Raw genomic sequence first — 72,089 nt, forward strand, 5'->3', positions numbered from 1 at the left:
TTCCAATTTCTTCCATCTTGGTAAGGCTTTTTATTTGGTCGATTATCTTCTGTGTATGTTTGAATACGTTCTGTAATATACATGCTCGATTAGATTAGTCGTCGCATAGATAACTCATATAGCCTCCCAGTGTCGTGCAAAGTTGTCTGAAGCCCTTTGGGACCCTGTTCGTGCTGTTTATTTAATCGACTGATTATTCCTTGTTATAATTAGTATAGTCGACTGATAAACGTCGTCGATTAGTTTCCTATGACTTAATGTTCAAATATTCTAATTCATACAACTTCACATGAGTGAACGAACCTGTTGTTGTTAATTGATTGCTTGACATTGTATGAAAGTAGTTTGTAACTGCATTATAAACAACTAAAAGATTCAGGCTAGGGCAGCTGGAAATTGAACTTTCAGAAGTTCAAATTTCCTGCTATAGAAGCAGGGCAAGACAGTGATAACCAGGGGTTAACAAGGGTAATTTGGGTGTAAAAAAGAACAGAAATGATTAGTTTAAATGAGCTGACAAATAGGGTACTGGATTAGGATTAAACTAATGTAATAGTGGGGAACCAAACTGGGTAGCATGGGGCTGATTGAATAAAAAAGGGCTGCCCATGCTTTTGGGCAGAAAATACAGGCTAGAGGCCTGTCGAATGGATGGGCATGGTGGATACTTTTGATTAGTTTTTAAAGAAGTTATGGACAGGAAAGAGGAGAAGGGTTCGAGGCAGCTTAGTGCTTGCCATTTCTGCTTATAAATAAGTTGTTTCAGAACATAAAAAGGGGGGACATTTTTTAGTCTTGAGAGAGGTTTTAAGTTGTAAAAACTGAAAGAAAGAAACATAAAAGAAAATTTCAGAATATTGTAACCAAACACTGACCGAAACTGCATAAGAGTTTAAGTTAGTCAAGCTGTCTTTGCCAATTGTTGTTCGTTGTTTGCCGAGCTATTTGTGATCATTGGATTGATGTTGCTATTGCATTGAACATTCTGGTTTTCTCGGTTGTTCTACTACTCTGTTTTTCTGGGATTGTTTGCTTGGTGCTCGACCACTTGTGAGCTTCATCTTTGTGGCTGGTTGTTGTTGTTGTTTGGTTGCCTGCTGCTGATACTTTTCTTCTTCTCCTTCTTATTGTTCAAACATCCAGATACACATTCTAAATTCATTGATGTAATGATGAGTTTGGAGCTGAATGAGAGCATAAGAAGTATTGCAGTCCAAACATTAGCATAGTTACCATTTTTCTGCTGCTTGTAGTTTAGAATACTTGTGTGTTCAACATGTAAAGTTTGGCTTTCAAACTATGTAACGAAACAGTTTTCAGTCCTATTGAGTTTGGTCTGGTAATCTATTGTTGTATGTAAATCAGAAAGAAGCTAGCTAGATAGTAGTGATACTCGGCCAACAATGGTTTCACATAGGGTCTGTTAAAATGAATGCAGTGATCACATTTGTGTCACCTTAACTCATCAGTAGATAATGTGTATTTCGAAGGCATACTAGGCAATCTGGGTTACAGCAAAAATATAAAAAATCGTGCAGCTAAACACGTGGTAATACCACTTAAGTTAGATAGGGTCAGTTTCAGTTGTTTCGTTTTTAAGCGTCAAGCATGTAAGGAATAATTAACTGAACCTCATACGTATGCCCGTCAATGAATAAGGTCGAATACGTCTAATTTCTTCGCCTAAAAATAATTTGCTTCGATATTATTGTGCGTCAATCTCATGTTTCAGTTTTCTTGAATAATAGAATATAGAATGAAAGCAAACCCTCTTTGTACAAACTCTGCTGCAATTTCTCGTTTGTGTTAGCCGTAAACCAATAACTAATAAGTTACGCCTTTTCAGCATGTAATTAATCGAGGTATTTTCTTTTGTTTTTTTTTAGAGACAAACTTAATAGAAAAATGTAGTTGTTGTAGGTTTATCTTTTAAAGTAAAAATGAGATGAGCCTCGCCAAAAATACAAAAATCGCGGGGCCCTCAGTAAATATTTGTTTTAAAATGGCTTAGACTTCGAGATGGACCATTTAGTAAAATTCCACGGCCTTCCCAAAAATAATGATACGCTAGACACTTTAGGCGCGTATTTAATAATGTTATCTCCTTAAACTCGGGTGCACATTTATGTGACCCAAATCCAAATCTTAACGAAATCGAAATGTGTCTCTAATCACGGGTACATTGATTGTGACGTGGTCTGAGATGCACTTCCATGACGTTGCAAATTCTCTTTTAAAATGATGAACGAGACGAGCCTCGACAAACAAAATGCACAAGCTGCGGGGCCCTCTAAATGTATATATTAAAACACTTAGAATTCGGGATAGGCCGTTTAGCAAATTTTACGGCTTTCCCCAAAATAACAATACGCTAGTTGCCTTAGGCACGCCTTTAATAATTTATCTTCCTAAACTCGGGTGCACATTTATGTGACTCAAATCCCAATCTCAACAGAGTTGAAACGTAGCTCTAACCACGGGTACATTGATCGTAACGTGGTTCGAGGTGCGTTTTCCACGATGTTGCAATTCTTAATAAAAATAACAGTACATGATAAAAGCGGTTAAAAGATAAAACTTCCACATAAGTTCATATTTGTATAAAATCAGATAATTAAGCCGAATATAACAGTTGAGCGACCGTGCTAGAACCATGGAACTCGGGAATGCCTAACACCTTCTCCCGGGTTAACAGAATTCCTTATCCGGATTTTTGGAACGCAAACTGTAATATGGAGTCATTCTTTTCTTCGATTCGGGATTAAAATTGGTGACTTGGGACACCCTAAATCTCCCAAGTGGCGACTCTGAAATAAATAAACCAATCCCGTTTCGATTGTCCTTTAATTGGAAAACTCCCTTGTACCCTCTTGGGTACGGAAAAAGGAGGTGTGACACTCGTCTAGCCAGACCAGATGTAATAGCCTCAAACGTCGTGATCACATGTATTATTTCTGTCTGCAGTAGGGATGCTTCGGTACTATTCGATCCAGAGTCTACATATTCATATGTTTCTTCTCTATTTGCTCATTATCTAGATGTCTCTCGTGAGTCCTTGGGTGCTCCTATATATGTGTCCATACAAATGGGTGATTCTGTTGGTGTGGATCGAGTTTACCGGTTCTACATTGCGACTTTTTGTAGTTATGAGACCACAGCAGATCTTCTGTTCCTCGACATGACTGACTTTGAGGTCATCTTGGACATGGACTGGTTGTCTCTGTACCATCCCTTTCTTGATTTCCATGCCAAGATTGTTAACTTAGCGATGTCGGAGTTGCCTAGATTGGAGTGGAGGGGTTCATCTATCAGCACATCTAGTCGGGTTATATCTTTCTTGAAGGCTCAACATATGGTCGAGAAGGGTTGTTTGGATTATCTGGCTTATGTTCGAGATACTGCTGCAGAGACTCCCACAATTGATTCAGTGTCGGTGGTGCGGTATTCTCTGATGTGTTTCCTTCTGATCTATCAGGCATGCCACCATATCGTGATATCGATTTCAGTATTGATTTGGCGCCAAGTACCTAGTCTATCTCTATTCCAACGTACCGCATGGCTCCGAAAGAGTTGAAGGAGTTGAAGGAACAGTTTGAGGAGTTGTTAGCGAAGGAGTTCGTTAGGCCGAGTATGTCTCCTTGAGGTGCACCGATATTGCTTATGAAAAAAGAAGGATGGGCGTATTCAGATGTGCACTGATTACCGCCATTTAAACAAAGTTACCATTAAGAACAAGTACTCATTGCCGCACATTGATGATTTTTTTGACCAGTTACAAGGTGCCAGTGTGTTCTCCAAATGCACATATATTGCTTACAGAATAATATTAAAAGTTCTTGTAACAGTTGCCTCAGCGGAAAGAAGTTTTCAAAATTAAAATTGATAAAATCATATTTAAGATCAACAATTTCTCAAGAGAGGTTGAATGGATTAGCTATATTATCAGTTGAAAATGAATTGTTAGAAGAAATTGATTATAAAACAGTTATCCATAATTTTGCATCTCAAAAGGCAAGAAAAATAGACTTCAAATAAAAATATATATGAAAGCTTCTTTTCTTTTTTTTTCTTTTTTTTTCTGGAAAAAAAAATTAAGGTCTCCAGTTGAAGTTTGACTTTAGGCCCCCAATAGTATTGAATCGCCGGGTTGTTAAAGTAATAAAAAGATTGACTTCCACAAAGTTTCAGCTTTTAAGCACACCAGCAAATTCAATCTTTTAACTGCTATAAGGCTCTAAAAAGGAAAAAACGTTACACCCTCTTGGTTTTTCTATCAAATCAATATTACCAAAAAAGAGTATATAACAAGTGTCTTTTATATAAGAGTATATATCACACGCTTAAATAATACAAACTATACCAGGGACAAAATTGCTAAAAGAAGTAGAAGGTAAAGAAAAAGAATTACAATTCAATTATTAATCAAAGAATTCATTAACAATTAACATTTGAGATTTTACTTCACATACATTTGCTAGTGTATACGTTTTTAATTTTTTTTCTTAAACAAAATAAACGATCTAAATCTGTTTGTACACGTCCCTAATCAGATAAGAAATTCCCAAATTATAAAACAAAATAAATAATAAGGAAATAGGGGGGGATAGTGAACAATTGGGGGGGGGGGGGGGGGAGGGAAAGAAGAAGGAAAAAAGAAAAGGCCACCCACTCCTGTGTTCTGTTCGATAGTCTGCATCCCACGTACCAAATCAGCAACTAATCTCTCTTTTCTTTATTCATTCAGGTGCTTCTTTCCTAAAATCACAAAAATATTGCAATTCCGATCTATACCAATTCAAGATTTGCATTCCACTATCAAAAAAAACCGCTGTAAGCTGTCTAGATCATTTGCCAAATCTCCTCATTTGGCAAAAATATTTTGAGGGTATATCTTTGTATATGCCTTTTGATACACAATAAACGGTCGTTTGTATGGTTTTTGATAGCATGGTTTATGTAGTATTGAAAAAATTTTAGTTTTTATTGATGGAGTGAATCAAGATAAAAGGGGTTCTACTGGTTTTTGGTAAAATGGTAGTTGGGCTAATTGTTTCTTGGATATTTGCTGATGCAGTATTTTAGGCTTTAAGGGATCAATGGTACTGAGTAAAATGTGTTTTGGAGGTGATTACATTGGTTTATGGAGTATTAAATGTGAAAGTTTGAGTTTTTATTGAAGAAGTGAATCAAGATTCAAAGGGATTCTACTTGTTTTGGTGAAATGGTAGTTGGGTAAATGGTTTCTTGGATTTGAAGGTATCAAAATGGGCTTTGAAGGTGATTACATTGGTTTATGTAGTAGTATCATATGTTAAAGTTTGTATTTTTTTTTATCAAGTGAATCAAGATTCAAAGGGGTTCTACTTGTTTTGGTAAAATGGTAGTTGGGCTAATCGTTTCTTGGATATTTGCTGTTCAATTATCTTGGCCTGTGAGGGATCAATGGTACTGACTAGAATGTGTTTTGAAGGTGATTACATTGGTTATTGGAAGTAGTGGAACCAATGTCTGGGACAATAAGTACTTTCGGTAGAAGTCTCTCTCATAAACAGAGGGCATTGACAGTTAGCAGCCCTAGATTGTTCGATAAGTCCGTTAGCAGCCCTAGATTTAGTAGGAAAAGCGAGGTTTCAAGACTTTTTTGTGTACTTATAGCATTAGGATCTGCTGTTTCCTTTTTCCTGGCAATTGGAGGAGGGTATTTATATGTTTTGCCCAATCTTACAAAAGCATCTCATGAGGAGGATGTCGGCCTTAGTTTTAATGGTTCGGATAGTTTTTGTGACATATTTGATGGAAAATGGGTAGTCGATAACAGCTATCCCTTGTACAATGCCTCAGAATGCCCCTTTGTGGAGAAAGGATTCAACTGTTTGGCTAATGGTAGAACCAATGATGATTATCTTAAGTGGAGGTGGAAGCCGAGGAATTGTGAAATCCCGAGGTTTGATGTGCATAATCTGTTGGAAATTCTCCGAAATAAGAGAATTGTTTTTGTTGGAGACTCAATGAGTAGGACTCAGTGGGAGTCCTTGATATGCTTGCTAATGACCGGGGTGCAAGATAAGGGAAGTGTATATGAAGTAAATGGGAATAAGATCACAAAAGTAATTCGCTTTTTGGGAGTGAGGTTTAGTTCCTTCAATTTCACTGTTGAATTTTATCGATCAGTATTCCTTGTCCAGCACAACTGGTCTTCCAAATATGGAATAAAGAGAGTTAGATCAACCCTTAAGTTGGACAAGCTTGATGATATCAGCAACGAATGGATTAATGCAGATGTCCTCATATTCAATTCTGGACAGTGGTGGGTACCCGGGAAGCTTTTTGGAGTGTAAGTGCACTTCGCTCTTTTACTGGCACATGTTCCTTTCCTTTTACTAGTATATATCATATAATTGCGAACTATCATTGAACTAAAATATCCTTAACATATGGATGGGCCTTTCATTTATGGATTCCCCCCTTTTGATTTTCTTTTTTCTTTTCCCCCTGTTCTTTCTCTTTCTTCTCACATGTCTCGATTTTGTTTTGTCACTCCTACATTTGTAAATATATGCTTTTTTTCTTCCTAAAAAGTAGAAAGTCTCTTCTTTGTATGTGCACACGGGGCCGCAGGCAGGGTTTTCTGCAAGTGGTGTTGATATGTAAAGAAGTAAACAAAGAACATATCATAATAACGGCATCATATTAGATGAACATTATGATGTTGAACTTGTTTTGATGGTTTGTGTCCTTCAAGAAAAAAATCCATTCATTTCATAAAAAATAGGAGGTAGAAGTGTAGAACCAATAAAGATTTCCTTTACAATTCATCCTTGACTTATTCAAATATTGTTTTTAATCCAATGTGCAACAAAATTCTATGGAAAGATAGTGGTTCAATTTGATATTGCTTAAAGAGTTGATATGGAAAAAAAAAAATCAAATTGCTACCCTAGAAAACAAAAATCCAGGAACTTTCATGAGCTGGATATTGTGATTGTGATTCCTTCTTAGTTTTCATCCAGAAGTAGCTGTTTTTTTTTGTGGGTCGGTTGTTCTCACGATGTTCCTAAATCGTTCTTTTACAGGGGATGCTATTTCCAACTAAATAATACACTCAAGCTTGGAATGTCAATTCCCACAGCATTCAGAACTGCCCTTGAGACTTGGGCATCCTGGATAGATACCAAAATTAACCCTAACAGGACACGTGTTTTTTTCAGAACGTTTGAACCATCTCACTGGAGGTACTTGTTGTTGATAGCTATGCATTCTATGCAGCTGGATGCTTTTAGCTCTGCATTAATAATATCAGCAAATGTCTTTTCTTTCACCGTCAAACAAACATCGTTTATTAGTCATAGAGCTTGCTGATTCTTCTGTTGTCCAGTTTCTCAGAGTGCATTAATATTGTTGATTTTAGATCGAACATAGTATGTCTTTGCAACTAATGAAATGCATATTGGTTTTGCATCAGCAATCTAACTCTGCGGTTGTGCAATGTGACAAATCAACCTCTTTCAGAGACTAAGGGTCAGGAGAGTAACACATTTTCAGACGCAGCACTAGAGGTGGCGCGCGGAATGAAAGTTCCAGTTACTGTGCTACGCATAACTCCCATGTCCGCGTTCAGGAAAGATTCACATGTCGGTATTTGGAGTGATAATCCATCTCTCTCTGATTGCAGCCACTGGTGTCTACCTGGAGTTCCTGATCTTTGGAACGAAATGGTCTTTTCATACCTTCATCGTAGCTATCGCCATATGCCTTTGCATCAACAAAGAGAGTAAGTTTTGTACACTTGCATATGAAAATTGGTCAATTCAATAATATTTCTCTTTTCCCACTGTGTGATGTGTTATGATAATCTAAATTCTTAGTGGACTCAAACAGCCAGTATGTACTGAGAAGTCAAGACGTCACCAAGATAGAGCAAAATAGACCCATGTTTGCTAAATCCATAAAAAGTAGTGTATAGCATCAGTTTTGCTCCAATATTTCTCATTCATTATCCACATTTTACATGACATTTTTCAAGATAGATGCTTGGGGTTCTATCTTCCTTGACACCTTGCTTATATTTTTGCAAATACACCTTTCTATAAGTTCATTCATAACTTTGTGGACGTAGTTGCCTTAGTGAAACCAAAAGTCGCCATAAGTTGACTAGTGTATTTGCAACCAAATGACCTCAGTTTCAACTCCGAATTATGTTTGCTTCTTCAACCCTGGCTGAGTTTGGCAAAGTTTTGTCGAGTTGAGACTTGAGAGCAAACTGTCTTTTCTAGATACCTGGATTGGCGCTTACGTTCTTCTTTAGCCACATTTCTTCAACATTCAACCTAGTCTTGTTTACAGGTCATTTGTTTGGTGCAGGTTCAACAGCATGGACTGATGTACGATAAACAGGAATTCATACCAGCTTATGTTTTTCTATGAAGGTCAATCAATTTTGCAATTCCAGCAAAAAAAAAAAAAACAATTTTGAACAGAAATGTATAGTTACATGGTGAGAAGAAACTCTTGTACCGGGAAATTTATTTCTTTTTCATCATTTTTTTTCGTTCACTAAATTCATTTTGTAAGAGGGAAGGAGAAAAAATGTATATCATTCCCAGAATGTTTGTCTTGTATTGTGTAATATTTGAAAATTAATATCTAGTGTTCAAAATTTATTACACTGATGAGAAGTGTTGCATATTAAGTTTGGCATCTCTTGAGTTTTATTTTGTTCATTCTATTCTTGTTGCAGCAGAAAAGAGGAAAATGTAACACTTCCCCTTCCAATCTTGTCCAGTTTGATGTGGTTCTAAGTTATTTTTGAATCGTAAGGTCTGAATTTTGTAAACTCTTAAAACGATAGTACTATTTTTTATTCTTTATTTCATTTTATTTTCCAAACTTAATCATTCAGAGATAAAAGTTACGCAAATTCAACATTTAGCTTGGGAATGCTTATCCATTTGTTTCGGAAAAGCTGTACGTAATATCAAATTTCCACTCTAATAGAATAGTCTCTAACTAAATTATGTTTATGGCGCAAAGACTACTGTCATTTTTCATTCTTTGGCCATTAATATATTTTAATAGATTTGTTACACCAAAAATTAGTCAGTATCCGTAATATTTGAAACGTTCTGAGATTATTCAACTTGCTAAGTATATAATCTTCTAGCTTATAGAAGACAAACTTGTCTAATTTAACTTAAAAAATAGGTCAAAGTGACTATATTTATATAACGGGTAGTAAACAATAGGCAAATGATTCGGCTGACAATATTACTGGTGTACATATATACATGAGAAGTTGTCCAAATTTTCCCCCAACACTTCCGAGCCCCTTAAAAAAAATGGAACAAAAAGAGCAAACTAGACTTTCAGAGAACTACCAAAATTAATCAATGGCCATTGGTGTGATCCTTTTTCTGGTAGGTTTATTAGGAATTTGTGGAGTTGATATTATTGGTTCTTGTTTCAGCTCTGTTTTCTCTTCTGCTTTTCCATTATCCATATCCATGGACTTATCACTGCTAATAGTTTCCGGAACATTTTCCGCCTGTTTCTGCTCAATATTTCTATCACCTCCAGCAATTTCTTTCTCTGCAAAAAATTTCCAACAGACACAAAATCGTTAGTCAGGATGAGGAAGATAACATGGATAAAACTTTAACTATTAGTTGGAGAAACATAGCAAACCTGGGCTACATAAAGTGGATCCTAATTCATCATTCTCAAATTCTAGCAGAGTGCAGTAACCATCTTGGGAGGACAAAGCCAGATATTTCCCAGTAGCCGACCTTGACAGAGTCAAAGAAATACATCATTGCATTGTTATTTAGGTCATAAGAAAGAACGAATTAAATAATTTCTACAATGCTGCATGGGAGAGAATGGGAGTGCTGACTGCATTTGGAAAAGAATACGGAGGCTAGGAATATACCATGCTATGTCTGTTACAGCTGCGTAATGAAGACCAGCTACGATTGCTATTGGTTGTACGCTTTCCGTGTCATAGATGTACAAAGAATTCAATGTAACCACAGCAAAAATAAGACGATAAGGGAGCTTGAAGAATGAGGCTGCAGTCATTAAAAAGGATCGTGGTGGTATCAGAGAATAACACAGCACAACAACAACATACCCAGTATTATCCCACACCGTGAGATCTGGGGAGGGTAGTGTGTACGCAGACCTTAACCCTACCTTGTGAGAATAACACAGCACAATCAACTAAAAAAGGAATCCAGCAGGAGAACTTACAATTGCTTGATCCTCTCAAGCTAAAAGTCATGGGGCAAAAGCGTACTGCAACAACAGGTTTGCTGGCACCTGGGAGCATTAAAGCTGGCCTGTGAACATCCAAGGAAGTTGAGACGACTGTATCAGACTGTTGTGATCTAGCTTCTAGAGCGAATATAACGGAGTCACCCTAATAGAAATAATATAGTACCAAAGAGAGAAGAATCCTTGCCTTGAGAGATCTTTTCTGGAAAACACATAAGCAGTGTTCGATGGTTCTGAAGCAGGTGTAAACTTGTAAGAACCTGAAATAGCAGAACACGTCTATATCCTTAAATTTTCAATGCAGTGTTTTTAAAAGCGCAAAAAGAGATGAGGCCCATGTGGCTTGAAACGAAAAGTGAGAAGTAGTGTTCTCGTCCACCCCCCAAAAATGATAATCATAACGATAAAAATTTACAAAAAGGGAATACAGGTAGAACGCCTTTGATCTACCACACTAGCACTATCACATGAAAAAACAGATCCGAAGAAGTCCAAGTTTCTATCTCTAGAAGCTCTATCTCAAGTATAGTTCTACCTTCCATAGGCAGTAAATTGCAAGAAATGCAAATGAAGAGTCAAAAGATATGTAGCTTAAATGGGAATTACAACAGCTGTAATGTGGAGATTAAACACTACAAAAATGTCAAGACAGTCATAGAGAGCTATGGGATGATTTTAGTCTGAATATTTGGGTGTACTGTATCATATTTTGACCACAAAAGGAGGTCCCAATGCTGCATTTATTGGCTCACTCTGAAAGCGTAGAAATTTTGAAAAATTCATTAGGTGAAAAAAGAAGGAACTGTTTGGAGATATATATCAGAATATGATATTGCACAACGGTGACTGAACAGACACCAATGTCATGTCATTCTAAGGACGAAGAAGCATGTTCAAGACAAAAAGAACAGAAGAAGGCTTGATAGATCTTTTTCTTTTTGTCTCTGAGGATGGTTTTCTTTTTCTTTTTCTTTTTCTTTCTCTTTATTTTTTTGGAGGGGCAGTGAGAGCAGGGGAGAAGATGTAGAAAGAGATGAGATAAATTTCAGGAAACAAGTCAAAAGAATGATCAAAATGCCAAGGTTGTACCTGCAGGTACAAGCAGAAAGGAACCATCAGGGGACCAAGATAATCTTCTGAAGAAAGATGGTAGTGTCTCATCAAGAAAGAGATGATTTTTAGTAGACTGCACACATTTGCATGAGCAAAAGTTATTATGTATGTAACATTAACTTATACTGAAGAAGGCAATAAGGAATTGATATGATATTTGACCTTGGACTCATCCGGCTGTTGTGGTTCAACCTTCATAATGACATGTTGACACACAAAATTCAACTTCTCAACTCCTTTTGTTTTAGATGGTCTGTTGATATAAATCCGGCAAGATCTATCTGAACTAAGTGAGGCAGCATACTTGGACAATGGATCCCATGCCACACCCTGCACATAGTGCAAATGAGCATCCAATATCTGATGAACTGAACCTGATGAGGAAATGGCAGACTGTCAGTATAAAGATTATTTATCTTGACTTACAAAATCTTTCAGTTAGATCCTCATTTATTTCTTACCTTTGTTGACATCCCATATGATGCATGAATTATCAACAGAACCAGATATTAGAAAAGAACCATCAGTAGACCACTCCAAGTCCAATACATCCTTACGGTGAAATCTGAGAAAGGTTGTGTCATGAGTACTAGTATCAAATTAGAAATAATTTCATTAAATCAATGGATTATGCTCCTTCTGTTATTGCAACTCGAAGGCATTAGGTGAAATATCTTATCCATGAGTATTGCAGTTGACAGTTTCAAAGCACTTCCTTGCAGAAAAACTAAGCTGAAAAGTTATGACCAACATTCAGGAAGTCTGTTTAATACGGGATAATTAGAATATTATGGAATAACAAAAAATTGACTATATATCTTGACAAATGCTGAGCTGAAGCCATCTTTACAGCTTTAAAAAAAAAGCAAAAAAACCCAAGAGTGAATCTTTGTTCTTCTTAAGAGTGCTTAGTAATTCAGAATTCAGAAATGACAATTGGACCAAATGAAAGGCTTACGATAATGTCTTTAGGACTTTCCACGTTTTGCTGCCATCTGAAGAATGATGCTTCCAGATGATGAGCTCACCACCTACATCAGGAGTAGTTGCTCTTAAAAATACAAAGAGACTTAAATTAAAAAGTGGAAGAAAAAAAATGCAGCAGAATAGATCGTTAAATTATCTGATCTATGCTAAATGAGGGATTTATAGGGACAAGTCTATACCATCTGCACCAGAAGCCAAATGTTCTCCTGCATATTACAGAAAATGGTAATTCAGTCTTCTGGCTAACTAGATAGTACAAGTATATTATCCAACAGACTAATAAATCAGACGGAGACACGCATCAGAAGGTCAGTTATAGGAAAACTTTTGGTAACTGCAAACGTTACTAAAAATGAAGTACCCACAGTCAGCAGAAAATATAACTTTCTCATCGTTATGATCAATCCAAAGAGGAAAGAGAAGCTTGTAATATGACATTGACTTTGAAGTAAGTCAAATAAAACTCCAAAAGATTGTCACTTTAACCCTCCATCACACTGTTACATGTCGAATCAAATGCTGCAAAATACTTGCAGAAACATCTCTTTCTACTGTTTTCATTTGTAGCAAGAGCAACCTTCTCTACACAGTCCAAGGTAATTGATGATTTCGTGAACTTCATCACAACTCAGTATCCAACACATCTGACTGCAAAAGAAGTTCCACACTCTGCTCTGTATTTCCAGTTCTCAAATTAACGAGTGCTCAAATGCATATCCAGCAAAAAGATTCTGACTACAGGAATTTCTGAATCTATAGCAAAAATTCCAGAAAAATCATATAATCTAATAGGATATCTAACAACTGATAATCGAACTTTCTAATGTTAATCTTCTAAGCACCACAGAGGTCATCTGGATAAAAGCACATCTCACAGGAATTATTAGTTCAAGAAACTGGCTAACAAGCCATCAGCTTTCTGAAAGGAGGTGAAAACCTACAAGTCTATTTCAACGATAGCAATATTTGAAAGAAAAAAAGGAACTAAAAGAAGAAAGAACCAAGTTCACAGCCCAATGCAGCTTAAGTAGGATCAGCAGATAAGTATATCAAATGCCGACCCTCTAAAAAACCACTATTACATTTTGATTCCCAAAAGTATAGAGAAACACAGAGAAGAAAACCAGGTCATTCAAACACCAACCTTACACATAAATTGCATGAAACAACTTGCAGCTTCAGAGGAAATTCCAACACCCCTATAACCATGTATGTATTCTTGCCTCATAAAATTAATGTTTTAATTAATGTAAAATTAAAAAATAGCTACCACAATCTTTTACAGAGCAAATGACCAACTTTACCTGAAGGAGAGAACCGGAGCGCATTCACAGCAGAACTATGGTAAGAAAGGCTAGTCTGGTATGAAACCGAAGGTGCTTTCTTCTCATTTTCTCCAGAATCAATCACCCACATCTGTTGAAAATTTTTAACCCAATGTTGTCATATTTCATCCCACATAAAAATGGTATCAATAAAGTTAATATGGAAGTCCTTTAAATATCAGCTAATTTTGAAACTATTGGTTAATATTTTTTGATTGGTGAAACTAGTGGTTAATATGTCAACATGGTACAAGAAATGTTTTTATACCCCTATAGTCCTATTGTTGTATGGTTGAAGGTGCTAATTGTGCCTTTACGAATTAAGGAATGTGGACTGCAGTACTGATTTTTGGTGCTCAACATAAGCACATTAGGGAACCAGGAGATCATAATTATGCTTCTCTAGTGGAATTCCTCGAGCAAGCTGGGAAATACAAGACGCAGAGAAAGTTATTGAATAATACGAAAGCAACAAACAGAATTAGCACTGAAATAGAGAAAATAAATTCACAGACTATGTGGGAGATAAGGCTTATGAGTTAGGATCTCTTAGCCCAGCCATTATGCTACTGATTATAAATATCAAGAAGCTATCAAACCTAGGAAAATGCTTAGAAACCAACATGTTGAGGTAAAGATATTTCACAACTAAGACCGGACAGAGGAGAAGCTAAATATAGCAATCTCTATGAGTAGTGGTGGCAAAACGGATAAAAAATAGTTATTCATCCGTATTATCCACTAAAACTGGATTGGATAATAAACTTTTAAAAAAGGATCAAATATAGATAAGATCCATATTATCTACTTAAAAATAGATAACCAATGGGTTTAATTTTAACATTTGCAAAGACGAAAATTGGAGGTTCCTCAAGTTTGGGAGAGTAGGAATTCTCCCAAAAATGATCATATTCAAGAAGCTATGGATATCCATATTATTCGCCGGTTAACCCATTTTCTATAAACAACATCCCAGTATAATCCCACCAGTGGGGTCTGGGGAGAGTAGTATGTACGCAGACCTTACCCCTACCCCGACGGGCAGAGAGGCTGTTTCCAGGAGACCCTCGGCTCAAGAGAGCAACAAAGAGACAATATATTAGTACTATCAATAGAGTCATAATAAATAACATAAAATACATAATATAAAATAACAGAATAACATCAATATAAGAAATATAGGAAATACGAAAAAGGATGGAGAAAAGGATGTAAGGTATACTAATATCCAACCGACACAAGCCCTACATCCGTAGCCGATCAGTAGCCTCCTAAGACTAACTCCTAAATGGCTAGTGTTACTCTAGTATGTTGTAGTAATACTCACAGACTTCCCCCTAACCTACAACCTTAATGCTCGACCTCCACAATTCCCCGTCAAGGGCCATGTACTCAGAAATCCTAAGTCGTGCTAGGTCCTGCCTAATCACCTCCCCCAATACTTCTTAGGTCTCCCTCTACCTCTCCTCATGCCCACCACAGCCAGTCGCTCACACCTCCTCACTGGCGCATCAGTGCTCCTCCTCTAAATGTGTCCGAACCATCTGAGTCTTGCTTCCCGCATCTTGTCCTCCATGGGGGTCACGCCCACTTTATCTCGAATAACTTCATTCCTAATCTTGTCCATCCTTGTATGCCCGCACATCCACCTCAGCATCCTCATCTCTACTACTTTCATCTTCTGGATGTGTGAATTTTTAACCGGCCAGCACTCGGTCCCATACAACATAGCAGGCCTAACCACTGCTCTGTAAAACTTACCTTTTAGTAACGGTGGCACTTTCTTGTCACACAAGACTCCCGTTGCTAACCTCCACTTCATCCACCCTACCCCTATACGATGTGTGACATCCTCGTCGATCTCTCCGGTCCCCTGAATAACTGACCCAAGGTACTTGAAACTACCCCTCTTAGGGATGACTTGTGAGTCGAGCCTTACTTCCACTCCTGCTTCCGTCGGCTCGGCCCCAAATTTGCACTCGAGGTATTCCGTCTTCGTCCTGCTCAGCCTGAAACCTTTAGACTCAAGGGTATGTCTCCAAACCTCTAGCCTCTCATTGACGCCACGTCGTGTATCGTCAATTAGGACTATGTCATCAGCAAATAACATGCACCATGGCACCTCCCCTTGAATATGATGCGTTATGGCATCCATCACCAGGGCAAATAGGAAAGGGATGAACGCAGACCCTTGATGCAATCCCGTAACAACCGGAAAATGGTCGGAGTCGCCTCCTACTGTCCTAATTCGAGTCTTAGCTCCATCATACATATCTTTAATCACCCTAATGTAGTCCACCGGGACCCCTTTAACCTCTAGGCATCTCCATAGGACCTCCCTAGGAACCCTGTCGTACGCTTTCTCTAGATCAATAAACACCATGTGGAGATCCTTCTTCTTATCCCTGTATTGTTCCATCATCCTCCTAATAAGGTGGATAGCTTCTGTGGTAGATCGTCCTGGCATGAACCCGAACTGGTTATCTGAAATAGATACCGTCCTTCGCACTCTCGTTTCTACCACTCTCTCCCAGACTTTCATGGTGTGACTCAGTAATTTGATACCCCTATAGTTGTTACAGCTCTGAACATCGCCTTTGTTCTTATACAGCGGAACCATTGTACTCCACCTCCACTCTTCAGAAAATGGTTAACCCATTTTCTATCCATTTTGAATATGCGTCGGGTCAGATAATTTATCCTTTTTGCATTACACGTTTTTGACCCGTTCATATCCGACCCGACCCGACCCGTTTGTTTGCCACCCCTATCTGTGAGCAATCATTTGCTGCAACAGAAAGATAGCTGGTGGCCTATTCATTCAGGAAGAGTGAAATTTTTACTCTTATAGTTGTTGGAAGTTCCACTACTGTTATATCATTTCTTTCAACTTTTGGTGGCATAAAGGTGGACAAAACTAAGATAAGCAATGATGTAGTAAGGGTAGTTTCTGTCATCCTTTTATTATTTTGTCTGCATTATGCAATAAACACATTTGGTTGGACGTTTGCTTAGTTGTGATGCTTTGGTTCCTTTTACTAGTGCGGCTTCAATAAAAGGTCGTTAAGAGACGCATATCCACACTGTGCTTACTTATGGTGAAAGGGGCAGTTACAACTGGGTTCCGTTGTTCCTCCTACTATTATCTATTAAGGATTAGTTCAACAAATTAAAGAACTCTGAGTCTGGTGTAAAGGATCATAAAACTCCTTCAAGAGAAACATTATAGTTGCTTGGTTAACTGGATGAGTAACTCCGGGCCGTTAGACAATACTCGAAACTTCATAAACAAGTTGTGTAATTCGACCAATGTGGACATTCATCAAAATGATGATACTCAATAGGTAAGAAAATCAAGTGCCCCGTTTTCCACGTGATCCTGCAAAGAAGATGATTCTACAATCTGTAGCTGAAGCTCCAATCCTTGGAAATGGTGTTTATTGGATCACTTACATTTCATTTTCTTTCAATATCTTCCACCTTCAGCTGATGTTATCTCGGATACTCACAGCACTAACTTGCATTACCATGTGCCCACAGGACATGGCGTACACTGGAATGCTTAAAACAGGCAAAACTACTTTTATTACTAGTATGATAACTAGGTGTTTGGAGATTTGGATTTGTTGACTCAAATGAATGAAGGGAAATGCAATACCCTTCTCCCTAAATTTCTCTCTCTCTCTCTCTCTCTCTCTCCCTTATTTCCTCTTCTTCTTTCTTCTAACTGCTTCTTTGCTTCTCTTTCCCCTTCTTTTGCTGAATTTCCCCTCTTTGTTCCTTTTTTTCCCACCATTTTTCACCCTCTTTGTTCCTTCATTTCCCTTTACTGTTGTTTTCGTTTCCTTTGAGTAAAGGAGAATTCCGATATTTCCGAGGAACAAACTAAAATAATTAAAAGCAAAATTCACCATGCAAGAGAAATCAAAGTGCGAAACACAATGCAGAGAGAAAATTTAGAAGTAAAATAGGAATTTTAACCTTGATATCATAGTCGGCGCCACCAGTAGCAAGAATGCCGGAGAGATGGTGAAAATCAAGGCACAAAACGGGCTTTGTGTCGTGCCAATTGATCTGAACTGTACCTCCCTTCATTCTTTTTATTCCTTCCCTGTTCTTTTTTCCACTCTTTATTCTGAATTTTTTTTCTTTTTTTGGAATTGAAGTTGCAGAAGAAGGAGGTAGGGTTTAGAAGAACAGCTGGACGGTGAGTGATTTTGTGGGGGGAACTTTGAGATTTGGCGGGAAATTGAGGGCGCCTTAATTTCCCTTTTTTTCTTTTTCTTTTTTTTTTTAATAAGTTTTCTTTCTCTCTTATCTTTTCCTTTTCTTTTTTTCTTTCTCAAACATCACACACTTGTGTGCATAACAGCTTGTTTGGATAGTTGTTGCCGATGACAATTTGAATTTAATTATTATTTCTTTTTAAATTTGGAAACAATTTAACTTAAACTTACAATTTGAGAAGCTTTTATAACCATACAATACAAATACTCTGAGCCCCTTTTTGATTTGTTTAGGACCACAAATTTGTGCTCAATCAAACAGGTTCACATAAATTGGAACGGAAGGGGTAATTTTTAAAAGAAATCGTTTCGCCACTTATTTCATCTTATTATGATCTCTAATTTAGCCGTATAGAGATTTAGGACCACCAATATCTCAAAATATTAGTGTTTCCCATCTTTGGAAATATCATAAAACAAGCTTTTAGTGATATCCTCAGTGTTGCGGTAAGATCCCCTTGACTAGAGAGAGAGAGAGCAGTAACGCTTGCCATTATTGTTTTGGAGGTAAGAATATGATCAAACTGCTGAGCAAATGTCTATTTCATAACTTCAGATAAAACCCCTCCATGCATGGACATGAACCGTTTTTACATGTTCAGCAATACAGGAAGCAATCCTCAAACTCAAATCTACTACTACTACGCACGTTCTCCAAATCGTTTCGTCAAACATTATGAACAGAAAACAAAAGGATTAAATGGAGGTAAGGAAAAAAACATAAAAGGAAAAAAACCGAGAAAAGAGCATTCCCATATCATGAAGCTTAAAACCAATCAAGGGAATGAGAAACATAAGATGGAAGCAAACTAAAGAATACACAACTCTAACGCGTGCCTACAAAATATTTGGGAGCTGAGCATCCAATCTCTGCTGCAGTTCCTTCACCTTGATTGATAACTCAGTAGTTTGCTCCTTGTAGCTCTTGATTAGATAATCCTTCCCTTCAATCACTTCTTTTAACTCATCCTTTTCGCGCTTCAGCATTTCGAACCTTTCCCCATCTCCTCCTCTTCCCTTCTCTGAGGTATCCGAATTTCTATCAATTTCCAGGTGACCATTTGTGTGACCGTTCATATGACCATATCGGACTTCAGCTGGCCATACAGGTACTGTTGGGGACTTATCGCAAGAACCAACTTGTCCAACGCAATGATCTGCAATTGCTTTCCTCAGCCTCTGTATCTCTCTCTCCGAATCAAACAGATCCCTGTTTGCAGCGTCCAGCAACGACTGCAGATGGGCAGAATGCGACAGCTGACTATTGAGAGAACCCTGCAACTCTACAATCTGCTCCTGCATCTCTAATATTGTTTCGTCCCTTCTCTTTAACTGTAGTCTCAGCTTTTGTATCACTTCTCGCTTACTGTATATGTCAGAACCAGATTCTGATACGCATGGCGACTCGGAGCTGTTTGAGTGATGAAATGGTTTCTGTGGCAGTTCAAGACGATCAGGAGAGCTTGACCAAGGCCCACCATTCTCTTTATTGAATTCGATGGCAGGAACAGTCACAAGAGGGAGCACCATTTCAGGCTCAGACCCATTACACTGCTGCTGCTTTATAACCCCCAATCCTCCAGCTCCTGTCTTGTAAAAATAGCAAATGTTCATTAACTGCAGTAGTAATTTGGTAACCTTCTGTTTTTTGAAGAAAACTCAGCATAGAAGGTAAAAACTGATCCTACGTGGTAGCTAGCGCAACATGTATACCAAGAAAAGCATCATATTGATCACAATCCTCCCTCATTATGTTTCAATCCTTCACTTAACATCACCATAAAGCAAGCAAGATAACTGAAAATAGGTCCAACTTGTGAAGAACATCGTGTCTAGTTTTTCCAGTTAGAAAGCAACCACAAGATCAACATTAACATGCATAAGTTGTTTATGAATGAAAGTTTCAATGCATACCACTCTAATTAACTTTAGTAGTTCAAATTATTCTCTCACCAAAATGGGAGTTAGAGAACTGAACAAGAGCATAGGAAGAACATGATGCCAACATCAAATCACTAGCCATGTTCTTTACCCCGAAAATGACAACCTATATTCTAAGATAAAGCTCCAAAGGGATGGCAAGAATTTACATACCTGTATTGCAATTGTAGCAGCCATCATCATCTTGAGCAAAATAATAAGTACTTGACTGCAAATGACCGTTTCCTAACTTCCTTCCTTCAGGAGATTTTTCGTTTCCTGCATTTTAAGCCATTTCTCATATCTAAGAGGGCAGAATAACTTCACAAGACAAACCAAAATGCTTTAAACAATATTGGACCTTTTAAACTGCTGGCAGTCTTGTTCTGTTGTCTCGAGTCAAGCACCTGCTTCAGCTTGTAGCCTAAGCGGACAGATAATGTACTTAATAATGCACTACCTGCAATTATGACCCAGTTTGGCCCCTCATTCTGAACACCTTTGGACCTCTGGGACCTTGGCCCCACATTAGTTCTTGGTTTCATTTTTGGAGTCACTGAACTGTAAGATGGAGAAGCTGCAGACCATCAAAGTAAGCCTATATAGGAAATGCAGCATAACATCAATTTATGCCAGGAGAGGCACAGTTTTCTGATCACTCAAATCAAGAGCGTATAGGCTAATTGAAAAGTATTAACACTTCATAACCACAAGAAATTTGCAGCTAAACAAGTCTAACGCGGATATTTGATAGGGAAAATATCCAGAAAATCCAATGGTAAGGTGTCCAGATAAAGTCAAGTCTGGTATCTTTTGAACTCTGATTGTCGCCAACATGAAGAGATTTCCAGAGTCATGTTCATTTTTGATATTGCAAACACTTTAGTTATTAAAAGGCAGAAAAGCAAAGTGTATAATGGCAAAACTATGTGGAGCTCGATCAGACTTTGAGCCCAGGGTAGAATGAGGGTTTTTTTCCTTTGATAAAGAACAAAAGTTATTTGAAGGGTGATTTGATATTTACTATAAAACATGTAGGTGGAAATAAAATAAAGTTATTCCCATATCCTTGCTAGTGTGGTTCACATTTGTACTTTTATTTCCTTTTTAGCTAAAAGATACCAGAAGAATAAGTACCAGAGTGTAGAACAAGCAACAAGATTCCCAGAAGAAAAAATGCCCGAGTGTAGAACAAGCAACAAATTCCCAGTTCCCAGAAGGAAAGGTAACTGCAATCATGCAATTCCAATAGCATAAATACCTTCACGTCAAGTGCTGGAGCCACACCTTCATGAATCTGACTACAGTGGACGGTACAATTACAGTAGGACTTCACAGGAAATATTCTGAAAGAAAATGCAACAGAAAGCACAGCACTTATTATCCAGAAGAAACAGAATAATAAGGAAAGAAGTAGTTAATTAGAGTACAAATAGAACTAGCTCCTGTAAACATCCATTGACATTGCAATTACAGTAACCTATTGCATGCTTGCTCGTGTAAATAAGTTGTATGTGTGGAACACACTGCTCAATATTTAGCATTCCTCAGAATCTCAAAATGTTACATTCACTTGGTTCATTGAAAATTGGTAACAGCATGAATCTCACACTTCACAACACCACTCATATAAATGGTAACAGCTAAAATTAATAACTGCATCTGTTATTCTCTGAAAGTTTCTAGGGATAAAGCAAAGAAGGCAGAAAACAAGAGCTAAAGATAAGGTTGATGTGTTGTAGAAGAGTAGAAGCTGTAGGCCACTTCCAACCTCTTGGTGGTGGATTGGGATATCCATTACTAATTGAACATTTTGAAAAAGAAGTAACACAGGAAAGAAATCTCAATTCAAGACAATAGTTCTATAAGACGGGACAAGTAAGGTGATTGTGGAGAAAGTATCCCAATGAAAAAGGGAGACTATTCATACAGAGAAATATCTGAAAAAACGAGGAGGGATTTATGTAAAACGAGCATAGAAGGCCTAAAATTCCACGGTATCTTTCTTCCCCCTGAAACTTTGAAGACACACTTTCACTCTCCTGTTCATCCCCCGTGAACTGAGAGAAAAGAGTCCTAGTTTTTATGAAACTTTGCCCCTGATAAAGTATAATGTCAGACTTGGATCCTCTCACTTAAAATGGCTAATCCAAACTAAGACATTTTTAGTGGCAGAGAACAAAATTATTATTTTGAAGGCAGAGTAAAATTCCAACCTTGAATAACATCAGCAATGTATAAGTCGCACAGTATAAACACATTGAAAGATAATATAGGATAGAAGATCTGAATTGCAAAGGACAAAATAATTCCTGAGTTAGCCTTTCCATGTAAAAGAAGCAGTAAGCCTATCAAAACCATCAAACTGAATGTAAAGACTAGAAGACTATAGCAGATTCAGCGTGGCATCAATATAAGGAACTTGGCGACATATCAAAGTCTCCTTGATTCAGAGGAGTAAAGCAAAGATCCTAATGAGGTAAATTGGAAAAGGGTGGCACGAAAAAAGTGAAAGAAATGCCAGCTTTTCTGCACACGGCAGATGAAAAGTTTGGTGTTCATTTGCTATTGAAGTTGATGAATAAACTAACCCTATTATGCAATCATCAATTTACTTGTCCTCCATCACAAGATAGTCTGCTAACTCATAAACTTGAACATGATCCAAAACTGCCAGAAAACCAGAGAAATGCACAACAAGCAGTCTTCAACAGCTAGTGGCTAAGAATTAAAAGCATTAAGGTAGTCAATAGAAAGATAATGTAGAAGTTGCTTCTAGCCTAAGGAAGACTAAGTTAAATACTGGATGATGGCATGCATTCAAAAGTTTTAACAAGCAACACGCTAAACACCAATAATAGCATGTGCTGCCTATTATAACTAATTGAAATTGACATCTGCCCTTCACTTGAGGCAGCAAATAAGACATGCATGACCATCTCTTTTGAACTTCCTCCTTGACTCATTCCAAATATTTTTGACCTCAATGGTCATTTAGGATATCAAATGGCTCATTGAGGTATAGGTGCATTCAGAATCATAATTCAATTATCCACCAACTCTAGCTTTGACTTCCCATAATACAACAAAATGAAACCCGCAGAACTTCTATTTTCACGGAAACAGATCTATCATACAAACCCACTGATTCAATCAAATGGCCAGAAACGGCATAAACAGCTAATAGATGGAGACAGGGAGCAGCCTGATCCTGCTTAATACAATTTCCCCCTTGTTACTTTCCCTTGTTTTTTACTTACATGATCAAACACAAAAATATGCATTGAAATGTATGAACGCCAGTACAATGACACAACATCAACAACAATTGCTACGCTCTGTCCCAAACAAGTTGGGGTCAGCTATATTGTTCAATTTAAATTCATCTCATGCTAATATTATGCAAATACAAATAAAAGTATTAGAAGAAATATTTCTCGTTAAGCTAATCTTGACTGTTAAATGCACAAAAACACACAAGCACACACAAAAACCCCATTTATTTTGCACACACTTAACAGGTCATCCCAAATTTAAGATGAAACTATCCATAGAAATGCAAGACCCAAGTATCAAAAGAACAGACAAAAATTACAAACGGCCAAATGCCACCAAATACACACACAGAGAGAAACCCACTAATTCTACACATTATTCCCCAAAATGAAAAGGGTGATATGAAAAAGTACCTGATTAATGGGGAAGATACATCTATTGACCAAGAACTGAAAAATAAAAGAAGTTTCTGGTGTAGGGTTTTGTGGAATTAACAAACACTAATATTACTGAACCTTCTAATACAGGTGAGGCTGGCTTAGGTAAGCGGGGGCGTGGCCAAAAAGGACCAGCTAAAGCAAAAGCGGGATTTTGCCCCTTTGGGTTATGGGAGGGGTGGGGTGGGTTGGGGATTTTGCTTGTGGATCAAATCAAAATTCAAGAATTGGTGGAATTTTTGGGGAGAAAGTACAAAATATTTTGCATGTCGTACAAGTATCGGAATGCACGTTGTCGTATGACTATATAATTTTGATAATTTTATGTGGACTGCGAAATCTGGGGCCGTTAGAACGGAGCTAACGGATTCAGAGTTGTGTCATGCTCCTCTGTTTTCCTAAATATATGTTAAAGCAATATTTTGACATTTTATAAAGCAATAATTGAGACGGATAAGATCAATTTATCGTTAATCAGAAAATGTGTTCGAGTTTAAAAGTGGAAAAATTGTGTCTGGGAGTGTAGAAATTCAGTAGGGAACGTTTTCCTTAAACGAATCTAAATTTTTAGTATATGGGTGTACTGTTAAGAAAGCAGAAAAATATGCATTAAGTGGGAATTGATCCTTATTATTCTAGGTAAAAAATTTAACCTTCAACCAAGTATGTCATTTAATCTTTTTTGAGGATGGATCCCAACAGTTAATATTATACAAATTTTAAAAAATATATACATAAAATACCTAATTTTACAGAGAGACATGGATTCACGTGCCCAATAATTTCCCTTTAAATTCGCCCCTGCTCACACCCCATGCCTTACTCGCCACGAACAGTGAGACCTCTCTATAATAACATCCATATATAAAAGTTATTCATTATAAAAAACAAGTTTTTCTCAAAATCGATTTTTTAAGTTATATTTTACCTCTCTATAACAGTTTTTTACCTATAACAACAACAATCATTTTTATAACATACGCTCTTTATAAAATTACTCCTCTATAATAGTCATATAGAATCTTTAAGATTACTTATGGTAATTCTAAAAATATGCACACAATCTTTTTCATTGAATAGAGTTTATATCTTGCATATGATATAAGATTTGACGATTTGCACATGATATCTTTTTCATTGGACAAAGTTCAAAAAATATTTAGATAGAAGATTACCTTTTGCTGAAAATTTAGAAGCGCGCTAATTCAAACGCTATATCGCCACTAAGAGAATGAAATTTACGAAACAAGCTACAATTACAAAGTTCTTCCATCAATCTTAAAAAAATTTATTTTTCTAGGTAGCTTTAAAATATGTGCCTTAGAGCCTAAATCTATGTACGTTTAATTACAGATTTATTAATAATGTATTGACTTTCGTCAATATTTAACTAGTGAAATATGCATATTTTTTGAGATTTTAAATTTGAATAATTTCTTATCTTTTATATGTAACATTAAAAAAGGAAAAAATAATTAATTTTTGGATAATTTTTATTTCTAACAGCCAAAAAATATTTAAATATCAAATACTGTTATAGGTGTATAACAATCCTTTACTATAAAAGTTAAAAAAATATTGAAATAAACGATGCTTTTATATAAAGGGTTAACTGTATAAATTAATTGATCAATAAGTTACGAACACCTGGTGGTTATACAAAAGAATGATTTTTTTGTAGTCGAAATTTTATAAATCGACAGGTGAAATACTATTAAAAATGTATGCAAAGTACTAATAAAGAAATAATGGAGCTAAAATGCAAATTAAAAGAGTGGAGTGTATTGAGAGACCAGTTCAAGTTCATTGATAATGAAAATGTGGGGACAATTGATATAACATGTTAGCCTTTTATTAGCAAGCTAAAATAACACAGAATAATACTTCCTGTGTTTACTTTTACTTGTCTATTATGGGCTTTGTACACCTCTTACGAAATAATAAATGAAGTATAAATTTTATCATGATATCCATATTAATTGATGCATATTTTTAATGGATTTGAGATAATAGTTTGAAATGAGTATTTAATATTGTGGGTATAACAGGAAAAAAAGAAATTGTCTTCTCTTGATATGCTAAACGTGACAAGTAAAAGTGAAAATTTATTTTAGAATACTAGATAAGTAAAAGTGAACGAAGGGAGTAGTACTTTATGTTTACAGTTGTAGACAATAAATTTGCGTCGAGAAAATAAAATCAAGACCGAAAATATTGCAACAATCGTAGTATTTGATTTCAAATAATATGAGTGTACAATCTCTATGAATTCTCTGATTTTACTTTTCCAGTATAAATTCAAGGGCCTTTGAGCTTGATCTTGAATTTTAATTTGATTTATCCGTCGCGAACACTTTGATTGTTACCACGAATTTTATCACGAACAAGTAGCCTTGATCTTAAACGTCTTGTATTTGATTTGACTTCGATCTTGATCTTGAATACTTGAATTGTTCTTCGTTCTTGAGCTTGAACTTTATTTGTTCTTCGTTCTTGAACTTGAACTTAATTTCTTGAACTTGGTTACTTGAAGCCTGAAACTTGTAGAGAAATTTGCGACGTTTGATCCACGAGCTCTCTCTTGATTCTTGTTATATCTTCTGGTGTTTTTTCTGGGTTATGAAGACCCCTATTTATAGTTGTGGGCGGGAAGAGTTATAATAAGAACAAACTCTTTCCGGCCAATCAAATTGAAGTGTGACATGACCGCATTTGATTGGCCAGAACATGTCATTTGCGCACATGGCGCAATTTCATTGGCCTTTTAATGTGACTTGGCATGCCTTGTCATTTTGACATGTGGCATGATCCTATTGGCCCTTCTGTTTTGACTTGGCGTGCCACGTCATTTGACACGTGGCACCAAACTGACCTCTAGGAAGATGACATCTTGGGCTTAATGAAGTGGGCTTAATACTTTAGCCCAATTAAAGGGGTTAGCCCAATGGATTAAGACTTATTTATTCAACCTATATAAATTGGACATATAGAATTGATCCAATTATATTAGCCCATAATATTTATTTGGACCAAAATGTATTTATTTAAAGTATAGTCCAAATTATTTGATTAAATTTAAATCCAATTTTTATATGCCTACAAATGCCCCCTACTTTAAGACTTGTCCGGCATATAATTTGAAAACTAGGCTTGAAGTACCACATCAAATTCAAAAGGGCCAACCACTACCGTTTGACATATATAAATATTGCATGCTTTCACGTCTGTTGAGCATCAATTTGTTGTATTTGCAAGCCACTTGAAGTCTAATTTTTGCGGACTCGGAAGCAAGAAGGATGTGTTCTTGTTTAATGAGATGATCCATGTATGAAGAAGATAATTTTAGGGTGTGAGGGGATGAGTACTCATCCATGCCCGAATATCGGAGAGATTACTCTCATGGCCCGACTACCGGAGAGATTACTCTCAAAATGAACTGACTATCGGAGAGGCCAACTTAAGGTGCAAAGAGACTCATATGCCCACATTAAGATTGGAAAGTTATAGTTCCTTTTAAGGACAAACCCATGAAGAGGCCAACTTAAGGTGCAAAGGGACTTATATGTCCACCTTAAGATTGGAAAGCTATAATTCCTTTTAAGGTCAAACCCACGAAGAGGCCAACTTAAGGTGCAAAGGGACTTATATGTCTACCGTAAGATTGGAAAGTTATAGTTTCAACTCGAAGATGACATCGACTTGACGACATCGACTTGGCGGACTTTGCAGACTTCTACTTGAAGAGCGGTTGACTTTCGAAATTCAACTTGAAAAATTAGTAGACTTGAAGACTTCAATTTGAATATTTGGAGGGCTTAAACAATTTTACTTTAAGACCTGCGAATTTGAAGACAGAAACTTGATCGACGGACTTGAAGACTTCAACTCAGAGACTTGGAGGGCTTAAATATTTCAACTTGAAGAGTGGTGAACGTGAAGACTTCAACTTGGAGATTTGGAAGGTTTAAATATTTCAACTTCTCTTTTGTTTTACATTGTCAGACTTTTATCTTAGCCGCATAATTTTCAGCTTTACGCGCTTGTAACAAAAGATTGATATCTTGTCGTGGGAGATTCCAAATAACGAACCGTTTAATTTTTCAAAAATTAGACTTTAATATATAAAATATATCCAAAAGTTAAAATCAAACACCTTCATAATTGCCCCATATACTACTTTGAAATCAGCTTTAGATTCCATCATGTTGAAAATTTCGAATTTGTGCAGTCTCACTAAAAAATTAATATCTTGGGGTATAAATGTCAAAATTATGAACCGTTTGATTTCATGAAAACTGGACTTCAAAATCTAAGACATATCCAAAATTAGGAATCAAACACTTTGAGAATCGTCCCAGATATTATTTTGAATCTAACTTTAAATTCCGACATATTGATAGTTTTAGATTTGTGTAGTTTCACCAAAAAAGATTGCATCTTGCCGTAGGGACGTCGAAATCACAAACCACTTGATTTTGTGAAAACTAGACTTCAAGATCAAGACATATCCAAAATTCGGAATCAAATACTTTGAGAATCGTCCCAGATATTATTTTGAATCTAACTTTAAATTCTGACACGTTAATAGCTTCAAATTTGTGTAGTTTCACCAAAAATATTGTATCTTGAAGTAGGGACCTTGAAATCACAAACCGCTTGATCTTATGTAAACTAGACTTTAAAATCTAAGACATATCCAAAATTTAAAATTTAATGCCTTAAGGATAGTTTCAGATGATAGTTCGAAATCGACTTTTGTTTTTGATATGTCGACAATCCCAAATTAGCGCGACTTCACCAAAAGTTTGTATCTTTATGTGGAGGCCTCGAGATCACAAGACCTTTTTAATTGCCAACAATTGAATTTCAAGAGCTTCATTTCACCAAATATCTTGGGTTCAAGTCTCACTGAATTTGAAACGTTGTGAAGGCTCGCCAAAAAAACTTGAAGGTTTGGCGAACATGAAGGCATAGCAAATCCGCGAACTTCAATGCAAATGCTTGGCGGCCTCCTAAAAGAGATTAATCATTTTATTGAAGGCACCAATTTGCCATAGCAGCTTGCCCCCTTTAAATCTAAAGGGATTTAAATTTTAACAGAAGAATGGTATCTCAGCTCGATTTTCAAGTGCCGATTGAATGGATTACATTCCATCGTACTTTATTCGAACGACGATTGGGGGATTATGTATCTTTTGAACTTATGCGACTGAACTAAGAATGAAACTCTAAGCTGCCTACGTATCTCAGTGAAGAGGATCACGTCATACCATAGTTCAGAATGGGTGATTTTCTTTCTTTCTTTCTTTTTATGTCCTAACTTTTGCCTAGGCCGCCTCTTTCGAGGTTTTCAACCTAGCGGACTTTTTTTTGTCTGGGTTGTACACAGTTTAGACTCATCCGGGCCAGGAGTGTAGGAACATGCAGTTTAGGCTCATGCGTCAAGGAGCGTTGCAACTTCAAGGATAATATTTCTTCAAAAACTTGCCATTTATAGGGTCAATTCTCATGCGGCCATCTGCATCAATCAGCTTGTAAGCCCCACTTGAATAAGCTTCGTGCACGACATATGGCCCATACCATTTTGAAGCAAACTTCTCTACAGGTTTATGGGAAGTAATAATGGGTCTTTTTATGGCAAGGACTTGATCTCCTACTTGAAAGGATCTTCGGCGAACTCTTTTATTAAAGGTGCGAGACAATCGAGCTTGATAATATTCAAGACTCTATTGAGCTTCCAACCTTTTCTCATCAAGAGCCTCCAACTCTACTAATCGAAGTCAAGCATTTTCTTCATCACTGGTGCCTTCTTGAATAACTAATCGTAATGAAGGTATTTGACGCTCGAGTGGCAAGACAGCTTCAACTCCATAAACGAGTGCATAAGGGGTCGCTTGTGTTGGCGTGCGATGAGTTGTCCTATATGCCCACAGAGCTTCCTACATACGGTCATGCCAATCTCGTTTGGATTTGGAGATGACTTTCTTTAAAAAGTTGCATAGAGTCTTGTTGAATTCCTCGGCTAGACCATTGGCGACAACATTGTACATAGAAGAGTTACGTTGCTTGAAGCCAAAGAGTTCACAATTCTTGTTTATCAACCTATTGTCGAACGACTTGCCATTATCTGTTATTATGTAACGAGGAATGCCAAAGCGATAGATAATGTTTACTCAGATGAAACTTGCAATATTTTCCTTCTTTACTTCCTTAAGAGCAACAGCTTCAGCCCATTATGAGAAGTAGTCAATTGCAACCAAGATATACATGTGCCCACCAGAGGACTTTGGCAGTGATCCAACAACATCCAATCCCCAAGCGTCAAACAGCCAGGATGCAACAATTGAGTGCAACACTTCAGGAGGTTAATGAATAAAATTCACATGGAATTGACAAGCCTTGCATCTTCGAGCATAGTCCAAGCAATCGTTTAGCATCGTTGGCCAATAATATCCCATCCTTTTTATATGGAAGTGCAGCTTTGGTCCAGACTGGTGTGACCCACATACTTCAGAATGTGCCTCTTGCAAAGCTTGGAGTGCTTCTTCTTCCCCTAAGCATCACAAAAGTATTCCCTCAAATGCCCTTATGTATAGAGTATCTTTATAGTAAAGGAGGCGAGGTGCACGGTGATAGATTTTAGTCCTTTTCCTTGGATTTTCTGGAAGTATCCCATAGCATAAGTAGTCGATAATGGGTTGTTGCCATTCTTCTTTCTCAACTTTAGAAACATCGACAAGATGTTTGAGTTCATTTTCTTCACCTTCAGCCTCATTTGTCGGCGGTACTACCCATTTTTGGCAGACAGTAACTTGCGCTTGACTAGGCAGTGTTAACGATGAAGGTAGGGCAGCTAAAGCATCAGCCTTCTTATTTTCTTTCCTTGGCATATACTGAATAGTTACATCACCGAGCCACCCCATTAATTTTTTAGAGTAATCATGATATGGGCGTAGTTCAGCCTTCTTGACCTCGTAACTACCTAAAAGTTGATTGACCACTAACTGGGAGTCACCAAAGACTTGAAATTGCAATTTCTTCATATCCATGGCCATTTCAAGCCCAAGTATGAATGCTTGATACTCAACAACATTGTTGGAACAAAGTTGTGTCATGGTGAAGGAGTAGGGCAAGACTTCACCTTGGAAAGTGACAAATACTACACCAGTACCACCTCTCCTATGGTGCGCAACACCATCAAAGTACATTTTCCATGGAGGTTGAACTTCAACGACCATTGCGTCCTCATCAGGTAGTTCATCAGTTAGCTCCAGTCATCAGGTATCGGGCGATCCGCCAAGAAGTCTGCCAATGCTTGTCCTTTTACAGCCTTTTGAGGGATGTACAAAATCTCAAATTGTTGAAATTAGAGGTACCATCTCGCTAGTCGATCACTAAGAACAGGTTTTGACATCACGAACTTGATAGGATTTGCTTTAGAAACAAGACAGACAATATGAGCTTGAAAGTAGTTCTTCAACTTTTAAATTGAGAAGACTAACGCCAAACACAACTTTTCAATTGGCGAATAATTTAGCTCGTTTGGTGTCATCATCTTGCTCAAGTAGTAAAGGGAGTTTTCTTTCCCTTCACTGGGCCAACAATGCTCTAACAGACCTTTCTTGTGCTGAAATGTATAGTATCAATGGCTTTCCAAGTATAGGGGCTGCCAAAACTGGAGGCTTCATCAAGTAGGATTTAATACTCTCAAAGCCATTGCTACACGCTTGGTCCCATTTGAAAGGGACACCTTTCTTCATAAGGTGAATGAATGGTTGGCACCTCCCAGCTAGGTTTGAGATGAATCTCCTAAGGTACACTAACTTTCCTTGCAGAGTTTTCAATTCGTGAATATCCTGAGGCTCAGCATTTTCAAGATCGCATCTACTTTGTCTTGATCAATTTCAATCCATCGATGTCGAACAATGAAACCAAGGAACTTTCCGGAAGTAACTCCAAAGGCGCATTTCAATGGATTCATCCTAAGTTGGTACCTCCGGAGCAACTCAAACACCATTCTCAAGTCTTTCAAGTGGTCGCCCTTGTCTCTTGAATTTACCACCAAGTCATCAACATAGCATTCGACATTCTTGTGGAGAAGATCGTCAAAAATATTCTGCGTAGCCCTTTGGTAAGTAACACCAGTGTTCTTCAAGCCAAAAGGCATTACTTTGTAGCAATAAATACCCTTGGGGGTGCGGAATGCAGTAAGCTCTTCATCTTTTTGGTGCCATGCGATTTTGGTTATAGCCCGACGAACCATCCATGAAAGACATTGCCTCGTAACCAGTAGTAGCATCGATCATCAACTCTGGAATAGGGAGCGGGAATTCATCTTTGGGACACGCATTGTTGAGATCCCTAAAGTCAACACATACTCGAATCTAGCTATTCTTCTTCCTTACAGGGACAATAATTAAAACCCATGTTGGGTATTTAACTTCCCGAATAAATCTAGCTTCAATGAGTTTGTTAATTTTGATTTCGATCGGGGGAACCAAGTCTGGCCTAAAGCGCCTTTGAGATTCCTTAACAGGACGAGCATCATTCTTGACTGCAAGGTGATGAACTGCTACTTTAGGGTCCAAGCCAGGCATTTCTTTGTAACTCCAAGCAAAGACATTCCTAAACTCTTTGAGTAACTCAATATAAGTGCTTTCTTCATCAACTTCTAGTAAAGAACTTAGGTAGGTGGGTCTTGGTTCTTCATCAGTGCCAAGGTTAACTTCTTTTAAGGCATCAATCATTGCCTTCACCGCTTTTCCAAGTTCTAGCAGAGCATCTTTTGCTTCTTCATCTTCTTGAGGGTCCCCATCGTTGAAGGATATGTGATAACATGGTGAAATATCGTCCAATTTCTCGTCATCCTCCATTAGAGATAAAATACCATGCTCGCCTTGTGCAGTAACATGATACGAAGAACTCACACTTTCTTTGTCTTTATCATGTTCTTTAGTGTAATTATGGCTTCACCTTCAGTACCCCATCACACGAGACCATGACTTTTTTTGTCGCTTCATTCTAGAAGGATCCAAACTTTGGAAATCCTTAGAGATCTTCTGAATTTTGGGCGAAACGGGTATTCTTGTATTTCGATAATTTCTCTGAAACTTATTTCCCTTCTTTAATGGACCCAATCTCTCAAATACTAAAGTTCTCACAGTTGATATTCCAAGTCGATCAAAGATAGAAGTCTTGTTAGAAGCGGTCGATTCATCTTCTACAATAATATAATTGTTGCTCGCCCTTCTTATGGAGATTCACACTGGTGACGGTTGCTTGTATCCCAAACCTTCACGTAGTTGTCTCGTCGCAGCTTCTGATGGTAGATTCCCTAACTTTGACGGCTCATTAGGATTCTATCCAGCTTTTGCAAATAGCCTGTAAGCGTTAGGATCAAAACCTTCATCTGTTCACTTTGTAGGGAGTTCCACATTCTGCAAATGATTTTGGGCCACAAACCCTACAAGCGGCATTGAGGATGACTTTACTGCCTCAATTTGTTTGACCAGAAGAGTTAAATCCTTTAGCATGTTAGTTTGGAGATTAGATGATTCACCTTCATCTTTCTTCCTTTTAGGAACATATTGGAGTGCAGGACTTACTTTCTTGCCATAAGACGCAATATTCCTTCTATAAGATTTATTCGTGTTGGGTTGTACCTCCTTAGTAACAGCTTTGGCTTCACCAGTAGTCACCTCTTCTCTTTTAGTTATGGGCTCGTTATTCTTACTTTTCATGCCATCATCAGCTTTTAGCTCCTTCACAATGCGGTTCTTCAAGTAGAACTTTGCATCGGTGAAGTGTGACTTAGCCTCAGTGAATGGCTCATCATTAGCAACTATTTTCTTCTCGACTTCACCCTCGTAATATTTTAAACATAGATGGTAGAACTACTTTATTCTCATGTATCCAAGGCCTTCCAAGCAAGACATTGTATGAAGTCTTCGCATCGATCACATGCAGCCATGCACTTGATTGCATATCTTCAATAGTGATTCCCAGCCTGATCACGCTTATGGCTCTTTGCCCCCTTGGTTGAATCCTTGGATCATCACATGACTTTCTGAGAGTTCGTTCATGGGATACCAAGTTCCTTCATAGTGTGAATTGGTAAAATGTTCACTGAGGATCCTCCATCAACTAAAATTCAATTTACCCTTTCATCACGCATATAGCCAACCAGGTACAATGGGCGGTTATGAGGAGTGTCACCTAGCAGAAGATCGTCATTTGCGAACGTGACTTTTTCCTCACAAGCATTAACTTCTTGAGGAGTGGACTCAATAAGCTTTTCCGAAGATGGTGCCAGCGGTAGGTCATCACTCTTTTCTTTCCCTTCGTCAGTATGGCAACAAAAGGCATCAATACCCCCATGGGAAATCTTTGTGCGAAACCAACTTGGTAAAAACTCCTCCAAGGTCACTGGATGTCGTGGCTTTTAAGGGTGGTGCACCTCCACTTTCGCTTTCTTTACATGCTTAATTGGATTCCATCTCCTAGGTCATTTCACCATTATTTTCATTGTTGGTTGTTCCATTGATCCTTTTCGTGGGCTCCTTTTGTGGCACCTACGACGAGTCACCAATGTCCAACCTTTATCATCCTCGAGTTGACCGTATTCAACTTTGTTATTCTCCAGTAACTCTTCATCTTTACTTTCTTTAAAACTATATAATTCGTCTGGACTGAATGGGCCAAATGTGATAGAGACTTGGTTTGCGCTTGCTTTCTTGTCACGATCCAATTTTCTCTCTGTTTGGGTTTCGTGATGGCACCTAGTCTTAGGGACTAGGTAAGCCTAACTCATACTGGAATACAACAATAATAAATGAAATTTAACAGTCTCTAAGCAGAAATCTCTACAAAATTATAATTTCCAAAATCCGGTGGTACAAGTCATAAGCTCTACAGAGATTCGCTACAACTTTTAAACACAACTGTATGGAAATAAGTACAACAGTGTGAATACAAAATAGGAAGGTGACTCCGAAGCCTGCGAATACAGCAACAGAGCTACCTTGAGTCTCCTCGGCAAGAATCCGCACATCTACTATCGAACAATACATGGATTTGCACAAAAGAATGTGCAGAAGTGTAGTATGAGCACACCACGGCGGTGCCTAGTAAGTATCAAGACTAACTTCGGTGGAGTAGTGACGAGGAACAGTCAAGACACCTACTGGTCCAATAAACAGAACATGATATTTATATAGAGACTATGCGATACAACTAATAATACAGTAATTGCAATAAGGAAAGAAAACAGCAAGTACTCAGCGGAACACCATAAGGAAAACACGGAAAAGTAAACGAGGAGACAACCCACGTCCAAAATCACAAATACGGTAAAGACAAGTCATAACTCAACAACTCCGATAGTTTTCACCTTAAGTCTTAACCAGCAAGCGTCAATCAAATAGTCAAACCTTTCAAGTGATAAAAATGTTTCGAAATATACTCCCTTCAAATAAATGTTCTTTTCAAAAGAGTTCTTTCAAAATAATGTTTCGAATATAATCTTTTCAAACAAATATTCCTCGAATATAAGTCACCCTGTGACATTTCAAAATAGTTAATTAAAAATAAGTACCTTCGAATATAATCTTTTCGAATAGATAACCTTCGAATATAAGTCACCCTGTGATACCTCATATCATAATCATATAATACGGGTCTCAATATCTGAACCCTAACACTTGGCATCCTATGCCCTTATCACACCTCCTAATCATACTGAAAACTCACGTGCCCAAAAGAGTCATTCTCACATGGAAGGCAAATAACAAGGGTGTACGTCTATACTCGACAATACCAACAAGCCTCCTATCCGGTTAGGGCGCTTAACCACGTGTATGCTTGTGCAATTGCCCTAACATAGTTCATACCAGCTAGTAAGTATAAGGAATAGAACGGACAACACATATAATGTTTACACATGGATAGGTCAGTGAAAACAATAGCTCAGAACATAGTGATTTTAACAGGGGATCTCCCGGGATATCGTCCCGTAGTCCAAATCGTAAATGTGTAGAGGATCTCCCGGGATATCGTCCTGTAGTCCAAATCGTAAATATGTAAGGGGATCTCCCGGAATACCGATCCGTAGTCCCAAAGTAAATATCCAGTATAGGGGGATCTCCTGGGATATCGTCCAGTAGTCCCAATTATAAATGTGCAGGGGGATCTCCCGGAATACCGATTCATTGTCCCAAAGTAAATATGCAGGGGGATCTCCCGGAATACCGTTCTGTAGTCCCAAAGTAAATACGCAGTGCAACCAACAAAAACAACAGTTACAACACAAAAGGAAACTCGTACATCACCAAAATACGTGTAACAACAATGACAATAATACAAGGTAAGACAAGTAAATCAACTCAAGGACTGTAAATCATAAGGAAACGGTAGAACCAGCTCACAAGGAATAACCACAGAAAAGAATGTTGGCATAAAGGGAACAGTTCAACAACGGAAAAACTAACATGTAGCAACGATCCCACAATATACAAGTCAATAACGAGGAAATCAACACGAGTCAAGTTGTCCCAATTATAGGCGAGTCAATAAAGATATAGGTTATCTAAACTCCTTTTAAGTTTGGACAATTTTGAGGATATTCGAGAATTCAATTAGGGAAAGATGATCTTAACTTCACTTAAGACTAAACAAATCTCAGGATGGATAATAATAATTCTCAAATAAGACAAGCAACTATGAAAAGATAGCATGACAATAGGAGAGGCGAAATTCTTCAAGTAAATCAAATAGGAGTCAATTTGGCAATAAGAGTGAATCATGAAGCAATTAATTCCAATTAAGCATGCAGAGGTGAAACTAGTAAATAAGAAACTCAGTCATGTCAAGAACACATTCATACATAGTGAATATAAAGACCTAAGAACCCTAAAAGGCCAATTTTTCACAAATAAGTCCGAGCACGTACTCGTCACCTCGCGTACACGAACTACAATCAACATAGAAGACTCAAGTCCTAAGGGGAAGTCCCCCACACAAGGTTAGGCAAGATACTTACCTCAAAGACGACAGACTGATACTCTAAAATGCACTCCTCAGATGAAAAGACATTCGGACGGCTGAAATCTAACCAAATTAACTTCAAAGCACAAATAAAACACATAAGAAACCATTCTGAATCATAAAGTCTCAATCTTTAACAAAATTTGAAAATTGGTCCAAAAATCAACCCACGGGTCCGCACCTCGAAACCCGACAAATTTTTACAAAATCCGAATACCCATTCTATATGAGTTCAACCATTCAAAAATTATCAAATTTCGATACCATTTGGTCCCTCAAATCACGATTTTTCATTTTTGAACTTTTCTTTCAAAACCAACATTTTCCTCAACTCAAAACACAAATTAAGTGATAAAAATGAAGACACAATCATGGAATATGTTAGATTCTACGTGAAGAACACTTACCCAATCGATTTGCTTGAAAACTCCCAAAAGAAGCTCCCAAATCCGAAGTTTAAAACTCAAAATATGAAGGAAATGGCCAAACCCTCGACTTATATGATTCTGCCAGAACATTCGCACCTGCGACCAACTTAACCACATCTGCGTAACCGCAGGTGCGCCTGACCAATCGCACATGCGCTCCACTCCGCTTCTGCGCCTAGGGATCCGCTCCTGCGGCACCACACGTGCGTTCCAATTCTCCGCATCTGCGGAGACTGCCCAGACCAACTCCTCTCGCACCTGCGCTTCCTCCTTCGCACCTGCGACCATCACACTTGCGCCCAGGGTCCGCAGGTGCGATTACACCAGAACTCAGCCTCCCCCAAACCATGGAAAATCATCCGCGACTCATCCAAAACGCATCCGGGACCCTCGAGACCCCGTTCAAGCATACCAACAAGTCATATAACCTAACACGGACTCGCCCAAGGTCTCAAATCACATTAAACAACGCCAAAACGACGAATCACACCATGAATCGAACTTAGGAACTTTCAAATCTTCCAACTTCGAAAACTTGTGCCGAAACCAAACAAATCAGCCCGGAATGACGCTAGATTTTGCAGACAAGTCCAAAATAATTTAACAGATCTGCTCAAACTCTCGGAATCGTATTCTGACCTCGATATCACAAAAGTCAACTATGGGTCAAACTTCTCCATTTTCCAAACTTCAACTTTTCCAATTTTCGCCGAAACGCTTCAAATTACCCTACGGACCTCCAAATCTGAATTCGAATGCACGCCTAAGTCCAAAATCACCATACGAAGCTGTTGAGATCACCCAAAACCCATTCTGTGATCGTTTACTCAAAATTCAAATTCCAGTCAAATTCTCAACGCTTAAACTCCCAAAACTAGATTCCTTCTTCCAATTTGACTCTAAATCATCCATTAACTAAATTCAACCATGCATGCAAGTCGATACTCATATTATGAAGCTGTTCCAGACCTTACGCCACCAAACAAAGCTTAATTTCTCAAAATGACCGGTCGGGTAATTACATTTCTCATCTTCAAGCACGACCTTCTTTTTGCGAGCCAAGTCCATAGCTTTGTCCTTGAAGACAAAGCACTTATCCATAGGGTAGCTCACAAGTCGATGGTATTTGCAGTAATTTGGATAATTTGTTTTCCCAACTTCATTTGGTCGCTTCATCTCCAGAAGCTCAATGAGATTTAACTCGAGGAGTTCTTTAAAAATAGATGACACATCAAAATCCAGAAATGGGTACTCTTTCTCTTGCATTTCTTTTAGAGTCAACTTTCCACTTGGCTTATCTTGAAATGAAGTGGATTTCATACTCTGCTTCTTTCTCACCTTCGTCATGAACTTCACGGGTGATGTGTTGACTTTCATAGCTTCTTTATTTTCAGATCTTGGTACAAACTTGCTCCATTTCTTGACTTCTTGCTTGTCGTTCCCTTTGCAAGGCTCATAAATAGGCAACCTTTCATTCCCAGCGGAGGCCATGCTCAACTCCATGTCATCGACACAAGTTGTGAGTTCTTCACAGGCTTGATACCTTGCAAGATGTAGCGTAGTCCCCAATGCATGCCTTGGATGCACATCTCTATGACCGAAGCTTCACTAAGCCTGTCTTTGTAGTTGAGGCTTGCATTCTCCAATCATTGATAAAGTTGATAACTGGTTCACCCTTTCGTTGATGAGTATTTGTAAGTTCTATCATACTCACAGTACGTCTCGTGCTATAAAAGCGATTGAGGAATTCTTGCTCTAGTTGATCCCAGCTATCAACAGATCCAGCCTCGAGGTCCGTGTACCAATAAAAAGCATTTCCTTTTAATGAGCGAACAAACTACTTGACGAGGTAATCTCTATCACTCCCAACATTGTTGCATGTCTAAACGAAGTGCGCCACATGTTGCTTTAGATTACTTTTTCCATCAAATTGTTGAAAATTTGGAAGTTGATAGCCAACAGGCATCTTCAACATATCGATCATTGAAGTGTACGGCTTTGCATAGGTAAAGGAGGACTTGGAAGCGACTTCATATTTGTTTTTTATAGTCTCTTCAATGAACTCCTTTAGTTGATTGATTGAAATCATCCCTTCCAAAGAGACTGGAATTTCCTTAGTGGATGCAACTTGTCGTGGGGGAGGATCAATCTCTTGCACTTATGTGAGTTTTTCAGATGCATGGGTGGATTCTTCTTCCATCAAGATTCTCACCCTGTCTGTTAGCTTGTCAATTCTAGCATCTTAATTTTGCATGCATTTAGTCAAGCCAGCGATTGCTTCCGTCAAGTTTGTCAATTGCTCCTCCACAGATGAAGTGTTTCTCATCATGGCTTGCATGATTGTGTGGACGATGGAGAGTAGCATGGATTGTCACACAGATTGATCCTTGATTGGCTACTGCTATGTGGTGTAAGTGGGGAGGATCCATCACTTGAAGCATCATCATCTTCCTTCACAGTAGAGTGCTTGGATCCGGAGAGTTCAAGCAGAGCAAGAGTTTTCTTGATCTTTTCAGCAACATCGCTTCCTCTTTTGGGTGCGTTTATGGAAGATCTTGCTACTTTTGAGGATGAAGATCCAAAAACAGGGGTAGATGCGGACGACATTTGGGGTGCTTGTTGTCCTAATGAGCTTGCTTTGCTCCTCGTAACTGGTCCAAGAGGTGAAGAATACCGTTTAATAAAACTATATTGCACATTCTTTTTTTCCTTTTTTCCCTCAGGTTTCAAGCGTTTCAACAAGTATATTAGAATATTGAAAATTATTTCAATATCAAATTATCAACTTCTTGAATCTGATTCTATTATCTAAGATCAACAATAATTTAGGAGAGATTAAATTATTTATAAAAGAAACTATTAACAACTTTACATTTTAAAAAACTAGAAAAATAGACTTCAATTAAAAATATAGATAAATTGTTTTTCTTTTAAAAGGCTCTAGATTAAAAATTAGCTTTAGGCCACCAATCTTCTTGAGCCGCCCTTGATCTTGAAAAAGTGCTGCTCTTTTTTGCTCACATAAGTAGATTCAAAACCTTTGAGAAATATGAAATTGGATCCCTTCAAAATTTTAAAATTAAACTATACATATTTAGAAGCTTTACGAAATTGTTCTCACGTAGTTTTAAGTTCGACATAGATAAAAAAAAAAAGAATGACCAATAGTTTGATGGGTTAAATACTATGTATAGCTAAAAAAGATGTCTTAATACAATAACAAATGAAAGAACTAGAAAAAGAAAAGGAAGTAATTAGAAAAGAAAAAGGCAAGTAAAATAACAATTATTCGAGAAGCAAGAAAATCGTAGAATTGAAGAAAAAGAAGAAAGAGCAAAAGCTTAGGGAAGTACGTAAATAATCATTCTTAGAGCTGTTATTTATGGATTAACTAATACTTATTTTGTCACGAAAATTTAAATTAAAAATAAAAAATCCAAGATATTTTTCAAACAGAGTGATGTTAAACGGCCCAACTTTGGCCACACGGGTGAAAAGACATCAAAGACCCCCTAACTATTTAGCCTACAATTTTCCCTCCAAAACACAAAATTAAATTCGGAGAGGCTCTTCCTATTCCCAAGCATTGAGGAATGCGAAAATTAAATGTTGGTAGCTGAAGAGTCTTTGCAGTATATTTGTATTTCCGTTGTATTTTATGTGTATACAAGTTTTTGTATTTTCTAAAAATAAATACAGTATACGATTTAGTATACTTCCTCCTTATCAAACCAAGTCAAGTGGACACTTTCTCCTTATTTAAAAATGGATTCAAACCAAGAAAAATTGGTGGTGCAAGAAAATATGAATCCAAATAAATATAACACAAACACAACAACCATGAATATCCTGTATGTCTTGAAAGTTTTAAAATTATAACATTTTTAAAACAAAACATAGACTTCTAAACCTACAAAAATATTTTTGAAACGTGATTTTTAATGTCTTAAAGGTACTGATTATGTGAATTTGTGATGATTTGTTAAGGTTCTAAATCTAGAAACACGATTTCTATTATAAATTTGGTATATATTATATAAATCAAATAAGAAAAACTAATACACAAAATTTAGTAAATTTATAAGTTCTAAATATTGAAAAAAAATTAAAGTCTTGAACATTAGAAAAATAATTAAAGCCCTAAATACTAGAAAAATAATTAAAGTCCCAAATACTAGGAAAATAATAAAATAATTATTTATCGTGTGTAAAATATATTGTTTAAGGATACAAAAGGCGAATGTCATATATGTCTTGAAAATTCTAAAATTATAACGTTATTCAAACATAGACTTCTAAACCTACAAAAAAGTATTTTGAAACGTAATTTTTAATGTCTTGGAAACAGCTTATGTACCTTCACAAGATAGGGGTAATAAGATCCGCGGATACACTACCCTCTCTAGATTCACTTGTGAAATTACACTGAGTCTTATTGTTATTGTTGTTGAAGAACTAATTATGTGAATTTTTTATGGCTTTTTAAGCTTCTAGACCTAGAAACACGGGCTTTTTTTTAAATTGGTATATATTATATAAATCAAATAAGGAAAAACTAATACATAAAATTTAGTAAATTTAGAAGTTCTAAATATTAGAAAAATAATTAAAGTCTTAAACATTAGGAAATAATTAAAGCCCTAAATAATTGGAAAATAATTAAAGTACTAAATAATAGGAAAATAATAAATAATCATTTTATCGAGTGTGAATTTTTTTAAGGGTAAAAAAGGCGAATATCCTATATATCTTGAAAGTTCTAAAACTATAATATTTTTAAATAAAGCTTAGACTTCTAAACCTACAAAAATATTTCGAAACGTGATCTTTAATGTCATAGAAGTACTGATTATGTGAATTTGTGATGGCTTTTTAAGCTTCTAAACCTAGTAACACGATTTCTTTTATAAATTTGCTATATATTATATAGATCGAATAAGGAAAAACTAATACACAAAATTTAGTAAATTTTATAAGTCCTAAATATTAAAAAAATAATTAGAGTCTTAAATATTAGGGTAATTAAAGCCTTAAATACTAGACAAATTATTGAAGTCTTAAATACTAGAAAAATAATAAAATAATTATTTTATCGAGTGTGAAATTTAATTTTGAAAGGGAAAAAAAATGAATGACATATCGCTAAAGGTTTTCATATTTTTAATATAGTATAGACTAGTTGTACAATAAATTTGCATCAAAAAAATAATCAAGATTAGAAAATATTGTAAGAAGTGCAGTATTTTATTTAAAAATTGTTAATATTACAATACCTATTATTCGACCAGGTTATTCTTTTAAAAAAGAAATAAGGGCCTTTTGATCTTAACCGTAAATCTATATGGTTGCCACGAAAAATTATTTTGAATTCAACGAGCAGATAATTGGGACTCATACTCTTGAAATTAGAGTACAATTTACTGCTATATAAATCTTTCATTGCTTCTCTAGCTTCCTTTAAAAGCATCCTTGTAAAAGTTTCAACTAGAAACAACAAATGAAGTAGCAAAAGATGACTATTATACACAACTTGCTGATTTTAGAAGCTGTTATTGGTGTCCAACAAAGGGCCCCACTATACATAACTAGTAGGAGTAATTATTATAGCTGTTGTTTTGAACTGGAACTAAGAAATTAGACAAAGTATTGTAAAGAAAAATGAAGAATTCTTTATCTTTGGGGCGTGTGGGGGGTTGAAGATAGAGTACAAGTTTTAGTTCTCGGCCCAAGAAGACTCTTGGTCTTTCACCTTCCTTAGAATGTGGGTTCAATTGATGATAACAGTCAGTAATTATAAACAGACTCATAACTGAACCAAGAAAATGTTCTTTAACCAAATTAGCAAGTATAATTACTGGTTACTCGCGGATGGACCTAATTAATTATGAGAATTTTTCATAAAACACCATCTTTTTGGTCTAATTAGCCATTTATAGATACCCTTTGCTATATTACGTGTTATAAATACCTTTTATGTTTTTATACAATGTATTTCATGTATTTAAGTTGTTGTATTCATTAATACAACCAAAAATATAGGCGTAAAATCTGGAATTCCAGCTAAGTTTGACATGTATTTAGCTGTATTCAAGTGACATTAACATTAAATACAATAACGTATCTGCGCTAAAAACGGAAGAAAATAAAATCACATGATATTCTCCTAATTTAACTCAACGAACTAAAACGATTCCTCATTAATCTGTATTTGAAAGATACATAATAAAGATTACAGCTGAATAAAGAGGAATACATATGAATAATACAGTTGAATACAACAAAATACACCTTAATTCATCTAAAGAAAACACTTGAATACAACAAAAATACAATTGAATACAGCTGAATAAACTCTTGAATGCAACAAAATACAACTAACTTCTGCTGAATAAAATAGTTAAATACAACTGGTTAAACCTGAATACAAGTGAATACAGCTGAAGAATACATTCAAATACAACTGAATACAAATAGGCGATTTGGGCGATCTAGATAGAGAAACAACCCTATGGATTCGCCGGACGGCGGCGGCCAACCATTAATTCCGGCTGGTCAGCCATGAGGCAAATTCCTTGTTTTTTTCCCTTTTCACATTACACTTACAAGTAAAAACTCAATCCTCAAGCTTGAACTCAACGAGAAAGTTGCTGCCAATTCCAGTCAAGAAGTGGAACAAAGCCAACAGAAGCTATGGTGAGAAGAATAAATCAATAGCTACTCCAATTACAAATGGGGTTTTGGTTACGTTCTTTCTTGACTCCAGCAGTGAATTGGGTCTCCGCTCAAAACCTCTACAAATACGGTTAGTAATTCCAATCTGTATTTCTTATCGAATATGCACATAGATAACGTTGGTGACGCGGAGTAGAAAATTGAGAATTTGGGTGGGAGAAGAATTAAGAAACTAGGGTTTGTGAGAGAAGAAAGTCTGGTTGTATGCAAATAGAGAGAGATTGTATTGGGGTTTGCAGATACACGGTAATTATGTGAGAGAAAATACAAAAAGGGAGAGAGAAAAATAATATTTTGCATATATGGTGCCTTAATTGTAGGATGTAACTATATTTAGATTTTTTGCAATAAAGGATAAAAGGTATTTATAGGATGTAATATTTTAAAATGGTATTTATTTAAAATAAATAGGGTACTAAGGTTTTCTATAGGGTGTAAAAATTCCATTAATTATCCTTAAATTTGGATTCAGAAAACTAACTTCAGCCAACCGTCCTCTCGTTGTCTATTCCAGTCAATTACTTGGGAATTTGAGTATTGACTAGAATCAATGTCGTTAATTCATTTTGAGATTAATTTGGTGGTTCAGTTTTAATTGCATATTGTCGATAGCAAATGTGATGAAAATGCAACATGAAGCGCCCTACATACGACATAGGTGCTTCAAAAGGTCTCCTATTTTCACCCCCAAAATAAATACTAGTACTATTTTATTGGATCCTTTACAACGTTTACCAAAATTAGCTAGATGAACATTGATGGTACTGAAATTTATCCACTACAACCATACAATTAAAAACTGATTTCTTATCACGTTAAAATAGTATATTTATGTTCTACCGTATGGTATGATATGTTATTCATCTCAGGACAAGCGCTTAATAGTTGCTTGAGTTGGATATTGCTACTCACGATCTTCATTTTTTTATTTCGTATTTCATTACACATTTTTTTGTCTTCTAAGCCCTCCCTCTTCTTTTATTGTTATGAAATAAAGGTAACAAATTTCGTCTTTGCCAATTACATATCTCCATCAAAGTCATTATAAGCCATTAGACGCATTTGGATTTCAAACTTTACGTATGAAGTAGAACGAACAATCAGTCTTAGACAAAGTCAATCGTTGTTTTGAGTATTGCATAATGACATAATGCACAGTCACTAAATTATAAGACCTTGTTGCGCTTGCCAACATTCAAAAGGAACTTCTCGTATTAGGCCATTTTTATAGCTTGGGTGCAACCACGAAACTGTGGCATGTCCCCCAATAAGATTGGGTTTATCCGAATGTTCCTGTCATTGGTGGTATTTAATAAATGGACATTGTTCTTTGTCCCTTCAGCTCCTTCTTCACCTAGAACACCCTAATTCTTCAATTTTTGAAATTTAGTATTCTTGTTCAGGGTTGAAAATTTAAAATTAATGGTTAATTACTATAAAATCATTTGAATGTTGATTAGTTATGCTTAATCTTTTAGTTTAAATGTTGATATAGTGATTTGCTTTAAAATCTCAAAACTCCATTATTGGTCCTTAGAAAGTATTGAAAAAATAAAGTGGGCATTCTTGATTTGATATTATTTGACTAAATTGGTGACTGAGATCACTTCTGTTGGTATTTGGAGGCCTAGTTTTAAATTGGAGTCCTCTGGAGTAGATTTTGGAGTGATTTGATTGAAGTTGAAATGGCAAATTCGAAGAATATTTTGGTGAACAACACATAAAAATTATGTCAATCGGGTAGACTTTCATGATCGATTTAATAAATAGGGTTGATTGCAGATAACGCAAAGTTACGTCAATCTGGTAGAGTTTGTTGAACAATTGTACAAGCACAAAATCATATCAACCTCGTAGAGTTTGTGAAATAATTAACAATATAAATAGAGAAAATATCTCATAGACTCTACCAATCTTATAGAGAAATTCCTGAAAAGCTATGTGTGTGTGAAGGTTATTTTGCAATACATAAAAAATAGGAAATTTTACCTCTTATATCAAAGGTATACACCCTATTTATTATAAATCAAATTCATTTTAAAATATTATTTTCTATAGCTACCTTTTATATTTTATAACAAAATAAGTATTTATGGTATATAATACCATTGAGGCATGAAATAAGGCACGTAATATGCTATTTATGGTGATAGACATTACTGTATTCATGAATACATTGCTCGAATACATGCACCTATAGCTGGACTGCCCTAATTTTAGGCATTTTTTACTACTGTATTCATGAATACAGCAACACAAATACATGTGAATACACACGCGTACAACTGGACTGCCATGATTTTAGGCGCTTTTTGCTGTTGTATTCATGAATACATGGCGCGAATATGTGAATATATGCGCGTACAGCTGGACCGCCATGATGTTTTAGGCGCTTTTTACTGTTGTATTCATTCATACAACAACGCGAATACATGTGAATACATGTGCGTACAGCTGGACTGCCCTGATTTTAGGCGCTTCTTGCTGCTGTATTCATGAATACATGGCGCGAATACATGTGAATACACGCGTACAGCTGGACTGCCCTGATTTTAGGTGTTTTCTACTGTTGTATTTATGAATACAACAGCGCGAATACATGTGAATACATGCACGTACAGCTGAACTACCTTTGATTTTAGGCATTTTTTACTGTTGTATTCATGAATACATGACGCGAATACATGTGAATATATGCGCGTATGATGGTAGGATATAATTACGTATTTTAGTCGATTATTACATTCTAATTCACTGCACTTCAGTTGAGTTTGCAGTTTAATCGCTAGTGTTTTGTACTAATTGTGTGTTTTATGCCTTGTAGGAGTGATTTCGAGCTATGTAGATGTTATAGAATGAATTCAAATGATTTGGAGCTTTAAAGTCTGAGTAAAAGACTAAGGAATTAAGCCGGGATCGTGTTCGGGGATCAACAGATGATAGTTAAGAACGAACTAAGAATCGAGTAGGCATATTGCACACTGTCTAGTAAAATGCATATAACTTTTTGCTCATAACTCCATTTGGACTCCACAATATATGATTGGAAAGATAATTCAAAGGGATACAACTTTTATGTTTTACATTTTTCCAAATTCCAAACGGTCCGCGGTGAGGTCCGCGGCCGCGGACAGAACACTATGCAAAATTCGCGGTCATGTCAGCGGTCGAATCCGCGGCCGTAGACGTCCTGACCTGGAAAAGTGTCCTTTTTGGTGTAGGAGAAGGTATAATTGTTTGAGCCCGACCCTACTTGGTATATATACATAGAAAAACAACATTTTGAGCACCTTTGACATACTTTTGACACAATTTAAACCTAAGGAGGCTAAGGAGACCAGGGATTCGACCTAAGGAGGCAAGAACACATTGAGAGCAAGGCGGAGAATTCTTCTACGAGTTTTTCACTTCTTTCTTCCTATTTTCATTATTGGTTATGAATTCTAGTATTGTAGTTTTGCATACTATTATGAATAGCTAATTTGTTATCTAGGGTTTTGATGGAACCTATTGGAGGATGATTTTCCTTTTACGTTAATATAGTTTTGCCGTGGTATTTTCTCTATTTGTTCAATTACGTTATTATTGTGGTTGGTTGAAGACCTCTCAATCGACTATGTCTATTCAGTGTGTATTACTCGGGAGAGAGTGCATATTTAGGTATTTGTTAAACAACATCACTCCTAACGTATATGAGGGATCAATACGAAGGGTTTAAAGGTAGGATTAGGAATAACAAAACCTTGGGTGGGATCCGAGTGAGCCGTACTTAATGCCAGCTAGCGTAATTTAGGAGAATATATCTAGTAAATTGTGGTAATTACTCGGGAGAGAGTTACGACATATAGAGCGCTCATGATCGGTAGAGAATACTTAGGCAAATTTATAGAAAATATAGAGGGAAGGATTCCGACAATAGAGGAAATCATAACTCTAGACCTCCTTAATCTTGTCTCCAATCCTTATCCTTATTAATTGATAGTTTTACTGCTTCTAGTAATTATTAGTTAATTAGATAAAAATAAATATTATAATCTTTATAATTAGAAAATTGTTTGGACTTGTGTTTCTTAGCGATATTGAACAACTGTAGCTAAGCCTTAGTTCTCTGTGGAATTCGACTCCGGACTTGTAAATCGGATTATATTTGCAACGACCGCTTAGTCTTTTTTATAAGGCATAGTTGGGCGTGATCAAATTTTGGCGCCATTACCGGGGACTAACGGTGTAGCTGTAGGTATACATATTTTTTTTTGTCAATCCGCTAGGCAAGCGCCTAGGGCTAGTTTTTTATTAATAAAATAAAAACAAAATTAAAACAATTAGGAAAAGTATAAATAAGGGGGACAATAGCACCGGTATTGTTACCCATATGCCTTGGCTATATAATCACTCCTCTGCGCCTCTCATTGCCTTATGATGGCAGCCTCATGTAGAAGATTCATGGTGTAGCTCCCGGCAAAGTCTCATGAGGGCATATAATCTCATAGCCGTGTGGATATTTTTCCAAAGGCATAGGACTAAGGCAACACTAACCGTGCTAAACCTTACCTTACCAATCCGATTGAGGCAAAGAGAAAGCCTCATCTTCTAGCAAGCATGTAAAAAATAGGAACTTGAAAGTACCAAGTACTCTATGATCGCCATAAAGTTTATAACACACTTTATGACGCTATTACAAGTGATGATGCTTTGAAAATGATAAACTAAGACAATGCAAAAATTAGAATCTTGCCCCTCATTTACCAAACTTGTGAGTTCTTCAATTTGAACTTCCTTAAAATCCTCTTTAACTGTTTTCAAATAATCTTCAAAGTTCTTCATTTGTTGTCGTATCTATTGGACTTCGTAGATTTGGAGGGGGCAACCCCTTTTTTATTTGCAGCTCTTATTGGGAGTTGCCTGAGTGTTATTTCTTGAGTCACCTTCTTTTTTTCATTTTTGTTAGGAGCAAAATCTTCAGTTGTAGCCGCCTCTTCCGGACAAGATTCAATCAAGTCATCCTCTTTTGCTTCTTCAGAGATGGCAACGCGTAAGTTGGCCTCAAGATTTTGATTAGCTTCATCTTGTATAACCATCCACAATGGTTCATGCCTCTTTAGTGTCTTTGCACTACATGGTTCATGTCTGTTTGTCACTGAAAATTTCTGCTTCAGTCCGGTCATTTTTGAGAATGATGAGTATGCACTTTTGTGTGGTTTTGGACTGCCCAAAGCATCCAACAACTTTCTGTCCTCCAACGAAATAACATGTATATCAGTTACCATTACTACAACTCCAGTTATGTTTGCGTTAGACTGCTGCTGCCCAGTCGTGTTTGCATTGGAATGCTTCTGCCCAGTCGTATTTGCATTGGACTGCTGCTACCCATGATTAGTATTAACATCAGCTGCAGTTGTTGTATGTTGCTGCTTCTGCCCAGTCGTCGTAACTGTTACTGTTGTACTATCACCAGAATGATTGCTAGTTAAAATATTTGAATCCTTTCGCTGCTGCTGCACAGTCTTCGTAGGTATTATTACCATTTGAGTTGAAGTAACTTGAGTCGCTTGCTTGAGAGATGTTTCTGAAGCTTGTACTGCTCTTCCAGATTCTGAATTTGTAGTACCAGCAGTATGAGTGTTTCTTGGAAATGCAGGAGCATGAAGGTTTAATTTCTTTTGCTTCACTGGAGGATCAAACTCCTTTACTGCTCTATACTGATCCACCTCATGCTCTCGTTCTTCAGAAGAGTAGCCAGCAAATCCATCGCCCAAGTTATCAGTTTTGTGTGGTGAAGTAGCAACTGCATCTCCCTTCAAATGCCCAGATGTTTTAATCTTTAGATCAACAGTGAATTGAAAAACTCCAGTTGATTTTGCCTCCAGCTGAGATGTCATTGCATTTGTCCATTCCAAAGCCTCAACTCTTGCATGTCCATATCCTTCTCCGTTTAAAGTAGCATCTTTGTCACCTGCTACTTTACAAAATTGTTCAGTTGTAGCATTTGACTCCACAGCCTGTGTACCTTTCGCTACAGCAAAAGAAATATCATCTGTAATCTTGGTTGTAGCTATATTGGTAGAGACTGTAGTATGTTTCTTGGCATTGGCTGCTCGATTTGCTACTGTCCAGACTGCACCCATCGAATGTTGCACAGCTTGAGCACTAGGTTCTACAACATCACCAGTAATCAATGTAACTGCTGGTTTTTCAGCTGCAGTAACTCGATCACAATTTTTATTCAATGCAACTGTACTATCCAAATTCGAAAAAGAAGTAGCTTGTTCTGTCAGCCTCTTATTATCTCCAGCTTGTTTTTTCCTTTCCACACCTACACCCTCAATCTTTTTCCCACCTTCAGCTTGCCCTGAAGCATCAATATCAATAGCAGTAGCTTCAGGTAATCCAGTAAGGTCAGTTTCAAAATCTGAACCTTTAGGAAGTCCAGCTAAAACTCTACCACCCACAGCTTTGTAAATCGTATCCAAAGCTCTACTAGCAGAGATATCACGTGGAAAATTAGCTTATGGCTTCTTAAAAGCTGGGGCATCTACTGCATCTGCCACACGATGACTAGACAACATAGCATTGTCTGCATTCATTGCTTTTTCGCAATTCATATCAGTCTCAGTCCTACCCCTGTTCATCCTAGCAGTATCTGCACTAGATGAGCCTGACGAAAGCATTAACTGCCCAACCTGTTCCTTATATGTTTGATCAAGTGGTTGAGAGACGGATGCACCAACAGTATGAATTGCTTGTTCTGCATATTGGTATGCCTTTTGAATTGTTCTGATTTCTCACATCAACCAAGGTCCCTGTAGATTTAGCACGTTCTAAAGCATTTAAAAAATACCCGGCATCTCCTTTTAGTTTGTCAACCTTTCTCGTCTCCTCAGCCAAAGTCGAAATTTTAGCATGCATTACACGATCAGTAGCAATAGTCCTCTCAATCAAAGTTGCCTCCTGTTGCATATTATCATTCGGTCTATTCGCATCCTCACCATCTTGATCAACTACTTGTGTATCAATCACAACATGATCACTTTTTGAACCTGTAACATCTTCAATTTGTCCAACTATTTTAGCATTCAAATAGGCCCTGGCATCTCCTTTTAGCTTCTCAATATTAGCTGCCTCACCATCACGTTTTCCAGCATGCACTCCCCCTTCTCCACTTTCAATTCCATCAACTTCCTTTGCCTTACCATTCATCATACGACATGTTCTTTCTTCATGTCCTTGATGTTTACAAAAGGTGCAATACTTAGGTAAATTGTCATAAGTCACCTCCTGATAATGTTCAACTGTTTTTCGAGTAGCTCTATCTACAATTTGCAACCTAATTCTCTTAGGGTGTTTGTCTAGGAGGTCCAGTAACACCTTAACTCTAGCAACACTTGGTCGTGTTCGATCTTGAGTAGATTTATCCACAGCAAGAGGCCTCCCACACGCTGCTGCAATTGACAGTAATGATTTTTTTGCAAAAATATTTGGCGGCAGCTCATGAAACGAGATCCACACAACTGCTTTTGAAGTTTCTTTTCTTGGATTGAAATCTAGTGTCCATGGAAAAGTTCTACAGAAAAATTCTTGGCCCTTAGACTTAAAACTAGTAGATTTCGACACCACATGGACATAGTACTCATACAGATCAAGCCTAACTAAAACATGACGAAATTCAAGTAGGCCGATATTACATCTACCTTTAACGTCAAACTGAGCTGGAATAAGCTGTCTTAACTCCTGCAAATCAGGTTTTCCATATGAAAACTTGAGTATTACAGCTTGATGTAATCCCTCTTCAATGGTGAATGCATTTACTTCATCAACGGTGAATTCCACTATTGGTTCTCCATGAACGATATTGACAGGACTCAACTCGATCTTGACTGAATTGCGGCATTTTTTTTGAAGTTGTGCAGCGTATGACTGCTTTTGATTAGAGTTTGGAATTGTTTATGTGTTGTTTTGGAGTGCCTCTCCCACAGCCAAAGGCTGGGGAGAGGTCGCAACATCCATGAAGCTCCTCAAAACCCCATTGACGCGAAGAAGCAGAAGAAACTAAAGAAAATTTCTGCGTGCTACAGTAATTTCGCGAAATAAAATTAAGATCTGTGACAATTGGCTATATATTTGAGGATGAAATCAATTGGGGATTGTTCACAAAGAGAATGGAGTTCTTTTGAGACCAATTTTGCGAAGTTACCTTGCCGGACGCCGGAGTTCCGTGCAAGGTTCATGACTTCATTCAGATGGTATACATATTGCTAGGTTTCAAGTTTGAACTTTTATTTTTATATTTTTTATTTGATTTTTTTATTTTTTTTATTTGTTGATTTTAAAAACATGGCATCTTGGAATTATGAGAGTTTTGATGTTGACAATTCTACTGTTAATCCTCCTCATGCATATTGTGAAGGAAACCACCCATTGCAAAATTGTCAAAGTATTCTCAAGGGCGAGTTGCGTGCACCAACTCAATCTTATGTGTGATATGTATGGTGGTCAAGATGATCACTTTTATGGTTGTACTTATATTTCTTATCTTCCCCCAACCCCTTACTTTGATGGTTCTTCTTTTTCTAATGAAGTTAATAGGAACAAAGAACCCAGGGATGATGACCAGAAAGAGATCAAAGATATATTAAAGTGTTGCATGGAACTATATGATAAGAAACCACTGCAGATACAAATGCAAGAGGCAAATATTCACAACTTGGATCAAGAAAATAAATTAATTGAACCTTGTAAAGCACAACAAGTTGACATTGTGGATAGTAGCCAATACGAGCATGAATTGGCTGCAGAAATTGCCATTATAATTGAAGATTTAAAAAAATACGGGGAGGAGCTAGAGGAGAAGGCCATAGTAGAACACCCACAATCAATCGAACTAGATTTTGAAGATGCCGATGTCGTAGAAGAGATACTAGAGTCAACCAAGGATATTGAGGTTACATATTTAGTTGACTCTAGTGTCATTAGTGTTAAGGATGTTGACAATCCTAATGTTTATGTAGTTGAGCGCATTGGTCCACATAGGGGTGTGCATTCGAATCGGTTTATCGATAAATCGAATCGATTATTTGTTATCGGTTTATCGATTTTGATTTTGAAATTTTCCTTATCGAGTTATCGATTTCTATTTTGTCCTCTTCGGTTATCGGTTTATTGATAAACCGATAAGATATGCTAAAAAAAATTTATTTTTATTTTTTACCCTTATTCTATAATACCCTTTCCTTTACCTTAAGTACTTAACCCTATTATTTCATCTACCACATTTAAGGAATGATCATATTTAATGCTCAAGGGAATAAAGTTCAAATTAATGGAAAATAGAATTAGCCGTGACGATGTATTTTTATTTTTTTTATACCGTTGGAGTGTTGGTGGCATACATTTGATCCCTTACTTTAGTTTCGTTGCATGTGCTTGTTGACACAATTTTTATGTTATAAACGGTGTTCGTCTTATTTTAGCTTCTTTTTGTCCATATTAGTTAGGCGTGTTTATAGCGATATACTTTCCGTGGAATCCCGCAAATTTTCTTATTGGTGTAATCGATAACCGAATCGATAAGCCCCAAAAATCGATAAATCGAAATTGAAAAAATCGAAACCTTATTGAAACGATAACGATAAGCATATGTACAAATCGATAATCGATAAGTAATTATCGATAAGGGTCAAAATCGAATCATTAAATCGAATGCACACCCCTAGGTCCACACTTCAAGCATTTTTCTACATTGTGTTTGGATGATGATATGGAAATAGAGTCGTCCGAGCCACTTTAGGAGTCAAGGAGTAAGGAACAAGATGCTTACATTCTGGAATTCTTCTTGCCAGAAAGTCGGGATTACACATCTCATCTAAAGACCAAGAAGTGCAGAATACTACATTATTTTATTGGGCCAATCAGATTCGTTCTACCACCCCAGGAGCATGATCACAGAGCATAATCAAAACTTGGGGTCCAATTTATAAGTTCAAAGCGGAGGCAAAAAGTGATTCGCATTGTGCCGCGACGTTAAATCAAGCCGCTTGTTGGGAGACAACCCAGCTTTACTGCTTTCTTTTATTTTTTTTAATTTTATTTTTTATATGTTTTTAATTGTATTATTTTTATAGTATCGATTTTTGATTTTCTAGGAGCATGGAAAGCAAAGCTATTGGAAGGATACAACAATAAACTATATGGTTGGAACTAAGTGTAAGGTACCCGCACGAAGGACCAAGCTTGGAAGAAGTCTGAGTACTCCATGAGCTGCTAATGCTTCGGCCTTTGGCCTACCAGAGAGTTTCTTTTACCCTTTTATTAGTTATGGTGTGCATTGAGGACAATGCACAATTTTAAGTTTGGGGTGAGGAGATTGTTTGGGTGACTTTCTATGCTATTTTAGTTGTGTTAGTTTAATTAAATAATGCTTTTTTGTTTTTTAAAAAAGATTGAACTATTCCCGACGATGGATCTATTAGACAATTTTCTTGAGGGATTTAAGCCTAATTTTTTTTCTTTGTAGGTAGTGTAGTAATTCCCCCTTGATTTTTCTTTTTGCCGCGGTTCCTATCCAAGGATTTTATTTAAAACGGGTGTAGTTAGTTGTTTTTTGGAGTAGGAGCCAGTGTGAGATGACTTGAATTGAAGCAATACCTCTTAACTTTGTTATGCCTTGAGAATAGTTAGTACTTTGGTTGTGACGCTTAGGCTCAATTTTTTACTCTTGTATAAGTATCTTAAATCATATGATCTTAAATTTGCTTAACTGCTTTGACTAAAGTGTCTTGATAAAAACCAATCCTGAATGAGTTATGTGTCATGTGTGTGTAAGGTTTTGTGTTATTCTGTGCGTGCATTTGATGTCTAGAACTTGCCCCGTGTGTTTGCAAAGCGAAATAATATTTTTGTTCAGTCTTGGAAGTGATATAGGCGTTTCTTTGTTGAGCCACATATGTATATTTTACCCGCCTAATTGCTATGTATCGTAGTTAATCCCTTTGAGCCTGTAATCCTTTTTCTTTGGCAACTACATTACAAACCTTACCCAATTATTTGAATTAACCATCTATTTGAACCTTTTCACCTCTTATGAGCACTTGGATTGTTATAAACTTTGTAAAAGTTAAAGTGTGGGGTGGTTGGTTTGACTTTTGAGTGGAACTAATGAAATAAGGAGAAAGGTGCACTGTTTTGAAAAAGTAAGAGCCACTTGAATTGAAAAAAAAAAGAAAAAAATAGTTGGATTCTTGTGAAAAATATTCCTTGATAATTTGTGGCTCTTGATGTAATTGTGCTTAAAGAAGTATGGGGTAATATACATTAATGTGAAGGTGAAGTTTGGTTTGACATAAGTATGGGGTTTGAATGTTAAAATATATGTATTAAAGTACATAGGAAGGTGTAGTCACTCTTATATCTAAATGTATCCTACCCGTTCCGCAGCCTACATTACAACCAAATAAAGTCCTACTTGATCCTAGACTGAATGAGCTCGATTAGTAGAGTAATACACTACAGGCAAGCCTATGGTGCATCTTTTGTGGCATATGAATGTTATTTCTGAGAGTGAGTGAATTCTTTCTATCTTGAGTTCCTAAGTGTTCTTAAATTTTATTGTGTGGAACTACTCTCGTTTGTTGTGTGAGTGCACTTGATTCATGAAGAAAAGGTAATGTCAGTGACCTCTACGTTAGAGTAAGTAGGTGAGTTGTGAATAATGCGTGATAATTGTGAGTCAAATCTTGAGGTGAAGATGTTACGCTTTTGTACTTAGATTATTTTAAATATTCTTGGTGTGATGAGTTAGGAGAATTGTTTAAAAGGGTCGTGTCTATATAAAGTGTAGTTTGATTGCTCGAGGACGAGCAATGATTTAAGTGTGGGGTGTTGATGATAGGCTATAATTACGTATTTTAGTCGATTATTACATTCCAATTCAATGCACTTCTGTAACGACCTGACCGGTTGTTTTGAGCTCTTGCACTTGGATCGCCAATTCTCGGGTATGACTTGCCCTGTGTGATGTATTATGACTCATGTAAATAGTTGGTTTGGGTTTTCAGGGTAATCAGAATGAAATTTGGAAGAACAGTTCTCAGTTTGAAGCTTGTAATTTGAAAGGTTTGACCAAGATTTGACTTGTTTGTATATGATCTCGAATAGGAATTTTTATGATTTGGTTAGCTCCGTTAGGTGATTTGGGACTTAGGAGCGTGATCGAAATGCATTTTGGAAGTCCGTGGAAGGTTTAGGCTTGAATTGGCGAAATTGAGATTTCGGCGTTTTCCGGATTGATAGGTGAGATTTTGATATAGATGTTAGAATGGAATTCTGGAAGTTGCAGTAGTTCTGTTGTGTTATTTGGGATGTGTGTGCAAAATTTCAGGTCATTCGGATGTGGTTTGGTTGGGTTTTTGATCAAAAGCGAAATTCAGAAGATTTTGGAAACTTAGGCTTGAATCCGATATGTTTTAGTTGATTCGATGTTATTTGAGGTGTTTTGAAGATTGGTACAAGTTTGAATAAGGTTATGGGTTATGTTTGTGCTATTGGTTGAGGTCCCGGGGGCCTCGGGGTGATTTCGGATGGTTGACGGAGAAGTTTGGATTTTTGTTGCAGCTGCTGAATTTGCTGCTTTGGGTATTTTCGCACCTGCGGATTGGGGACCGCAGGTGCGGTGCCGCATAAGCGGAGTTTTAGTCGCAGAAGCGGAAAATGGATTGAGTAGCAGGAACCGCAGAAGCAACTATGTGGACCGCATCTGCGGAGCCGCAGATGCGGAAGTGTGATCGCAGATGCGTAATTTCGGCTGTTAAGTGATTCCGCAGAAGCGGATGAGGGACCGCAAATGTGGTACTGTAGGTGCGTTGATTGATCGCAGATGCGGGTCCTGGTGTCATAAGTGAAATCCGCAGAAGCAGATGTTTTTCCGCAAAAGCGGAAGCGCAGATGCGCTTATAGGATCGCAGGTGTGAAAGAGCTGGGTAGAAGGTATAAAAAATGCCCTTTCGCGATTTTTAGTCATTTGTTCACCATTATTGTGCAAGTTTGGAGCTCCAAGCTGTGATTTCAAGAGGGGATCAAGTGTATCCATAGAGGCAAGCTACTTGGGCTTTATACCTTGTGTTTATGGTGATTATATCATTGTTTAATCATGAAAATTTGGGGGAAATTAGAGGAAGAGTTGGGAATTTAGGGCTTGAAATTGGAGAGTGAATTTTTAGAATTTGAGTGACCATATGAGGTCGGATTTTGGTAAATTTGATATGTATGAACTCATGAGAAGATGAGGATTCCACTGATGTTAATTTTATTAGATTCCGAGACGTGGGCCCGGGGGGCCGTGTTTGAGCAATTTCGGGATTTTGATGTTAATTGGATATTTTCGAGTGGGCTTCATCCCCTTAGCATATTTTAATGATTATGTACTGATTGTGGCTGGATTTGGAGCATCTGGAGGTCGATTCATGCGGGCGAGGCATCGCGGGCTAGAGTTTGGACCGGATCGAGGTGAGTAGTGATTGTAAATGTTGTCCTGAGGATTTGAAACCCCGGATTACACATTGTAGTGCTATATTGAGGCGAGACACACACTTGATGACGGGCGTGGGGTCGTGCACTATTGGGGATTGTGACTTGGTCCGTCCCGGTTGATGATTTTACCGCGTATTTGACTAAAAACTATTTGCTATCATCATTATTTGGGCTGAATGCCATATTTGGGCCTAGTGCTAGCTATTTGAACCCTTCAGGGATTTTTGTTGATATTTCCTCACTATTTTGACTTTATAGTTGAACTCAGTCATGTTATTTTCTACTATTTTCAAAACTCAGCCAAGTTTACTTTACTTTAACACTTGAAATGATATTTCAAATAATATTTTGGGCTGAGCATCATGTTTTACTGTTGCCCAAGTGGCTTATGTGATTTTTGACTGAGTAAGACCGAGGGCCTGTGTTGTGAGGATATCTTTTTGGTCGGGCTGCACGCCGCAACAATGATACACTGATCTGATTATGAGGCCGAGGGCCTAAGATATGTACGCTACGAGGTGGCTTGTTGAAATTGATATGAGGTCGAGAGTCTGTTTATGATGCCACGAAGTGGCTTGATATTGCGCTTGGGCCGTAAGGGCCCCCTCTAGGAGTCTACATACCCAAGTGAGTGCGGGTACCCATTGTGATATGAGATATAGTCCGAGGGGCTGGTATTATTCTATGTGATTGCTCGAGGGGCTGGTACCATTTTATGTGATTGCCCGAGGGGCTGGTATTGTTCTGAGATATTTCCCGAGGGGCGGAGTTGTTGACATTGTGCCCGAGAGGCGAACCTTTATGTGTTTATCTTTCATATTTACCTGTTAAATTGTGTATTTGCACCTGAGAGGTGGATCTTCAGTGCATATCTGTTCTAGTTGCTTTGTATTTTATTGTTGATCGGTTAAAAGGTATTTTTAAAGAAATATGAACTGAGCTAAGATGTTTTTAAGAGATTTCACAGCTTCACTGCTTTTTCTTAAATGGTTTTACACTGCTTCTATACAGCATGTTGATATGCTTACGTGATTTCTTACTGCTCAGATTTTATTTACCTTTATTACTCATTGAGTTGGAGTACTCACTTTACTCCCTGCACCTTTTGTGCAGATTCAGGTATTTCTTCACCTGGTAGCATGTATTGGTTGATCGGAGGCAGAGTCATCGGAGTTTAGCCAGGTAGCTGCCGACGTTCGCAGCACTGCTTTCTTCCCTCATTATTCTATTAGTTTGTATTTAGCCTACTTCAGAACTTAGTTTTATTTTAAACCTTAGTAGATGCTCGTGACTTGTGACACCCCAGTATTGGGCTGTGTTTGGGTTGTATTCCGCACTTTATACAAACTTTTGTTTAGTCTTTGACTTATTTACTCATACTTAGACTGATTGTTAATGTTTAACTATTTTAAAAATGGAATTAGGACTAGCTGGCTGGCCTTGTCTTCACGAGAGGTGCCATTATGACCGGGTCCGGGTTTAGGGTCATGACAAGTTGGTATGAGAGCCTAGGTTACATAGGTCTCACGAGTCATGAGCATGTTTAGTAGAGTCTCGCGGATCGATATGGAGACGTCTGTATTTATCCTCGAGAGGCTGCAGAACCTTTAGGAAAAACTTTACATTCTTGAATTCTTATCGCGCGTCACTGATTCAACTTAAAATGTAACTCTTTGAATTGCTTCCACGCGTTCGTATGCGCACATGAGCGCTCAGTATCAGATGTGCATCGATGGCTTGAGATTTCCTGATCGAGGGGCGAGATATGATCTTTGTGAGTTGATGTTGGGCCAGTTTGGAGGACTTGAGGCCGAATTTTTGCCTACAGCTTGAGCACCGAGGTGCTGATTGTGTGAGCAAGTTTTTTTGAACTTATATGTTCGGTAGTGTCCCTATTTGTGAAAGTGACGGCTGGATGGCTATGTGATAAGTATGTTAGTACTGCGAGATGTATCCATATGATTTGGAAGCAACAAGAAGGGTCTGCTGGAGGATAGAAAAACTTTTATGTCCTTGAATTCCATCTTGATTCGAGGTATAGCCACGAGTTATGGGCGTGTGAAGAATCTTTTCGTGTTTTCTAGTTGGGAGTGAAGTAAATCTCATATTGCGGTATGAGTTCAGACTCAGAGAGTCTAAGTGACTGAGTAATATTTTTGACGGTGAAAGGTATACAGAAATGTTAGTTGGAGGCAAAGTAGGTGGGTTACCTCCTGTGAAGTGTTCTGAGGTTGTGCGATCCTTATGTGTCTGTTAGAAGATCTCATTTGCGAGTGAAAGATATGTGTTGTAATTTAAATTGGGTCGCTTAGAGAGTGGGTGTAACTGTTGCGAGAGTGAATGTGAGAGTTTCAGAAGAGTTAAAATTCTAGATGATCTGTGTTTTCACAAGCTTACAAAGGATTGAGTTTAATCTCACTATGGTATTACGACATCAATAGAGTATAAGCGTTATGAGTTATTGAGTGTGTGTTGATCTATGACTTCGAGCCAAGTGGGGGAGTCTGCTATTGATTAGTTGATTGGATGGTTGTATGCTATGTCGGTTCCAGTTTGAGGTGTTTAGGTGAATCAGTTATGGCCTACGGAGATTGAGACCGAGGATGGCTCGAGTAAAGGAAAATTCTTAACAAAAGGTATAGGATGCTTCACAGGTGTGTGAGAATCACGGGATGTCTTGAGTCGTTGTTGGTAAAGGATGCTCGGTGCATAGAGCAGTAAGTAGCTTGGTTGTAATGTAATGATGTCACATTCTACGATGTCAGAGTGCCAATGAGGCACGGGTTGTTCGGTTCGTTATCAGGCTAATTGTAGTTTGAGTAGAGTGGATAACTCTCGGGAATGGTTCTAATGGGTTCAAGATTTTACATGTAACAATTGGGTACCTTCAAGTTGTATATGTGGCTAGAAACTGAGTTTTCATTGGAAGATGTCAAGACTTGTGGTATTTTCTATATTAATTATGGGATTCTATATATCAGTGTCAGGAAGGCGAAGGTAATGGCTTTGGATTTGTAGGAAGTCTCTTTAGGGTAAGCATTTTGAACGTGGTGCTTTTGGGAACATTTAAGAAAGTACTCAGCGGCTTATGAGCCTTAAACAGTGTGGTGTTATGCTTGGGTCTCGTGTGGTAAGTCTGAGTTGAGGAATTGTGATGTTATGGCAAGAAGGAGTATCAAGTTGAAGGTAAATCAGAAGGGAGCTCGGATGGATGGGATAGCTTGGTAGTAGGCCAGATCGGTATGGTAAGGATATGACTAGTTCATTGGGTGTTTACGAGGTAAAGAGTTTCTACGGGTATTTCGTGGCAATGCTCTTGGGTTTTAGTGGCCTGCATAGGTTGATTAAGTTAGGAAGATTGAGTCCCAACGGACTTGTTTGTGCAAAGGGGAGGCGGAGAGTTCTTATTGATTTCTACTGTGGCTAGAGATGTATATTTTCTACTGGCATAAGGAGCGTGGGATGTGTAGTGATTTTCTTCCAGATGGGTTAAATGGAAAGTCTTGGTTGGTTGGGTACATCGTTGCTAGTGGCTCGGAAGGGATATGAAGTCCTCGTGTTATCCTAGGATGGTATGGTATATGCGGTATACTATAGAGGATTGAGATTGCATGTGTAAGGCTACAATTCAATTCTGAAAGGAAGGTCATAAAACTCTTAGGCAGCGGGCAGTTTCAGACAATTAGAGAAATGAGCTTCAGATAATTAGAGAAAGGGTCTTCGGATGATTAAGGAAAATGGTATTGCTAATTTGGGGTGATTTGACGAGGGTTTATGTCTCAGAAAAAGGCAATGTGATTAAGTTGATGGTACTTCGGTAGTATTACAGCACTTTCTTGTTAGATCGACTGCTAATATTCGAGTTTGTTTGGTGGCATAGAAGAATTTTAGAGTATCTCTCGTGGAATGATTAGGTATTTGAGGTGTGGTATGCCTTCGAACGGCGGAATTGGGATCAGGTATGGTGATTCGTATGCTATATGGAGTTGGAGACTGGGAATTCTCATGTTCAGGCTATGTTGTGGTTGTGGGTTGCGTGTATCGGCACTGTCTAGTGACTATCGGGGTTTGGAGACCCGAGCGGATCTTTTGTCGCTTGATATGTTAGATTTTGGATATGATATTGGGTGCAGACTGGTTGTCTCCATGTTGTGTCATTCTGGACTATTGCACTAAGGCGGTGCTGTTGGATATGCCGGAAATGCCACGGATTGAGTGGCGAGGTTAGGTGGATTATGTCCTAGTGGAGTGGTTTTGTATTTCGAAGACCCAGCAGACGGCTGGGAAGGATTGCCTTTCTTAGTTGGGCTTTCGTGATATATGTCAATGCAGAGGCTTCTACCATTGATTCAGCTCCGGTGGTGAGGGACTTTTTGGATGTGTTTCTTGTGGCCGAGCAAGGTTGTTGATTTCAGTATTGATTTGATGCCGGACACCGTATCGTATGGCACCGGCAGAGTTAAAGGAGTTGAAGGAGCAACTTCAGGATTTCCTTGATAAGGAGTTCGTTGGCAGGCCAATGCGGATGCGTGCTCTAACTTAAGTCGGCTAGGTTGGCACCGAATTGTATTGTTGAGGGATGTGTGATTCGATTGTTATTGAGCTTATTAGTAATCTGGGGAGATCTATGAGTTACCTTTCCGTGTTGCGAGGCGTTAGGATTTGTTGGTTATCGGCACATATAGTGCGGTGTTATTGGGGTCTCTTAGTAGAATTCGAGCGAGAGGAGTATTGGATATTGCTTGGCAGATGACACATCGGTTATGCCCTTTTGGGTTGTGCGGTGTTATGTATTTGCTTTACCGTGGTTATGATGATTTACTTTGGTTCTAGACATCAATTGTGCGTGGTCGTCAATTTCGAGCAGAGTGACTTGAGGTGTTTCATGTGGAGCAGTATTTGGATAGGATCGCGCGTTGCAACGAAGTTATATGGAGGTATGACCTTGCGGGTTAGATTCGTGTGTTCTATTCCTATGATGTGAGACGGGTTCTCAGCCTTGTGTTGTGGTGGTACTGGCGAGCTTGAGGTACAACTCTTTCATTTGAGTCATTTTCATGATTTGAGTATGTTTAGACTGTTGCTTATTGTCACACCTCCTTTTTACTTACACCTCCGAGAAGGGGATATAAGGAGTTTTTTCCAACTTAAAGTGACAATCGAAACGAGATTATTTTTATTTAAAATTTCAGAGTCGCCACTTAGGATAATTTATGGTGTCCCAAGTCACCGGTTCAAATCCCGAATTGAGGAAAGATTGACTCTGTATTACAGTCCGCGAACCAGAAATCCGGGTAAGGAATTTTGTTAACTCGGGAGAAGGTGTTAGGCACTTCCGAGTTCCGTGGTTCTAGCACGGTCGCTCAACTGTTATATTCGACTTAATTATCTGATTTTAACACATGTTTTGGCTTATGGTTCAATTTCAACTTATTTAACCGCTTTTACTTATTTTAAGGAAGATTCAACGTTACATGAAACGCGTCTTGACCTGCGTCACATAAATGCACCCGCAGCCCGCGACACATTTTATATAACGTTGTTAGGATTTGGATTTGGGTCACATAAATGTGCACTCGAGTTAATTATTAAAATAACGCGCCTAAAGCAACTACGCGTTTGCAACTTTGCGAGGGCCATGAAAATTCGCTAATGACACGCCTCAATTTCTAAAGTTTCAATAATTACTTAAGCGAGGGCCAACTAAATTACACACACACGGAAACCAAGCTAAGCAACTGGAAGAACAATCATAGCATTTTAATTGGAGTATAGGAAATATTCAACCGTGAGCTAAGGGACAGCAAATAAACACGCTACTGGAATCACTGCCAACCCGATAATTGGATCCTTGCTATCCTTTATACTTTGCTTATGAGATCTCAAAATATTGCATTTAATCAGAGAAACATACTACTGGAAAGCTAAAAAGACTAGCATAAGAATCAACTCGGTTATGTCACATGCATATGAAATTAAAGGGAGAGAGCAATTAACAATAGCGAAGACTTCATAAACAAAGCATCGTAAATAACAGAAGCATAACATGCAAATGAAAGGATCGAAGCTCCGACCTTAAACCGGAAATAGAAAATGACGATCGCAAATCGATCCTCGACGAATAGCGACGAACTCAAACCAACCTCAGCTCAGACAAAACTCTATCTCGCGACTAGCGAATGCGCAAGCTAGACCTACAGCAAGGAGTGCGAATCCTGCCACTGTTTCTATTCGTCCGTTTCCTCTATGTGTATTTGCGATGAGAAACTTAGTTCATTTTCGCTCGATCTGGACTGGAAGGGGAAATGATGCGGCTGTTTTGTTGGTGTTGGTTGGTCGTTTGTGAGGTGAAGCTTCACCGGAGATGGCAGCTTCTCGGTGAACGGAGGCCCAACGATAGCAACTGTTGGTTTGGTGTCTCTAATGGCTGAAGAAGGCGTTGGGGCGTGAAGGAGACGACAAAGTCAAGGGGTGGGTCGCCGGTCTCTTCTGTGTAATGGCCGGAGCGTTTTTTTTCTTCAGGGTTGCTGGTTCTCCTTTCTCATGAAGAAGAAGACCTCTAGGGTTCTTTTGTGTGCTACTGTGTGTTCTCGGGGTTTCATGGTGGTTTCACGCCATGGCTGCTGGTTTACCAGACTCCGACGGAGGTGGGGGTTGTGGTCGTTTGGACTGAACAACGTCGGCAACGTGGTTGAGGAAAGGAGGTGGTCGTTGGTGCGTGTGTGCGTTTTCAGGCGAGTTTGGTAGGGAAGAGAGGAGCTGGTCGGTGGTGAACAACATCCGTGGAAGGGGGAGGTCGTCGAAGAAGACGACGTAAAGGGGGGGGGTCGTTTTTGTAGGGCTAGGGTTGTTTGGGGAAGACGATCCGAGGGGGGCCGGGGGAATCGTTCTTGCGCAGCTTTTTTAGCTTTTTTGTTTGTTGTTCTTTTTTGATTTTTAAGCACTTATTTATAGGTAGAGTCTAGGTCTAGGTGTATCTTTGTTTATTTTACCCATTAGTCCCTATGTCTTTTGTGTTAAGTCCTTAGGGTCCTCTTTATTTGTTTTATTATTCCAAAGAAGAGTCTAGAAGGGTCCCTAGGCTTAATGGACTAATCCGAATTGGGCCACGAATTGGGTTCTAAAACTCTTAAAATTATGATCCAACACCTTAATTGACTCATTTTAAAGTAAGATAAAAATACTACCCCATGCCAAAGGCTAACATGAAACTATTATTTATTTTTTTATTTTCAAAATTATATAAAGATAAAAATAAGTACTATTTTTTTGTATATTTTTATTTAAATTTATGAAAGATACGTAAGCTAAAAATATATTTTTTCGTAATTTTCCATTTTTATGACGAAAATAAAGTAAAGAAGTTAAAAATAGTTGAAATAGCTATATTAGGCCTAAATTAAATATTTACATGCTAAAATATAAAAAATCTTGGGGAGGGTCAAAAATCACATGTCTACACTTATTGGTGCGCGTATTGTGCAAGTTGTGGCTTAGGCCTGTATTGATGTGTCATGTCACCAGAGTAGTGTGTTGGATTAGAGGAGATCATTGGGATCAATAATGAATACGAATGGGTTCGATTTCAGCATGTTGGAAGGATAATATCGAGCTTCAGCTCAGAAATTTGTTGTGGTATTTGCCAAAGGAGAAGTGGCTTCATGAATGGTTGATCTGGGAAATGGTTATGGCTTACCGCGTGGTTTAGTGATCATTGGCAGTATATGAAAGTGTTGGGATGAGACTTTAGTTGATAAGAGTTTTTCTATTGGTATTCGGGTGTTGTGTGCAGCTGTTGCGATTAGAAGTTATCACTACAAGTGATTGAGTTATGTGGTATATCATGTGATTGCACCTGAGATAGAAGATATGGTTTGTTATAGCTTGTTCGGACTTATTCACAGTATAAATGTGAGATTCTGATCGTATTGATGATTTTAAAAGTGAAAATGTGGTTCTATGGTTTATGGGCTAGATTAGGATGGGAAATTTCAGTTACAATGTGTTATCGGACTTATATGAGATAGGGTGACGTGGGATCACCCCCGGGTATATGCATGGTAAGGTTATTCAACGACTGGGTGGCTTTTAGAACAACTCTAGGCACGTTCGCGGACGAACACATGTTTAAGTGGGGGAGGATGTAACGACCCGACCGGTTGTTTTGAGCTCTTGCACTTGGCTCGCCCGTTCTCGGGCATGACTTGCCCCGTATGATGTATTATGACTCATGTAAATCGTTGGTTTTGGTTTTCAGGGTAATCAGAATGAAATTTGGAAGAACAGTTCTCAGTTTGAAGCTTATAATTTGAAAGGTTTGACCAATATTTGACTTGTTTGTATATGATCTCGGATTGGAATTTTTATGATTTGGTTAGCCCAGTTAGGTGATTTGGGACTTAGGAGCGTGATCGGAATGCATTTTAGAAGTCCGTGGAAGGTTTAGGCTTGAATTGGCGAAATTGAGATTTTGGTGTTTTCCGGATTGATAGGTGAGATTTTGATATAGAGGCTAGAATGGAATTCCGGAAGTTCCAATAGTTTCGTTGTGTCATTTGGGATGTGTGTGCAAAATTTCAGGTTATTCAGACGTGGTTTGGTTGGGTTTTTGATCAAAAGCAAAATTCGGAAAATCTTGGAAACTTAGGCTTGAATCCGATGTGTTTTGGTTGATTCGATGTTGTTTGAGGTATTTTGAAGATTGATACAAGTTTGAATAAGGTTATGGGTTATGTTTGTGCTGTTGGTTGAGGTCTCGGGCGCCTCGGGGTGATTTCGGATGGTTGACGGAGAAGTTTGAATTTTTGGTTGCAGCTGCTGAATTTGCTGCTTCTGGTATTTTCGCACCTGCGGATTGGGGACCGCAGGTGCGGCGCTGCATAAGCGGAGTTTTAGTCGCAAAAGCGGAAAATGGATTGAGGAGCAGGAACCGCAGAAGCGGCTATGTGGACTGCATCTGCGGAGCTATAGATGCGGAAGTGTTATCGCAGATACGTAATTTCGGCTGTTAAGTGATTCCGCAGAAGCGGACGAGGGACCGCAAATGCGGTACCCCAGGTGCATGGATTGAACGCAGATGCGGGTCCTGGTGTCATAAGTGAAATCCGCAGAAGCGGAAGCGCAAATGTGCTTATAGGATCGCAGGTGCGAAAGAGCTGGGCAGAAGGTATAAAAAAATGCCCCTTCGCGATTTTCAGTCATTTGTTCACCATTATTGTGCGATTTTGGAGCTCCAAGCTGTGATTTCAAGAGGGGATCAAGTGTATCCATAGAGGTAAGCTACTTGGGCTTTATACCTTGTGTTTATGGTGACTATATCATTGTTTAATCATGAAAATTTGGAGGAAATTAGAGGAAGAGTTGGGAATTTAGGGCTTGAAATTGGAGAGTGAATTTTTAGAATTTGAGTGACCATATAAGGTCGGATTTTGGTAAATTTGATATGTATGAACTCGTGAGAGGATGGGGATTCCATTGATGTTAATTTTATCGGATTCCGAGACGTGGTCCCGGGGGGTCGGATTTGAGCAATTTCGGGATTTTGATGTTAATTGGATATTTTCAAGTGGGCTTTATTCGCTTAGCATATTTTAATGATTATGTGCTGATTGTGACAAGATTTGGAGCATTCGGAGGTCGATTCATGCGGGCGAGGCATCGCGGGCTAGAGTTTGGACCGGATCGAGGTGAGTAATGATTGTAAATATTGCGTCGAGGGTTTGAAACCCTGGATTGCACATCGTAGTGCTATATTGAGGCGAGACACACGTTTGATGACGGGTGTGGGGTCGTGCACTGTTGGGGATTGTGATTTGGTCCGTCTCGGTTGATGATTTTACCGCGTATTTGACTGAAAACTATTTGCTATCATCATTATTTGGGCTGAATGCTATATTTGGGCCTAGTGCCAGCTATTTGAACCCTTCGGGGATTTTTGTTGATATTTTCTCACTGTTTTGACTTTATAATTTAACTCAGTCATGTTATTTTTCACTGTTTTCAAACCTCAGCCAAGTTTACTTTGCTTTAACACTTGAAATGATATTTCAAATAATATTTTGGGCTGAGCATCATGTTTTACTATTGCCCGAGTGGCTTATGTGATTTTTGACTGAGTAAGGCCGAGGGCCTGTGTTGTGAGGATATCTTTTGGGTCGGGCTGCACGCCGCAGCAGTGATACACTGATCTGATTATAAGGCCGAGGGCCTGAGATATGTACGCCACAGTGGCTTGTTGATATTTATATAAGGCCGAGAGCGTGTTTATGATGCCACGAAGTAGCCTGATATTGCACTTGGGCCGTAAGGGTCCCCTCCAAGAGTCTGCACACCCCCAGTGAGCGCGAGTACCCATTGTATTATGAGATATAGCCCGAGGGGCTGGTATTGTTCTATGTGATTGCCCGAGGGGCTGGTACTGTTCTATGTGATTACCCGAGGGGCAAGTATTGTTCTGAGATATTACCCGAGGGGCGGAGTTGTTGACATTGTGCCCGAGAGGCGAACCTTTATGTGTTTATCTTTCATATTTACCTGTTAAATTGTGTATTTGCATCCGAGAGGCGGATCTTCAGTGCATATCTATTCTAGTTGCTTTGCATTTTATTGTTGATCGGCTAAAAGGTATTTTTAAAGAAATATGAACTGAGCTAAGATGATTTTAAGAGATTTCACATCTTCATTGTTTTTTCTTAAATGGTTTTACACTGCTTCTATACAGCATGTTGATATGCTTACGCGATTTCTTACAGCTCAGATTTCATTTACCTTTATTACTCACTGAGTTAGAGTACTCACTTTACTCCCTGCACCTTGTGTACAGATTTAGGTTTTGTCCACCCGGTAGCGGGTATTGGTTGATCGGAGGTAGATTCATCGGAGTTTAGCCAGGTAGCTGCTGGTGCTCGCAACACTGCTTTCCTCCCTCCTTATTCCATTAGTCTGTATTTAGCCTACTTCAGAACTTAGTTGTATTTTATACCTTAGTAGATGCTCATGACATGTGACACCCCGGTATTGGGCTGTATTCCGCACTTTATACTATCTTTTGTTTAGTCTTCGACTTATTTACTCATACTTAGACTGATTGTTAATGTTTAACTGTTTAAAAACAGAATCAGGACTAGTTGGCTTGTCTTGTCTTCACGAGATGTGCCATCACGACCGGGTCCGGGTTTAGGGTTGTGACAACTTCGGTTGAGTTTGCGCTTTAATCGCTAGTATTTTGCACTAATTGTGTGTTTTATGCATTGTAGGAGTGATTCCGAACTATGTAGATGTTATGGAATGAATTCAAGTAATTTGGAGCTTTGAAATCTGAGTAAAAGACCAAGGAATTAATCCGGGATCATGTTAAGGGATCAACAGATGATAGTTAAGAACGAACAAAGAATCGAATAGGCATATTGTGCATAGTCTAGTAAAATGCACATAACTTTTCGCTCAGAACTCCATTTGGGTTTCACAATATATGGTTGGAAAGTTAATTCAAAGGGATACAACTTTCATGTTTTATGTTTTCTCAAATTCCAAACGGTCCGCGCTCAGATCCGCGGTCAAATCCGCAGCCGCGGACAGAACACTATGCGAAATCCGCGGTCAGGTTCGCGGTCGAATCCGCGACCGCGGACGTCCTGACCTAGAAAAGTGTCCTTTTTAGCGTATAAGAAGGTATAATTGTTGGAGCCCGACCCTACTTGGTATATATACATGGAAAAATAATATTTTGAGCACCTTTGACATACTTTTGACACAATTTAAACCTAAGGAGGCTAAGGAGACCGGGGATTCGACCTAAGGAGGCAAGAACACATTGAGAGCAAGGCGGAGAATTCTTTTACGAGTTTTTCACTTCCTTCTTCGTATTTCCATTATTGGTTATGAATTATAGTATTGTAGTTTTGCATACTATTATGAATAGCTAATTTGTTATCTAGGGTTTTGATGGAACCTATTGGAGGATGATTTTCCTGTTACGTTAATATAGTTTTGCCGCAGTATTTTCTCTATTTGTTCAACTACGTTATTATTGTGGTTGGTTGAAGAGATCTCAATCGACTGTGCTTATTTAGTGTGTATTACTTGGGAGAGAGTGCATATTTAGGTAGTTGTTGAACAACATCACTCCTAACGTATATGAGGGATCAATATGAAGGGTTTAAAGGTGAGATTAGGGATAACGAAACCTTGGGTGCGATCCGAGTGAGCCGTGCTTAATGCCAGCTAGCGTAATTCGGGAGAATATGTCTAGTAAATTGTGGTAATTACTCGGGAGAGAGTTATGACAGATAGAGCGCTCATGATCGGTAGAAAATACTTAGGCAAATTTATAGAAAACATAGCGAGAAGGATTCCGACAATAGGAAAAATCATAACTCTAGACCTCCTTAATCTTGTCTCCAATCCTTATCCTTATTAATTAATAGTTTTACTACCTCTAGTAATTATTAGTTAATTAGATAAAAAAATAAATATTATAATCTTTATAATTAGGAAATTATTTGGACTTGTATTTCTTAGCGATATTGAACAACTGTAGCTAAGCCTTAGTTCTCTGTGGGATTCGACTCCGGACTTGTTAACCGGATTATATTTGCAACGACCGCTTAGTCCTTTTTAGCGTATAGCTGGACTGCCCTGATTTAGGCGCTTTTTACTGTGGTATTCATGAATATAGCAGCGCGAATACATGTGAATACATGCGCGTACAGCTGGATTGCCCTGATTTTAGGTGCTTTTTGCTGCTGTATTCATGAATACATGCGCGTATAGATGGACTGCCCTGATTTTAGACGCTTTTTACTGCTGTATTCATGAATACAGCAGCACGAATTCATATGAATACATGCGCGTACAACTGGACTGCCCTGATTTTAGGCGCTTTTTGCTCTTGTATTCATGAATACATGGCGTGAATACATATGAATACATGCGCGTACAGCTGGACTGCACTGATTTTTAGGCGCTTTTTGCATGAATATAGCAGCGCGAACACAACAAATATACTACCGTAACAACTGAATAGTAGCTATAGGGAGTAATTATGTATATGTTAGCTATAGGAAGTTAATAGCCACTAAACAATAGTGATTTTTGAAAATTCCTCTAAAAAATAGGGATAATATTAAAAAACTAGACCCTAATGAGGCTATTTCAGTTCATCACAAAGGAAAGAAATCCACCACTTGGGCCTTTCGATCCAAATGTCGTGCGCATGAGCCCAACTCTTCTATTTCCTTTTTACTATTTCACTAAAAAAAAATTGTAAACTTTTAATCAATGAGAGACTCTTTCTTTTGTACTACCAATGTCTTGCTTATTTGTTGCACTCCTTTTCTTTAGGTCATTTCCGAATTAATTAACTTCTTAATCGGGAAGTCCCAAATTAACTGTCAATGGCAGAGACCACGAAAGCGGTAAATTTTAATCTGGTAATGATTCTCATTCTCTTTTTCTTTTTCAAAGGTTCCTTTCCATGCGAGGACAAAGTTTTTCTTAAATGGAGATATGCAAAACAAGTTTTGCCCAACAACATGGTTGGTGATGCTCCTTTCCATGCAAGGACAAAGTTGTTGAGTTTTTGAAAGTTGCATGGTTTAATGCCTACAACAACAACAATCCAGTATAATCCCTTTCCAAATAGACCTTCGGTATCCTTCCCTCCAAGAACTTCCTACCTTGCTCTTGGGGTGACTCGAACTCACAATCTCTTGGTTGGAAGTGGAGATTACTTACCATCAGAGCAACCCCTCTTATCATGCATGATTTAATGCCTAAAAAGAACAATCACCAATGCATATTTTGAAATGGAAAAATCCTTTTGGCCACACCGATTTTGGCCAGATTGACCCAACTGGGGTCATTTAAGTTATTTTACGCCCTAATTAGGATTTCAGCCGTATTTTTATACCTAAAATGCCCTTTCAGTAACAATTTGAATATTTCTCTCCCACCATTAAATATTTGTCTTCCCAATACATGGAAGATCTCAAGGGTTCAAGCCCTATTTTTCATAAAGCTTTATTTTTTTATTTTTTACGTATTTCCATCCTTTTTTTGTAGTATACACCCATATAATTCGAAATAATTCATCTATATACATGTATTTAATTGTGCATTTCGTATGTGTTTAATATTTGAGTGTGCATTTCGTATATTTTTTAGTAGGTCTTCAAAGCCCTACTATTTAAACACATGATACCTGTCACACCTCCTTTTTTACCTACATCCCGGAAAAGGGTGTATAAGGGAGTTTTTTCCAACTTAAAGTGACAATCGAAACGGGATCATTTTTTATTAAAAGATTCAGAGTCGCCACTTGGGAGATTTATGGTGTCCCAAGTCACCGGTTTAAATCCCGAATCGAGGAAAGGGTTGACTCTGTATTACAGTCCGCGAACCAGAAATCCGGGTAAGGAATTCTGTTAACCCCGGAGAAGGTGCTAGGCATTCCCGAGTTTCGTGGTTCTAGCACGGTCGCTCAACTGTTATTATTGGCCTAATTATCTGATTAATTACATGTTTTAACCTATGGTGCATCTTTAACTTATAACCGATTTTAAATTATTTGAGGAAATATTCAACGTTATTTAAAACATACCTTGAACCACGCCACATAAAATGCACCCGCGATCCACGACACATTTTATTTAACGTTATTGAGAATTGGAGTTGGGTCACATGAAATGCACACCCGAGTTTAGGAAGGTAAATTTTTTTAAAATAGCGTGCCTAAAGCAACTACGCATTTTTAAG

The 72,089-nt window shown here is 37.8% G+C and overlaps 4 protein-coding genes across 9 annotated transcripts; 1 reads left to right on the forward strand and 3 right to left on the reverse strand.

Annotated features, from left to right (window-relative positions):
• The first annotated feature begins 4,738 nt into the window (after positions 1 to 4,738).
• LOC104226379 (protein trichome berefringence-like 7) lies at positions 4,739 to 8,689 on the forward strand. Its single transcript, XM_009778363.2, has 4 exons — positions 4,739 to 6,334; positions 7,074 to 7,232; positions 7,463 to 7,771; positions 8,362 to 8,689. Exons 1-4 carry the CDS (start codon positions 5,505 to 5,507, stop codon positions 8,378 to 8,380), a joined length of 1,317 nt encoding a protein of 438 aa, XP_009776665.1. The 5' UTR covers positions 4,739 to 5,504; the 3' UTR covers positions 8,381 to 8,689.
• Positions 8,690 to 9,198: 509 nt separating this feature from the next.
• On the reverse strand, positions 9,199 to 18,038 carry LOC104226378 (chromatin assembly factor 1 subunit FAS2). The gene is made up of 12 exons (XM_009778361.2): positions 17,676 to 18,038; positions 13,674 to 13,785; positions 12,549 to 12,575; positions 12,341 to 12,413; positions 11,844 to 11,947; positions 11,545 to 11,756; positions 11,359 to 11,455; positions 10,457 to 10,529; positions 10,246 to 10,334; positions 9,926 to 10,064; positions 9,682 to 9,782; positions 9,199 to 9,585 (listed from the first exon to the last, which is right to left on the reverse strand). Exons 1-12 carry the CDS (start codon positions 17,787 to 17,789, stop codon positions 9,380 to 9,382), a joined length of 1,347 nt encoding a protein of 448 aa, XP_009776663.1. The 5' UTR covers positions 17,790 to 18,038; the 3' UTR covers positions 9,199 to 9,379.
• A 458-nt stretch (positions 18,039 to 18,496) lies between these two features.
• Positions 18,497 to 23,956, reverse strand: LOC104226377 (uncharacterized). Of its 6 annotated transcripts, none has more exons than XM_009778357.2 (5): positions 23,590 to 23,956; positions 21,162 to 21,246; positions 20,262 to 20,461; positions 20,075 to 20,179; positions 18,497 to 19,566 (listed from the first exon to the last, which is right to left on the reverse strand). In XM_009778357.2, exons 3-5 carry the CDS (start codon positions 20,443 to 20,445, stop codon positions 18,818 to 18,820), a joined length of 1,038 nt encoding a protein of 345 aa, XP_009776659.1. In that variant the 5' UTR covers positions 20,446 to 20,461; positions 21,162 to 21,246; positions 23,590 to 23,956; the 3' UTR covers positions 18,497 to 18,817. The 6 variants fall into 6 exon arrangements, with proteins under 6 accessions (XP_009776659.1, XP_009776660.1, XP_009776661.1 ...); XM_009778358.2 differs by having other exon boundaries at positions 20,262 to 20,477; XM_009778359.2 differs by having other exon boundaries at positions 20,262 to 20,498; positions 21,038 to 21,246.
• Positions 23,957 to 30,173: 6,217 nt separating this feature from the next.
• On the reverse strand, positions 30,174 to 30,851 carry LOC138869505 (uncharacterized). The gene has a single exon (XM_070147125.1). The coding sequence runs from the start codon at positions 30,849 to 30,851 to the stop codon at positions 30,174 to 30,176; it is 678 nt and encodes a 225-aa protein (XP_070003226.1).
• Between the last annotated feature and the right edge of the window lie 41,238 nt (positions 30,852 to 72,089).

The sequence above is a fragment of the Nicotiana sylvestris genome, chromosome 5 (assembly GCF_000393655.2).
Source record: "Nicotiana sylvestris chromosome 5, ASM39365v2, whole genome shotgun sequence".
NCBI lineage: Eukaryota > Viridiplantae > Streptophyta > Magnoliopsida > Solanales > Solanaceae > Nicotiana > Nicotiana sylvestris.

Excerpts from the sequence above, each read along its gene's own strand:
- LOC104226378 (XM_009778361.2), bottom strand. The coding sequence starts at position 17,789 with ATGAAGGGAGGTACAGTTCAGATCAATTGGCACGACACAAAGCCCGTT. Across the intron at positions 13,786-17,675 it reads GCGCCGACTATGATATCAAG|ATGTGGGTGATTGATTCTGG; the intron begins GTTAAAATTCCT and ends AATTTTCAACAG. Across the intron at positions 10,335-10,456 it reads TCCAGAAAAGATCTCTCAAG|GCCAGCTTTAATGCTCCCAG; the intron begins GCAAGGATTCTT and ends GGATGTTCACAG.
- LOC104226379 (XM_009778363.2), top strand. The coding sequence starts at position 5,505 with ATGTCTGGGACAATAAGTACTTTCGGTAGAAGTCTCTCTCATAAACAG. Across the intron at positions 6,335-7,073 it reads CCCGGGAAGCTTTTTGGAGT|GGGATGCTATTTCCAACTAA; the intron begins GTAAGTGCACTT and ends GTTCTTTTACAG. Across the intron at positions 7,233-7,462 it reads TTTGAACCATCTCACTGGAG|CAATCTAACTCTGCGGTTGT; the intron begins GTACTTGTTGTT and ends GTTTTGCATCAG.
- LOC138869505 (XM_070147125.1), bottom strand. The coding sequence starts at position 30,851 with ATGGTCGTTGAAGTTCAACCTCCATGGAAAATGTACTTTGATGGTGTT.
- LOC104226377 (XM_009778357.2), bottom strand. The coding sequence starts at position 20,445 with ATGAAACCAAGAACTAATGTGGGGCCAAGGTCCCAGAGGTCCAAAGGT. Across the intron at positions 20,180-20,261 it reads GACTGCCAGCAGTTTAAAAG|GAAACGAAAAATCTCCTGAA; the intron begins GTCCAATATTGT and ends CTTAAAATGCAG. Across the intron at positions 19,567-20,074 it reads CTGCTACAATTGCAATACAG|GAGCTGGAGGATTGGGGGTT; the intron begins GTATGTAAATTC and ends TTTACAAGACAG.